This window comes from Brachyistius frenatus, unplaced genomic scaffold (assembly GCF_029030835.1).
Source record: "Brachyistius frenatus isolate BFR_SWC_R1_liver_20210118 unplaced genomic scaffold, ASM2903083v1 Contig_371, whole genome shotgun sequence".
Taxonomy (NCBI): Eukaryota; Metazoa; Chordata; class Actinopteri; family Embiotocidae; genus Brachyistius; species Brachyistius frenatus.
This window is the reverse complement of record NW_027210970.1, coordinates 12,123-84,211: the sequence shown is the minus strand read 5'-3', so window position 1 is coordinate 84,211 and position 72,089 is coordinate 12,123. Positions and strand designations below refer to the sequence as shown.

The window sequence follows — 72,089 nt, the reverse complement described above, 5'->3', positions numbered from 1 at the left end:
GTGAAAACATGAATAATATGATAATATTATAACATGAATATGATAAAAAAAAAAAAATTAAAAGACAGGAGGCTGCTACAGGTCCAGACTGACCTTCCTCTGAACAACCTTTTTCTTTCTCACTATTTATTTCACCTCCCTGTGAATCACCAAACAGCAGAAACAGTTCATCCCAATCAACTGGAAACTCTTTATCGGTTTGAGGTTACGGACAGTTTGAGGAGGATCAGAACCAGACATTCCTGAAGGGAACACAGATAACGGACCTCTGATGCAGCAAATATACTTTAACATCATATTAGTGGAACTGACAGTCATGGAATAATCCTGTCAGCTGTTTGGATCATAAAATACGAGAAACCATCTACATTAATATTTTATTCAGAAGATTTTTTAGGTTTCCTTCTAGAATCCCTGGATCAAACTGTATTCAAACTACAGAAATGCCCTTTTAAAACCTCCCTGGTGTCATTGGAAATGAAACACCCAGTGGAGCTGATAAATACATCCTAAATATATGGAATTATAAAATATATAGAATTATAAAATGTATATAACTATAAAATATATAAAATTATAAAACACCCAGTGCAGCTGACAAATACATCCTAAAATATATAAAATTATAAAATATATATAATTATAAAATGTATATAACTATAAAATATATAAAATTATAAAACACCCAGTGCAGCTGACAAATACATCCTAAAATATATAAAAATATTATAAAATATATATAATTATATAAATATATATATATCTATAAAATATATAAAATTATAAAACACCCAGTGGAGCTGATAAATACATCCTAAAATATATAAAATTATAAAATATATATAATTATAAAATGTATATAACTATAAAATATATAAAATTATAAAACACCCAGTGCAGCTGACAAATACATCCTAAAATATATAAAATTATAAAATATATATAATTATAAAATGTATATAACTATAAAATATATATAATTATAAAACACCCAGTTTAGCTGATAAATACATCATAATATATATAATTAAAAAATAAATAAAATTATAAAATATATATAATTATGAAGTCGTTTGTTCTGTTAACAAAGAAAAGCACAAAATGTTCTTCAGTTAAACTCTGAATAAATTTTATAATAATATTCAGGAATATTGTTCTGGTTCTGACATGTTCTCCATCTCCTGGACCAGGTGATGATATCAGACAAAACCGATGTGGACCCGGTGATGATATCGGACAGAGGTTAAAGATTAAAGATGCTGTAAAGCAAATTCCGAGATTTGCTCCTCAATACATTATATACTTGTGAAATGAGTTGCTGAAAGCATGTGCAAAGTTTGAAAACTTTGTCACACTGAAATGTAGAGTTACACCGTTGAACAGTTTCTCACCTGTCTTCAGCTCAGGTTTTTTAAGGCGGGGCTAAAAGCTAACCTATCTACTTCACAGGGCTAGCTCACAGACAGTTTATATAACCTTCTGCATGGCTCCTCCTCTCACACAGTGAAACGGTATAAGAGCCTAGAGCTCATTTGCATGCTGAAAGGAAAAAGAGATGGATTGATTTCATGAAGAGCGAAAGGAGACATTAGGATTAACACCAACAGCCTCCTCTGCAGGGATCATTTCACTGCGGATAGTTTCACCAACTTCCACCGGAGACGGACGGAGTTCACAGACACACCGCTCCTCCTGTAGGGCGGAGGCGAACTGAGCTTCACCCTCCCGGCCGTTCATCTCTCGGTCGCACCGCCAGCGCAAGTTCTGTGCTTGTTATAATTATACCAGATAACTTTTCCATGGTCACTCTGCTATATTTAATCCGCGGTGCAAACCTCTAATGTGATTTTATTCGGTGTAGAATGACGGTATTTTGGTGAAATGGGGGCTAACATGCTAATTAGCTTCTATTGAGCTCGTAGCAGAGCTCAGAGGAAAATGCTCCGATAACCGCGGATTGTTTTATGCGTCTCAATAAAGCTCCGATAAGAACTATAATATACAGTGCATCCGCAAAGTATTCACAGTGCTTGACTTATTTCACATTTTGTTATGTTACAGCCTTAGTCCAAAATGGATTAAATTCATTTTTTTCCTCAAAATTCTACACTCAATATCCCATAATGACAAAGTGAAAATAGTTTGTTTAAAATTTTTGCAAATCTACTAAAAATAAAGAACGAAAATATAACACGTACATAAGTATTCACAGCCTTTGCTCAATACTTTATTGAAGCACCTTTGGCATCAATTACAGCCTCAAGTCTTTTGAGTATGATGCTATAAGCTTGGCTCCTATTCTTGGGCAGTTTCTCCCGTTCTTCTTTGTAGGACCTCTCAAGCTCCATCAGGTTGGATGGGGAGCGTCGGTGCTCAGACATCTTCAGATCTCTCCAGAGATGTTCAATCGGGTTCAAGTCTGGGCTCTGCCTGGGACACTAAGGACATTCACAGAGTTGTCCCGAAGACACTCCTTTGTTATCTTGGCTGTGTGCTTCGGGTCGTTGTCCTGTTGGAAGATGAACCTTCGCACCAGTCTGAGGTCCAGAGCTCTCTGGAGAAGGTTTTCATCAAGGATGTCTCTGTACATTGCTGCATTCATCTTTCCCTCCATCCTGACTAGTCTCCCAGTTCCTGCTGCTGAAAATCATCCCCACAGCATGATGCTGCCACCACCATGCTTCACCGTAGAGATGGTGTTGGTCAGGTGATGAGCGGTGCCTGGTTTCCTCCAAACATGACGCTTGGCATTCAGGCCAGAGAGTTCAATCTTTGCTTCATCAGACCAGAGAATTTAGTTTCTCATGGTCTAACAGTCCTTCAGGTGCCTTTTGGTAAACTCCAGGTGGGCTGTCATGAGCCTTTTACTGAGGAGTGTCTTCCGTCCGTCCACTCTACCATATAGGCCTGCTTGGTGGAGTGCTGCAGAGATGGTTGTCCTTCTGGAAGGTTCTCCTCTCTTCACAGAGCAACGTTGGAGCTCTGTCAGAGTGACCATCGGGTTCTTGGTCACCTCCCTGACTAAGGCCCTTCTCCCCCGATCGCTCAACCAGGCGGCCGACTCTACGAAGAGTCCTGGTGGTTCCAAACTTCTTCCATTTACGGATGATGGAGGCCACTGTGCTCATTGGGACCTTCAATGCTGCAGAAATGTTTCTGTACCCTTCCCCAGATCTGAGCCTCCATACAATCCTGTCTCAGAGGTCTACAGATGATTCTTTGGACTTCATGTCTTGGTTTGTGCTCTGACATGTCAACTGTGGGACCTTATATAGACGGTGTGTGTCTTTCCACATCATGTCCAATCAACTGAATTTACCAGGTGGACTCCAATCAAGTTGTAGAAACATCTCAAGGATGATCAGTGGAAACAGGAAGCACCTGACCTCAATTTTGAGTGTCATGGCAAAGGCTGTGACTACTTATGTACATGTGATTTTTTTTCGTTTTTGATTTTTAATGGATTTGCAAAAATTTCAAAAAAAATTATTTCACATTGTCATTATGGGGTATTGTGTGTAGAATTTTGAGGGAAAAAATGAATTTAATCCATTTTGGAATAAAGCTGTAACATAACAAAATGTGGAAAAAGTGAAGCGCTGTGAATACTTTCCGGATACACTGTATGTAACTGTATTTTACATGTTGGGGTGATGGTGAACATGGACCAGAGGAGATCTAGTCCTCACAATTCATGAGGGTTGTTGTTGTTGAATGAATTGATGTGATATAATGAATTGACATGTGATGTAATGAATTGATGTGATGTAATGCATTAACATGTGATATAATGAATTGGTGATATAATGAATTGATGTGATGTAATTAATTGATGTGATATAATGAATTGATGTGATGTAATGAATTGATGTGATGTAATGAATTGATGTGATATAATGAATTGATGTGATATAATGAATTGATGTGATGTAATGAATTGATGTGATATAATGAATTGATGTGATATAATGAATTGATGTGATATAATGAATTGATGTGATGTAATTATTTGATGTGATGTAATGAATTGATGTGATATAATGAATTGATGTGATGTAATGAATTAACGTGATATAATGAATTGATGTGATATAATGAATTGATGTGATGTAATGAATTGATGTGATGTAATGAATTGATGTGATATAATGAATTGATGTGATGTAATTATTTGATGTGATGTAATGAATTGATGTGATATAATGAATTGATGTGATGTAATGAATTAACGTGATATAATGAATTGATGTGATATAATGAATTGATGTGATGTAATGAATTGATGTGATATAATGAATTGACATGTGATATAATGAATTGATGTGATATAATGAATTGATGTGATGTTATTATTTGACGTGATGTAATGAATTGATGTGATATAATGAATTGATGTGATGTAATGAATTAACATGTGATATAATGAACTGATGTGATGTAATGAATTAACATGTGATATAATGAATTGATGTGATATAATGAATTGATGTGATGTAATTATTTGATGTGATATAATGAATTGATGTGATGTAATGAATTGATGTGATATAATGAACTGACATGTGATGTAATGGATTGACGTGATGTAATGAATTGATGTGATATAATGAATTGATGTGATATAATGAATTGATGTGATGTAATGAATTGATGTGATATAATGAATTGATGTGATGTAATTATTTGATGTGATATAATGAATTGATGTGATGTAATGAATTGATGTGATATAATGAACTGACATGTGATGTAATGGATTGACGTGATGTAATGAATTGATGTGATATAATGAATTGATGTGATATAATGAATTGATGTGATGTAATGAATTGATGTGATATAATGAATTGACGTGATATAATGAATTGATGTGATGGAATTAATTGATGTGATATAATGAATTGACATGTGATGTAATTAATTGATGTGATGTAATGAATTGATGTGATATAATGAATTGATGTGATATAATGAATTGACATGTGACGTAATGAATTGATGTGATATAATGAATTGATGTGATATAATGAATTGATGTGATGTAATTAATTGATGTGATGTAATGAATTGATGTGATATAATGAATTGATGTGATGTAATGAATTAACGTGATATAATGAATTGATGTGATATAATGAATTGATGTGATATAATGAATTGATGTGATATAATGAATTGAATGTAATGAATTAACATGTGATATAATGAATTGATGTGATGTAATGAATTAACATGTGATATAATGAATTGATGTGATATAATGAATTGATGTGATGTAATGAATTAACATGTGATATAATGAATTGATGTGATGTAATGAATTAACATGTGATATAATGAATTGATGTGATATAATGAATTGATGTGATGTAATTATTTGATGTGATATAATGAATTGATGTGATGTAATGAATTGATGTGATATAATGAATTGACGTGATATAATGAATTGATGTGATGGAATGAATTGATGTGATATAATGAATTGACATGTGATGTAATTAATTGATGTGATGTAATGAATTGACATGTGATGTAATGAATTGATGTGATATAATGAATTGATGTGATATAATGAATTGACATGTGACATAATGAATTGATGTGATATAATGAATTGATGTGATATAATGAATTGACATGTGATGTAATTAATTGATGTGATGTAATGAATTGACATGTGATATAATTAATTGATGTGATATAATTAATTGACGTGATATAATGAATTGATGTGATATAATGAACTGATTTTATATAATGAATTGATGTGATGTAATGAATTGATGTGATGTAATGAACTGATGTGATATAATGAATTGACATGTGATGTAATGAACTGATTTTATATAATGAATTGATGTGATATAATGAACTGATGTGATATAATGAATTGATGTGATGGAATGAATTGATGTGATATAATGAATTGACATGTGATATAATGAATTGACATGTGATATAATGAATTGACATGTGATATAATGCAGCGTTGTTCATGTTGCAGTCGTTACAGAACTAAATCAACTCCTCCTCTCTTATTATCTCCACTATTGTAATGCAGGTCGTTAGAAGTAGTTGGAGACTCACTGTCTTCTGTCTCTGGTGTCCAGTTTGACTCCTGTGTTACAGATCAGGGGGACAAGCTTCATTTATATGCATCTGTATGTTTCACTCATTGGACAAGTCAATTCTGATTCTATTGTTTTCATAAAGCAGGCTGCTCCGTCCACCAGAGAGACAGAGGACCAGTGGGACATCATGTATAAAGTCACTAAGAGGTTGGATGTCAGACTTAGTGGGGAAAAGAACTGCAGCCACAGGACTGTCCTACTGAACACTGAACACCTTCCAGCGAGGGGGCGGAGCTTCAGCTCCTTCAGGACACGCCCCCCCAGTCTCAGAGCAGAGAAGACTGATGATTTTCTCACTATTTCAAAGCCTAATTTAACAAACTTGTCAGTGTTTTTTTTCATTCATATTTGGATGGGTAGTTAACAAGCCATACTTATGTGGTGTGATGAACTTAAAACTCATTTTCATTTCTACTTTACAACATCTTTAAGGAGGATGACACCATTAAACTCAACGGAGGAATACAGAGGAAAGAGTGCCCCCTGCTGGACACTGTGTGCGTCAGATTTTATATCAGAGTGAGAAATCTCAGCAGACTGTCAGTTCTATTCAGTAGAAATGAATGAGGAACATCAGGCTGGAAGTAATGATGTCAGATCTACTGTGTCAGCCCTGAAATCTGTCATCCCTGAAGGTTAAAGGATGCTGGTTGGATCATTAATGATAAATAGATTAATAAACACAAATTATAATTAAATTAATAAACATTAATGATAATTAATTCATGTCAGGTACCGCTGTGGTGCAACAAAACTACAAATACAAAAATAAAACGTGTTTTTTGTTGTGAAAAGAGATAATGATAAAATAACGTGTTGGTGGATTACAGGTGTGCAGGAAGGTTAAAAACACACACACAGAGACACACACGCACACACACACACACACACACACACACACACACACACACACACACACCCAACAGTCACGTGACACAGTAACACCCTCGGCATCAGTGTACCGTTTCTTTGAATCTGACATGCTCCTGCTAACCTTCTAAATAACGTAATATATATATATGCTGTATATTATATATATATTATAATATAGCACAAAAACACTTAAAGCTAAAGGCTGAATGCTCATTCTAAGCAATATCATTAGCTATTAGCTTCTTTTATCTTTACAAGCAGGGTGCACAACAAACAAAGAAACACAAGACAGAAGTGATTTATAGTAAAAAAAAAAAACAGTTAAACTACTCTGAACAAACATCACAAGGTTTTATGGTCGAGCATCATGAATACTTGTTAAATGAAGTGGTGTCACACTCCCACCGTCTGAAACGACCTCTAACAGAACACCTGTTGTTGCTTCCTGCCACGCCCCTTCACCTGGCCTGAAGCTAGATTGGATCAGCGGAGAGGACGCTCACCTGTGATTGGTTATTATGTTCTTCTTTGTTTTACTGGCGGACTACAAAACCAACGTTGAAGGGTTATATACCGCCACCTACTTTCCCGGAGTAGTAACATCATAACTTTATGTAGAAATTATATTCTTGAAATGAACCTGGTTTGGATTAAATATGTGAAAAATTCCCGTTTGATCTGCGGTTGTTTGTGGGCGCAGTCAAATTAGGGTTAGGATTACAGTGATAGGTTCAGGGACCACTTGAGTGACAGTAAACAACCAATCACAGCAGCGGACACGTCACGTGACCGTAGAGTTCCGTTAATTTAAATGTCCCTGCCGCCGCTCCATTCTACCAGGAACCACGCAGCGTCAGGCTGTTTGATAACGGACAGGTGACCGGTATCATGGCCAGCTTCCCCGCTGGAGAGGAAAGCGACGCCAGCAGCGACGAGTGGGACATCAGCTGTTTGGACGATAACAAGTCTTCTTGTTTCAAGGTTAGAAATCTTATTCAGCTTTTAATGCTAGCTGGATGCTAGCTGGATGCTAACAGCGGCTCCGCGTCTAACCGAAGCTAGCTTGTCTTAGGTAGCCCTGATCATATATGCAGATTTGTTTTGACGCTCCTTTTTTATATTTAATCTTTCCAGGAGAAAGTCTTCAGGCTGAAACAAGCTACTTCCGTTCAGGTAAGTTTACTAGTTGTAGATGAATGAGACTGAACTAGATCTGTTAAACTACAGATTCTGTTCTGATGGTACCATGATGGACACTTACTGATCCAAACAAGTCCATGAACCCATAAAGAAGCTTGACTTTGATGGACAGGTCTTTGATGGACAGCTCAGTGACCTACAGAAGAAGAGAAGCTGTAGGCATTTAAACAAGTTATAATAATAATAATAATAATAATAATGATGTCTGTGATTACATGGCTCAGAATCACCAGATTTAGATCCAGTATATAGAAATCTAAAAATAGTTATTTAATATGTTCATTTGTGATAAGAAATTGCAGTTGTTGTACAGTGTGTGTGTGTGTGTGTGTTAGTTACAATAAAGTGGTTTGTGTGAAAGTGGGACACAGTGCAGGTGGACTTCTCTGAACTTCTCTGGACCTCTCTGAACTTCTCTGGACCTCTCTGGACCCCTCTGAACTTCTCTGGACCTCTCTGAACTTCTCTGGACCTCTCAGGACTTCTCAGAACCTCTCTGAACTTCTCTGGACCTCTCTGGACCCCTCTGAACTTCTCTGGACCTCTCTGGACCTCTCTGAACTTCTCTGAACTTCTCTGGACCTCTCTGGACTTCTCAGAACCTCTCTGAACTTCTCTGGACCTCTCAGGACTTCTCAGAACCTCTCTGGACCTTTTGCCTGAAATAGGTCCTTCCTGCAACGTTTTCTCTGATATCTATGAAACAGACATGCATGAGGCCCATTTCTTAAATGTTGTGTTCATATTGTAGTACATCGATCTGTGGTGAAGATGTTCTCCTGTATTTTCAGGATGGGGATGATGGAGCTCAACATGCAGAAGATAAAGTGTCTGTGTTGAAAAGAGCCATCAGTGAGGGAGACGTTGGGACCATTGGACAGCTGTTGGATGACGGTGTGATGCTTCATTCTCTGTATCACACAGTGATCTTTACATCCCAGCGTAATGTTTCAAACACACATCCTCAGACGATTGTTTGTTTCTATGAAGGTTTTACTGACACAACATTCATTATATGACACATGTACACAGGTTCACGCCCACATTAAGCTCTTTCAAAACTGGTTCATGAGCCTCATCAGTGTGACCTGATGTAATCCTTCTTCTCATTGTATCCTGTACAATAAATGGGTGTCCTCCTGCTGTGGGCAGGCATGGACGTGGACACCCCACTGGGCTGTGGATGGACTCCTCTGATGTGTGCCGTCAGTGTGTCTGACTACCACATGGCTGAGCTGCTGCTGGACGGAGGGGCCACAGCCAACTTCAGCAAAGGTCAGACCACCGTGGTGAAGGGGTGTAGTGCTGTTAGTGGAATTACTGCAGCTCTCCTATAACACACACACACACACACACACACACACACACACACACACACACACACACACACACTCTTCAGTTGTGGCTTGTTTCTAACGTGTTAATGTTGTAGTCTAGATTTTTGAAATGATCACAATGAGGCTCTGAGGTGATGTCGTTAATCATTCTCTAACTACAATAATTAATACTTTCATGAGAATATATCTCTAACTCTTGTATACTACATGTGTATATATATTGTACAGTAGATTAATATATATTGTATATGAATTGAGCAGTGGATGTGTATATATTGTACAGTACATGTCTATATATATTGAACAGTACATATTCAATTCAATTTTATTTATATAGCGCCAAATCACAGCACAGGTTATTTCATGGCACTTAACACATTAAAGTCTTTACAGCAGAACTTTACAATATTATACAGAGAAACCAACAATTCAACAATTCCCACATAAGCTAAGAAGGAAAAAACTCCTCTTTAAGGGAGAAAAACCTCCAACAGAGAGAAGGAAAACTCCCTTTAACAGGAAGAAACCTCCGACAGAACCAGGATCAGAGGTGGGCGGGGCATCTGTTAACAGAACCAGGATCAGAGGTGGGCGGAGCATCTGTTAACAGAACCAGGATCAGAGGTGGTCGGCCATCTGCCTCGACCGAGAAGAGCAGAGAAAGAAAAGGACAGCATAGAGATAGAAGAGAAGAACTGTTGGTGGAGACGACAATCACAGAGCAGAGACATGCAGCTCCATGACAGGACATCTGGAAAAGAAAGAACAGAAACTACACGAGCGAAGGAACTGAATGGAGACAACAGATAATAAAAAATTAAAACTGCAAGCAGTGAGGTACGGGCCCTCGCACTCTGGCGCGCCGCCTCCCCAAAGCCGTCCCCCCGAAGCCGTCTCCCCGACGTGCAGCACGTGAGGGACCGCATATCCCCGCATAAAGTTGCTATTTTTGTCTTGTTTCCTGTCTCCAGCAGGGGGCGCTGGCAATCCGTTTGGCCACGCCCACTCGCAAAACACATCAGATGTATCGTCTCACCACGCCGGATGTATGCTACACGTTTCGTGAGGTTTCAAGCATCCGTTGACCTTAAACATAAACTTCCTGTGTCACGGCGATACATCAAGCTTTGCCGCATCGTCACGGCGACGCCCATTGACAAAGTCGAACGTATGTCTCAATATATCATCAACTACATGTTTAGGTTATTGTGACCTGACTTTAGGTTCATGTGATCAACCAGCTCGACGTAGAATATAAAAGTATGAAAAGTGTCATTTCCAGTGGCCAACAGGGGGCGCTATGACTATGAGCGAATATTACCACACAGGGGTCTTCAGGGCGGGGCTGTTATCATACCTGTGATGTTTGGAGAAGGTCGGTCCATGTACATAAGATTTAAAGCAACTCGTAGTTCCGAAGGCAAGACGCTCAAAATGGCCGCCTCTTTACGGGCACACACATCGACGAAAACAAATTATTTATACAACTTTTAATCCCAAACATGTTTTCTATCCATAGAACCTAAATTCAAGTCGGTCGGACAAAATCCCTCGGAGGAGTTCGACAAAGTACGTGTCAAAATCGCCCAAAATGGCAATTAAATTCAAAATGGTGGACTTCCTGTTGAGGTAACGGTGCAATGTAACTTTTTTGTGCGTCCAGGTGTGATACACGTGTCCACCGGATTTGGTGAATTTAGGTAAATGTGGCCACCGGGGCATCTCTTTAGGGGGCGCTCTCGAGCCGTTTGGTCAAGCCCACTCGCGACTCCACTAGAATAAGACATTTTTCACCGGGAGACATATGCGTATTCACGCCCACTCGCAAAACATTTCCACTGCTTTAACACACGGCATCGAAGAGGATAAACATGTAACTGCTTTCTTAAACTTGTCCACGACATCATCTGACAGACATCTACTGTAGTGGGATTTATTCCCACATGCTGTGTTGTCCATTATTGTAACTTCAAATGTTAATAAGAAGTGATCCGACAAAACAGGGTTTTGAGGAAATACTATTACATTTTCAGTTTCCATCCCATATGATAGAACCAGATGGAGGGTGTGGTTACCACGGTGACGGGGTTTATTTACATTCTGATAAAAGCCTATAGAATCTAATAATGAGCTAAAAGTAGAACTGAGGCTGTCGTTGTCAACGTCAACATGAATGTTAAAGTCTCCCACTATCATCACTTTATCTGAACTCAGCACTAAATCTGATCAAAAGTCAGAATTCAGTTAGAAACTCTGAATAAGGACCAGGTGGGAGATAAACAACAACAATACAATCCGTTTCTCTGCTTTCCAGTTTGGGTGAGAGACTAAGAGTCAGACTCTCAAATGATTTATAACTAAGTTTAGGCTTTGGATTAATTGATAAACTTGAGTGGAAGATTGCTGCCACTTCTCCTCCTCCTCCTCCTCCTCCTACTTCTCCTCCTCCTCCTCCTCCTCGGCCTGAATCTCTAGGAATATGATAATTAATATGACTGGGAGGAGTTGCTTCATTAATACTACCATATTCTTCCTGTTGCAGCCAGGTCTCTGTGAGACAGAGTAAATCAATCTGATGATCAGTTATCAAGTCATTTACTAACAGAGATTTAGACCAGAGAGATCTCATATTTAATAGTTTGCTTTTAATTGTCAGATTTTTTTGATCTATTAATTTGGTAGGATCAATTTTTATTACATTTTTATTGATAGATCTTTTCTTGAGTTTTTTAAATATAGGTGGTCTGGGTACAGACACAACCTCTACAGGATGTTGAAGGTTTTGGGTGAGTGACAGCTCTAAAGAAGCTGCAGAGGAGCTGTAAGACTGCAGCTCTGCGTCCTGGCCTCAACCCTGGATGTCAGGTTTTAGGGCTGTTAAGAGACACGGCCATGTTTCTAGAAAGAAGAGCTGCACCATCCAAAGTAGGATGGATGCCGTCTCTCCGGATCAGACCAGGTTTTCCCCAGAAAGTATTCCAATTGTTAATGAAGCCCACATTGTTAGTGGGACATCACCTCTAACTATATCTAAATATATAGACATATATATATATATATTATCTATCTATCTATCTATCTATCTATCTATCTATCTATCTATCTATCTATCTATCTATCTATCTATCTATCTATCTATCTATCTATATATTCATATATATGTAGATATATAGCTATGTAGATGTATATCTATATAGATATATAGTATAGATAGACTGTCAGACTGACTCCTGCTACTTCTAGCTGCTGGTTTCTGTATCCTGCTGCAGGTTCTTTCACCTTCTGTCATTAAACAAACTGGGTCAGATGGTCCAATCAGACAAGCTCATCCCGTTGTAGCCGTGAAGGCCTGAATATGAACCATCCCTGATCCTCCTGATCCTCTCTGTGGTGTTGGTGTCCACATATTCTTCCCTCTGGCACCTTGTTTTGATTTCCTCACCTGCTGCAGCCAAAGAGCAGGACCCAATCCGTGCTCTGCACCAACACTTCATCTGACATTACTTAATGGTGATGACGCCAAAGAGGAACTCTGAGAGAAACACACCTCTGATCCTTGGAGTTGTTTTTAGTTCAGGCACTGTGCTGCCTCGTCCCACAGCCAGAAAAATTGAAGGCATCTGTTGGATGGAGGTCAGTCTGGGTGAAACAACTCTTCCACAGCTTTATACCCAGAAAACGTTCTTCTTCCAGCAGAAAGGCAGTTTCAGGACACCTCTGTCCCTCTCACTTCCTGCAGTGTATGATACTAATGTGTAATTTGGACCGAGTCGTATAAGACTGAGCTACATTTAAACCAACTGTTTCCCCTCAGCACCTGTATGAAACTGATCACTGTGAAATATTTGAAAACCACTTCTCTTTTCATTTTTCTGGGAGTCCACTGGAAACCTTCATCTGACTGTTGGAGGTCCCCAGACCCAGGTTTGGACCTCCAGCACTAGTCATGCTGTTGATATCTGATGTGGATTAATTGGGAGGTATGTGTGCGTGACTGGTGTGACGTGGTGGAGGATGTGCTGCTGGAGGCAGGTGAAGGAAACGATTAGACGAGGATGACGTGTGGTCACGTCCTGATGGCGCTCAGCCAGCCGCACTGCTGTCATGGCCTCTCATCTCACCAACATTTATTTACTCCATCCTCTACAGACGCACACCAGCCGTTTGGTTTACACACACACTTACACACACACACACACACACACACACACACACACACACACAGACACAGCTACATCCAGATGGTTGGGGACTAAAAGGAAGTGAGTTGTTATCGGGGAGAAGAGTCACACCGTCCTGTTCAGACCAGCACAGCTCGTTCTGCTTTGTAGTTCTGATTAGTTTAATTATGATTGAAAGTTTTTTTTGAAGTAATACTCTTAAGACGGTATAACCCAGTAAAAATAACTGAGCTACGGTAACTGAGCTATGGTAACTGAGCGACGGTAACTGAACGACAGTAACTGAACGACAGTAACTGAACGACAGTAACTGATTGGAGTGTCAAACACATACAGCAGCTGACATTTCTGGATGCAGCAGTGGATCTGACCGATCTGATTGGAAACCTGACGATACTACATCCCGCCCACCGATAGCTGTAGCCTGACTGCACCACAGACCTGTCAATCAAACAGACACGCCCCCAAAAACAGGTCTTCTTGAATCTTCTTTTCTAATGAATGAGGGATTATTTTCAGATGGACCTCCAGAAAACTAATAAGAAGGAGTGACTTTAGCTAACAACACCGAGAGAACTGATGGACACATTTTATTCACTTTGGATTTGATGAGAGAAGTTGAATGGGATCATTTTTCAGACTCGGAATCTACGAACATATTTTTAAACAATCTGATTATGAACTGCAAACAGTAGTGTCTGTATTGTCTTGTCATGGGGTTTTAGTTGTTGGCAGTTTTAAATGTGATGTTAGATAATGAGAGCTAAGCTAAATGTTTAAATGAACTGACTTACAGCTGTTGGTGTTCCTGTCCACAGATCAGATGACCATGCTCATGGCCAGCTGCAGGGCGTCTGCCACTGAAGACAGGATAGCGCGCTGCGTGGAGCTGCTCCTGTCCAGAAATGCTGACCCCAACATGTTAGACAGGTGAGCTGTGGTTCAGGTCTCAGTGCTCATGTGGTTCTCAGCACAGTACACAGTCCCACCAGGCCGAATACAAGCCCTCCAGACCTCAGTAGAACAAGAGAAACCAGAGGTGGCAGATCAGATGTCCTCGGATGGTTCTGGTTATGTGGAGCTGCCATGTGGTGGCATCATGCTCCATACAGTGTGTGTATATTTGTGTTTTGTTTGGAATGTCCTGTTATGGCATGTGCATGTACAGACGGCTATCAGACAGACACAAACAAACACAGTGTAAAGGGAGGGCAGCAGCAGTGTTTTACACACTTCAATGGAGCGCAGTGAACTCAGACTCTGGTCCTTTGTGGGTCCAGAGTCTCGTGGGAGGTTGAAGAAAACAGGCTGTGAAGGTTTTAGGTTCATATGGAACAGTGAGTACATTTCACCACTCAGTTAGGAACTACTACTTTGAAACTGAGAGGTCATGTGACCTGCATGTTAACATGCGTCACCTCTAACATGTTCTGCATCTATCCAGGAAAATGTATGGATTTTATCTTTAAGAAAATAAACCGTCTTTCTGTATTTTGAAGAGACAATCAGTGACTTCTCCATCATTTATATTCTGTTCGAATATCAGAAATCCTTTATACACGCTACATGTATGTAACTGGAGGCACATCTCTATGCAGCTGGCTTGCTGTGGGGACATCAGTACACTATCTGAGTTAGAAGACATCTATTCATTTTAGCTACAGAAAATAATCTGGGTTACACTCTCCCTCTAAACTGCATGAATCTCCATCTGAGATGTCATGATTATTATTCAGTCTGTTACAAACAGCAGCAGACATAAAACATCATAAAACATCGCTCTCCTTTCACATTTGGATTACCGCGAATCACATCACTCACAAATATGTATCAGAACATCTGTATCAGGGTCGGGACGTCTGTATCTGTGTCAGAACATCTGTATCAGAACATCTGTATCAGGGTCATCTGTATCAGAACATCTGTATCAGGGTCATCTGTATCAGAACATCTGCATCAGAACATCTGTATCAGGGTCGGAACAGGTTAATATCTAACAGTAGATTTTACTACCAGTTGAATAATGTCTGTTTATGATCAATTGATTGATAAAGTTCACTTATAAAAGTTGAAGTTGTTTCTGGTGAGCTGGAAGAAACAGATGTTAAAAACACTTCTATAATTCTGCTTATGTGGAAAGTTTTTATATCTTCCATGTACGTTATATTCTGATTTAGATGAATATATAATGAGCGGTGTTGTGAGGATCCATCAGTTAAAGTAATGATTGCAGATGAAGTGTTTCCTGGAACTTGAAGAATGTTCACGTGGAAACGATGAAGAACTTTTACAGTTTCCATCTGTGGAGTTCTGATGTTTCAGTGGATGCAGCTCATAGTGGTTCATTGTTTATCTCTCTAATCCTCTGCTAGCATGCCATCACACACACACACACACACACACACACACACACACACACACACACACACACACACACACACACACACACACACACACACACACACAGTCACACTCACACACAATCACTCACACACACTCACACAGGCTGCAGCATTAGGAAAGGGATCGGTTCCTTCCCAGACAAAATATTTGAAGCAGGGTAACTGAACATGGAAGGATGTCCTATTTGTCCTCTTCCTGCTCCTCCTCTCCGGCTCCTCCTCCTGAATATCTAACCAGTGATCGCCACCAGCTGTTCGTCTCTGTGTAAACGTTTTTCTCTGTCATGTGTCCGTCCTCCAGGTCACCGTGGGGGGTCTCCTTCATAGAGTTAGTGAAGGTAGACACTGTTCATGGAGTTAGTGAAAGTAGACACTGTTCATAGAGTTAGTGACGGTAGACACTGTTCATAGAGTTAGTGAAGGTAGACACTGTTCATGGAGTTAGTGAAGGTAGACACTGTTCATGGAGTTAGTGACGGTAGACACTGTTCATGGAGTTAGTGAAGGTAGACACTGTTCATGGAGTTAGTGACGGTAGACACTGTTCATGGAGTTAGTGAAGGTAGACACTGTTCATGGAGTTAGTGAAGGTAGACACTGTTCATGGAGTTAGTGAAAGTAGACACTGTTCATAGAGTTAGTGAAAGTAGACACTGTTCATAGAGTTAGTGAAAGTAGACACTGTTCATAGAGTTAGTGAAAGTAGACACTGTTCATGGAGTTAGTGACGGTAGACACTGTTCATGGAGTTAGTGACGGTAGACACTGTTCATGGAGTTAGTGACGGTAGACACTGTTCATAGAGTTAGTGAAGGTAGACACTGTTCATGGAGTTAGTGAAGGTAGACACTGTTCATGGAGTTAGTGAAGGTAGACACTGTTCATGGAGTTAGTGACGGTAGACACTGTTCATGGAGTTAGTGAAGGTAGACACTGTTCATGGAGTTAGTGACGGTAGACACTGTTCATGGAGTTAGTGAAGGTAGACACTGTTCATGGAGTTAGTGAAGGTAGACACTGTTCATGGAGTTAGTGACGGTAGACACTGTTCATGGAGTTAGTGACGGTAGACACTGTTCATGGAGTTAGTGAAGGTAGACACTGTTCATGGAGTTAGTGACGGTAGACACTGTTCATGGAGTTAGTGACGGTAGACACTGTTCATAGAGTTAGTGACGGTAGACACTGTTCATAGAGTTAGTGACGGTAGACACTGTTCATAGAGTTAGTGACGGTAGACACTGTTCATGGAGTTAGTGACGGTAGACACTGTTCATAGAGTTAGTGACGGTAGACACTGTTCATAGAGTTAGTGACGGTAGACACTGTTCATGGAGTTAGTGACGGTAGACACTGTTCATAGAGTTAGTGACATAGGTAGACACTGTTCATAGAGTTAGTGACGGTATAGAGTTAGTGAAAGTAGACACTGTTCATAGAGTTAGTGACGGTAGACACTGTTCATGGAGTTAGTGAAAGTAGACACACTGTTCATGGAGTTAGTGACGGTAGACACTGTTCATGGAGTTAGTGACGGTAGACACTGTTCATGGAGTTAGTGACGGTAGACACTGTTCATAGAGTTAGTGACGGTAGACACTGTTCATGGAGTTAGTGACGGTAGACACTGTTCATAGAGTTAGTGACGGTAGACACTGTTCATAGAGTTAGTGACGGTAGACACTGTTCATAGAGTTAGTGACGGTAGACACTGTTCATGGAGTTAGTGACGGTAGACACTGTTCATGGAGTTAGTGATCAGCTCACTGTCTGGTAAAAGCCACGGTGTGAAGCACAGCGTCTGAGTGACCTCGGTGCCTCATCATGGACGTTGTTGCATTTGTTTGACTTACCATGAAATATTAACTTCTCATTTCCTTGAAATAGTTAAAGGAAGATGTGACTGATAAAAACCCTCTGACTCCTTCACACCTGTTGGTACTAATATCACCTCTGTCTCTGGGCACTGTTGGCACTAATGTGAACTCGTGTTGTGATCATATTAACAGAGAAGACACCATGTTATATCAGTAGTGTCCACGCACGCGCACACGCACGCGCATACGGACACACACACACACACACACACACACACACACACACACACACACACACACACACACACACACACACACACACACACACACACACAGAGCTCCCTGTAAAAGTAATAAATTGCCCCTGAATCCATCACATTGCTGTTTTTCCTCACATGTTTGAGTCTGAGCTGATAAGAGAGACGAACTGGAGCAGAATGATTTCTTACCTCGTTCAGGTGGAGGCAAGACAGGAAGGACTGGAGGACAGGTCAACTACTGAGTGGAGTTTTCTACTGTACAGGACAGTAGAGACTTAGACATGTTTCTACTGTAGACGACAGTAGAGACCCAGAGACATGTCTCTACTGTAGAGGACAGACCATCATTGGATCCCAGAACATCTGCAGCCTGCTGCTGTTAAACTCTCATCTTTTTACTTGCAGGTGTTTGAACCAGACTGAAGGTGGCGCTCTCTGACTGAGTGGTTTCATAGCCTCATCTGTTGTGTAGAGCCAAAGTCAAATATGGTCTCTACTGCCCCCTGGTGGTTTCTGTGTACTCCATTCATTCATTCCCTCCTTTTTATTTCCCTCCAGTGTCCTCATCCACAGCATTCACCTCCTCTCTCCTCTCCGGTCCCCCCCTCTCCTCTCCTCTTCAGTCCTCCCCTCTCCTCCATCCTCACAGTGACCGCACCTCCTAACTGTTGTCTTTAAATGTGCCTTCCTCCAGCTTCACCTCCTCTGCAGTCCTCCTCCCTCCCTTCACCCCCTCTGCGGTCCTCCTCCCTTCCTTCACCTCTTCTGCCGTCCTCCTTCCTTCCTTCACCTCCTCTGCAGTCCTCCCTTCACCTCCTCTGCCTCCTCCTCAGGTCCAAGACCTCCTGCCTGATGCTGGCCTCCAGGGAGGGTTACAGTAAGGTGATCAACCTGCTGGTGTCTCACGGTGCAAAGGTCAACATCCAGGACAGACATGGATACACGGTGCATCGCTCCTCGTCCCTCCTGTTCCCTCCTCGGCCCTCCTGTTCCCACCTCATCCCTCCTTGTTCCTCCTCTTCCCTTCTCGTCCCTCCTGTTCCCTCCTCGTCCCTCCTCCCTCTTCTCCTCTGCTCCTCTGCTCTCCCTCCTTGTCCCTCCTCGTCGCTCCTCTCCCCTCCTCGGCCCTTCTGTTCCCTCCTCGTCCCACTTCATTCGTCCTGTTCCCTCCTCGTCTCTCCTGTTCCCTCCTCGTCCCTCCTGTTCCCTCCTCGTCCCACTTCGTTCCTCCTCCCCCTCCCTTTCCTCCTCTCCCTCTTCTCCTCTGCTCTCCTTCCTTGTCCGTCCTAGTCCCACTTCGTCCCTTCTCCTCCCTCCTTTTCCCTCCTCGGCCCTCCTGTTCCCTCCTTGTCCCACCTCGTCCCTCCTCGTCCCTCCTCTTTTCTCCTCATCCCTACTGTTCCCTCCTCATCCCACTTCATTCGTCCTGTTCCCTCCTCGTCCCTCCTCCTTCTCTCTCTCCTCGTCCCTCCTCGTCCCACCTCGTCCCACCTTGTCCCTCCTCGTCCCACTTCGTTCCTCCTGTTCCCTCCTCGTCTCTCCTGTTCCCTTCTCGTCCCTCCTTTTCCCTCCTCGGCCCTCCTGTTCCCTCCTTGTACCACCTCGTCCCTCCTCGTCCCTCCTCATCCCTACTGTTCCCTCCTCATCCCACTTCATTCGTCCTGTTCCCTCCTCGTCCCTCCTCCTTCTCTCTCTCCTCGTCCCTCCTCGTCCCACCTTGTCCCTCCTCGTCCCACTTCGTTCCTCCTGTTCCCTCCTCGTCCCTCCTCCCTCTCCCCCTCTCCTCTCCCTTCTCGTCCTTCCTCTTCCTTCCTGTTCCCTCCTCGTACCTCCTGTTCCCTCCTCCTCCCACTTCGTTCCTACTGTTCCCTCCTCGTCCCTCCTCGTTCCACTTAGTTCCCCTCCGTCTTCTCCTCTGCTCTCCCTCCTCGTCCCACTTCGTCCCTCCTCGTCCCTCCTGTTCCCTTCTCGTCTCACCTCGTCCTTCCTTTTCCCTCGTGTTCCCTCCTCCCTCTCCCTCTCCTCCTCTCCTCTCCCTCCTCGTCCCTCCTCTTCCCTCCTCGTCCCACCTCGTCACTCCTCGTCCCACTTCGTTCCTACTGTTCCCTCCTCGTCCCTCCTCGTTCCACTTCGTTCCCCTCCCTCTCCCTCTTCTCCTCTGCTCTCCCTCCTTGTCCCTCCTCGTCCCACTTCGTCCCTCCTGTTCCCTTCTCGTCTCACCTCGTCCTTCCTTTTCCCTCGTGTTCCCTCCTCCCTCTCCTCCTCTCCCTCTTCTCCTCTCCCTCCTTGTCCCTCCTCTTCCCTCCTTGTCCCTCCTGTTCCCTTCTCGTCCCACCTCGTCCCCCCTTTTCCCTCCTCGTCCCACTTCATTCCTCCTGTTCCCTCCTCCTCCCCCTCCCTCTCCTCCTCTCCCCCTCGTCCCTCCTCGTCCCACCTTGTTCCTCCTGTTCCCTCCTCATCTCCTGTCTCTACTCTCTCCCTCCTGTTCCCTCCTCGTCCCACCTCGTCCGTCCTCTTCCCTCCTGTTCCGTCCTTGTCCCTCCTGTTCCCTCCTCGTCCCACTTCGTTCTTCCTGATCCCTCCTCGTCCCTCCTCTTATCTCCTCGTCCCTCCTCTTCCCCCCTCGTCCCTCCTGTTCCCTTCTCGTCCCACCTCGTCCCCCCTTTTCCCTCCTCGTCCCACTTCATTCCTCCTGTTCCCTTCTCCTCCCCCTCCCTCTCCTCCTCTCCCTCCTCGTCCCACCTTGTTCCTCCTGTTCCCTCCTCTCCCTCCTCATCTCCCTCCTGTTCCCTCCTCGTCCCACCTCGTCCGTCCTCTTCCCTCCTGTTCCTTCCTTGTCCCTCCTGATCCCTCCTCGTCCCACTTCGTTCTTCCTGATCCCTCCTCGTCCCACTTCGTTCTTCCTGATCCCTCCTCGTTCCTTCTGTTCCCTCCTCGTTCCACTTCGTTCCTCCTGTTCCCTCCTCGTCCCTCCTCATCCACCCTCTTACCTCCTCGTCCCACTTCGTCCCTCCTCGTTCCTCCTGTTCCCTCCTCGTCCTAGCTGATGTCCTGTGTTTAGACCCTGTGAGACGTCTTCTTTGTGTCCATATGTTTGATCCTGTGATTGCGCCTCCTCCTCCAGGCTCTGTCCATGGCAGTGCAGCATGGGAGAGAGGAGGCGGTGCTGAAGCTGCTCCAGCTAGGAGCAGATAAAACCATAAAGACGTCGGCTGGTAAAAGTCCTGCTGACCTGGCTGAGAGCTGCAGACACAAACAGGTACCTGAGCAGGTGTTCACATGTCCACAGCTCAGCACACATTGATCCATATTTCTATTTATATCTATCAGTTTTTACTCATCTGTTCTGAATATGTTCTGATGTGAACATGAAATCTTTTGGTCATTTAACGTTGTTTTGCCTGCGTTCATTGTGGTCATTCTAGAACATGTCCTGTGGTGTTTAAACAGCCGATAATGAGCTGGTGTCGTCCACAGATTTCCAGGATCCTGTCCTCTTCCTCCTCCTCCTCCTCATCTTCCTCCCACATCTCTACTGTCCGGGCCCTCAGCTCTGTAGATGACACTCTGTCCAAGGTTTTCAGCAATAACTCTGAATGTTCCTCCAGAGAAAGGTGAGACTGGACTCACTGCCTGTGTTTACTCTTATAGAGTTGAGTTATCCTCTCTGTTATCTCAGCGCCCCCTTTTGGATTGGGGGGGAGCTGCTGCCTGTGTCAGCTGCTCTCCCTCCTCCCCCTCTCTCTGCCTCTCTTCCTCTAGCTCCTCGTCCCTCCTCCTGCTCCCTCTCCCTCTTCCTCTTCCTCTCTCCTTGTCCCTCCTCTCCCTCCTCGTCCCTCCCTCCTCATTCCGCCTTGTCCCTCCTCTCCGTCCTCGTCCCTCCCATCCCTCCTCTTCCCTCCCGTCCCTACTGTTCCTGGGTTAATACTCAGTCCTATGAGTCTGTCCTTGTATTAATACTGTAATTAGTCAGTGTTACATCTATAAGCTGAACTCTCTGCCCTCCTCAGTGTGACACGACTCGGTGACCTTGAACTTCTCCTTCACGGCCTCGATCTCAGCTACCTCACTGACATCATGACTGTAAGTACTCTACATCCCAATTATTATATGATCAAACTGTTAATTTTTTTGGGAGGTGTCTGTTCTCACTGATGTAGAGATAACAAGGTGTTACATACAGTAGAGGGTTAGAGAGGATAGATACAGATAACAAGGTGTGACATACAGTAGAGTATTAAAGAGGATATATACAGATAACAAGGTGTGACATACAGTAGAGTATTAAAGAGGATATATACAGATAACAAGGTGTGACATACAGTAGTGTTAGAGGGGATAGACACAGATAACAAGGTGTGACATACAGTAGAGTATTAAAGAGGATATATACAGATAACAAGGTGTGACATACAGTAGAGGGTTAGAGAGGATAAATACAGATAACAAGGTGTGACATAAAGTAACAGTGAATGATCTTAATGTGTAGAGCAGCTGTGTTATTGACACAATGACATTTACACTCATGGTTACATATTTCTCCTGTTGCTTCATAATGGATCCAGTGTTCTGGCTCGGCCCAAATTTAACTGAAGTTCAGCTTAGGCGTTAGTTCCTGTCTGATGTGTGAGGGCGGAGTCTGACAGGTGTAGGTGTGGTTGCCCTATGCAGGTACATCTGTTTCAGGTTGTGGAGTCCGTTTTGATTCGGTGAACGATGAGCTCTGTTTTCTGTTTCTGACTGTTCACAGGAAAATGACATCACCTGGAGCTACCTGTTGACCATGGAGAAGGAGGACCTGGAGAAGGTAGAGGAACACCTGTGTCTGTCAGCTGGGTGGGGACCCAGAGAGAGAAGAGAGGCTGATGGTGTCATGTTGGATTAAACAGCCTGTTCTCCTCTCAACTGTATCACTGAGAGATTATCTGAGATATTTCTGTCATAAGATGTAAATGATCTGCTTTAACAGGTCATCATACAAACATTATTTATAATAAAGTGAGTTTTCAGAGATGAGACAGTGAATTAAAGAGAAACTGAGAAAAGGAGTTTAATCTGATGCAATAAATCACCTGACACTTCCTTCAGCCAGCAGCTGTAGGAGATGTTACAAGATCCTGCCGTTGATTTCTCTGAACATATAACTGTATTTTTCATGGTCGAGATCGGTATCAGAGACCCGGTGGACCAGCAGAAGGTTCTGAGTGCCGTGCAGCAGATGCACCTGGACACAGTGGACCTGGACACCATCAGACAGATGGGAGCTGCAGCCAGCGGGTCGGTACCACAGTGTGATAATAAGCCCACGGAGGTCCTTTGTTGGGAAAACAGTTATTATTTGAAAATATTCCACATTCATCATGATACTCTGAACTTCTCTGAAGATGTCACTCTGAAGATATAATAACATAAATATAGATAACAAAATATGACACAAACTCGGATCCAGAAACCAAGTTAACAAAAGTATAAAACTTTAAACACTGGTCAGCCCCACAGCTCCACCCCTCCCCCACATCAGCCATGTGACGCTACGTCGGTCCTCCTCCACTGGATGTCGTCCATCAGTAAAAATCAGTAAAAACATCATATTTAATCCTTTTTTTGTTGTTGTCCAGGGCCTGTAAGAATAGGCATATTCAGAGCGTCTGTTTGTCAGACAGCTGCTGTGAATTGTGTCCATCAGTGATGATCTGTGTCAAACTAAAGGTCACTGAAGTTAAAGACGTCCCCTCGGTCCGTCCTGTAGAGCGGCTGAACCAAACTTAATGTAATCATGCAGCTGGGGGCGGAGCCAGGTTAACAGTCTGCACAGGTAAATTCACCTGTGTATTGCACTGGGTACCTACAGAAGCAGCCGTGCACAGGTAGACGTAGATCAGGTAGACGTAGATCAGGTAGACGTAGATCAGACTGACTGACACTTTACAGGAGGGCTGGCTGAACAAACCATCAGTCTGTCTCTTTCAATAATTAATTATTAATTGTCTGATTCTATTTGTGTTGATCATCTGAGTGAGTAACTGATATGTTAATAGCTGACTTAATAACTAATATGTTTAACTGACTGTTAATAACTGATATGTTAATAACTGACTGTTAATAACTGACTGTTAATAACATGTTAATAACTGATTGTTAAAAACTGACTGTTAATAACTAACTGTTAATGACTGATGTGTTAATAACTGATGTTAACTATGTTGATAACTGATGTTAACTATGTTGATAACTGACTGTTAATAACATGTTAATAACATATGTTAAAATCTGATGTTAATGACTGATCTGTTAATAACTGATATGTTAAGAACTGATGTGGTATGTTAACTGATATATGTTAATAACTGATATGTTGATAACTGACTGTTAATAACTGATATATTTTAATAACTGATATATGTTAATAACTGCTGTGGCATGTTAATAACTGATATGTTAATAACTGATATGTTAATAACATATGTTGATAACTGATGTGTTAATAACTGATATGTTAATAACTGATGTGTTAATAACTGATATATGTTAATAACTGATATGTTAATAACTGATGTGTTAATAACTGATATATGTTAATAACTGATGTGTTAATAACTGATATATGTTAATAACTGATGTGTTAATAACTGATATATGTTAATAACTGATATGTTGATAACTGACTGTTAATAACTGATGTGTTAATAACTGATATATGTTAATAACTGATATGTTGATAACTGACTGTTAATAACTGATGTGTTAATAACTGATATATGTTCATAACTGATGTGTTAATAACTGATATATGTTCATAACTGATGTGTTAATAACTGATATATGTTAATAACTGATATGTTGATAACTGATATATGTTAATAACTGATGTGTTAATAACTGATATATGTTGATAACTGATATGTTGATAACTGATGTGTTAATAACTGATGTGGTATGTTAATAACTGATGTGTTAATAACTGATATATGTTAATAACTGATATGATCACCCAGAGGGCAGCAGGAAGAGTTCCTGTCTTTCCTGAGTTGTGATCTGGTCTTCTTCTCTTGTGCAGGAGTGAAGAGCTGCAGAACTTCCTGCTCAGTGTGAGTCAGCAGTGCAGCTACCTGACGGAGAGCGTTCAGGACGTCATCAGACGCTTCCCCCGACACGCCTCCCAGGTAGGACGCAGTCAGGGTTCACAATCACATGGCTTGTAGGTTTGCTGGACACCTGACAGCCCGACAACACAGAACACCTGAGACATCCCTTCACCTGTAGATCAGAAACACAGAGTATTTGTAGGGGACGACGTTCCAGTTTGTCTGTCCTCCATGCAGCTGGTCTTCTCACCAGACCCGGACAGAGAGGCTCAGAGGACCTGCAGCCAGCTCCTCCTCCTGACCTCTGACCTGCAGAAGGAGGTCACCTGCCTCCGCAACCTGCTCCGCCAGGTGAACACACACGCACACACACACACACACGCAACACACACACACACTCTCAACAACACACACACACACACTCTCTCAACAACACACACACACACACACACTCTCTCAACAACACACACACACACACACACAACACACACACACACACACACACACACACACACACACACTCTCAACAACACACGCACACACACACACTCAACAACACACACACGCACACACTCTCAACAACACACTGTGTGCATCTGGAAAGTATTCACAGCGCTTCACTTTTTCCACATTTTGTTATATTACTGATTTATTCCAAAATGGATTAAATTCATTTTTTTCCCTCAAAATTCTACACACAATACCCCATAATGACAAAGTGAAATACATATTTTTGAAATTTTTGCAAATCTATTAAAAATCAAAAACAAAAAAAAATCACATGTACATAAGTATTCACAGCCTTTGCCATTACACTCAAAATTGAGCTCAGGTGTTTCCTGTTTCCACTGATCATCCTTGAGATGTTTCTACAACTTGATTGGAGTCCACCTGGTAAATTCAGTTGATTGGACATGATTTGGAAAGACACACACCGTCTATATAAGGTCCCACAGTTGACATGTCAGAGCACAAACCAAGACATGAAGTCCAAAGAATCATCTGTAGACCTCTGAGACAGGATTGTATGGAGGCTCAGATCTGGGGAAGAGTACAGAAACATTTCTGCAGCATTGAAGGTCCCAATGAGCACAGTGGCCTCCATCATCCGTAAATGGAAGAAGTTTGGAACCACCAGGACTCTTCCTAGAGTCGGCCGCCCGGCCAAACTGAGCGATCGGGGGAGAAGGGCCTTAGTCAGGGAGGTGACCAAGAACCCGATGGTCACTCTGACAGAGCTTCAACGTTGCTCTGTGAAGAGAGGAGAACCTTCCAGAAGGACAACCATCTCTGCAGCACTCCACCAAGCAGACCTATATGGTAGAGTGGATGGACGGAAGCCACTCCTCAGTAAAAGACACATGACAGCCCACCTGGAGTTTACCAAAAGGCACCTGAAGGACTGTCAGACCAGGAGAAACTAAATTCTCTGGTCTGATGAAACAAAGATTGAACTCTTTGGCCTGAATGCCAAACGTCATGTCTGGAGGAAACCAGGCACCGCTCATCACCTGGCCAACACCATCTCTACGGTGAAGCATGGTGGTGGCAGCATCATGCTGTGGGGATGTTTTTCAGCAGCAGGAACTGGGAGACCAGTCAGGATGGAGGAAAAGATAAATGCAGCAATGTGCAGAGATATCCTTGATGAAAACCTTCTCCAGAGTGCTCTGGACCTCAGACTGGTGCGAAGGTTCATCTTCCAACAGGACAACGACCCGAAGCACACAGCCAAGATAACAAAGGAGTGTCTTCGGGACAACTCTGTGAATGTCCTTAGTGTCCCAGGCAGAGCCCAGACTTGAACCCGATTGAACATCTCTGGAGAGATCTGAAGATGTCTGAGCACCGACGCTCCCCATCCAACCTGATGGAGCTTCAGAGGTCCTGCAAAGAAGAACGGGAGAAACTGCCCAAAAATAGGAGCCAAGCTTATAGCATCATACTCAAAAAGACTTGAGGCTGTAATTGATGCCAAAGGTGCTTCAACAAAGTATTGAGCAAAGGCTGGGAATACTTATATATGTGTTATATTTTCGTTCTTTATTTTTAATAGATTTGCAAAAATTTTAAACAAACTATTTTCACTTTGTCATTATGGGATATTGACTGTCGAATTTTGAGGAAAAAAATGAATTTAATCCATTTTGGAATAAATCTGTAACATAACAAAATGTGTAAAAAGTGAAGCGCTTTGAATACTTTCTGGATGGACGTATTGGTGAGCTGCAACAGGTAGGAGGGCTGGTGTGTGTGTGTGTGTGTGTGTGTGTGTGTGTGTGTGTGTGTGTGTGTGTGTGTGTGTGTGTGTGTGTGTGTGTGTGTGTGTGTGTGTGTGTGTGTGTGTGTGTGTGTGTGTGTGTGTGTGTGAAGAGGGGAGCGTTGTTCCTGACTCCTCACAGCTCAGAAGTCAGCACGCTGTGACATCAAGCTGTCAGCACACAGACGAGGAGGTGGGGGGACGGGGTGAGGGAGCTTAACGCGGGAGGGGGGGCTGATGGCCAGAGAGGGGTGTTGTGAGGAACACGTGGAGGTGTGTGTTTCAGTAACACCAGGAGGCGGTCCCCAGGTGTCAAACAGGAATCTGACCCTCCTACACACACAGGCTCTCCCACACTTGGTCCAACTTTGAAAACAAACCTCAGATGTTTCTAGAACAGCATTGAGACTAAAATCTCAGCTGGTTTCAACAGTTTGAGCCACAGAAGGAATCAGCAGAGCTGGAGGAAGTCTGGGAGCACAATAATGAAGAGTTACTGTTTTAGTAAACTCAGGAAACGATGAGAAAGAAACACTTTTGGTTCCTTCCTCATCCTGCTGGAATCAGAGGAGCAAGTGACATCGCCACATCACCATATCGCTGCGCCACCACATCACCACGCCGTGCCACCGCGCCACTACGCCATGCCACCACATCACCACGCCACCACATCGTGCCACGACACCACGACATGCCACGCCACCACATCACCACATCGCGCCACCACGACATGCCACGCCACCACATCACCACATCGCGCCACCACGACATGCCACGCCACCACATCACCACGCCACATCACCACATCGCGCCACCACATCACCACGCCATGCCACCACATCACCACAACACGCCACCACATCACCACATCACCACGACACGCCATGCCACCACGACATGCCACGCCACCACACCACCACGCCACGCCACCACATCACCATGGCACACCACACCACCACATCACATCGCGCCACCACGACATGCCACGCCACCACATCACCACGCCACGTCACCACATCACCACGACACGCCACCACATCACCACGACACGCCACCACATCACGCCACCACATCGCGCCACGCCACCACATCACCACATTGCGCCACCACATTGCGCCACGTCACCACATCACCACATCGCGCCACCACATCGCGCCACGTCACCACATCACCACGACACGCCACATCACCACATCGCGCCACCACATCACCACGACACGCCACGCCACCCACCACATCACCACGCCACGCCACCACATCACCACGCCACGCCACCACATCACCACGCCACGCCACCACATCGCCACGCCACGCCACCACATCACCACGACACACCACGCCACCACATCACCACGCCACGCCACCACATCACCACGACACGCCACGCCACCACATCACCACATCGCGCCACCACATCACCACGACACGCCACGCCACCACATCACCACATCGCGCCACGTCACCACATCACCACATCGCGCCACCACATCACGCCACGTCACCACATCACCACATCGCGCCACCACATCACCACGACACGCCACGCCACGCCACCACATTACTACGCCACGCTCTGGGACCGCGACCCAGATCCGCCGGGCCGGTGGAGATGGGTCGCGGTCCCAGAGAGGTTCTGGTGACTCAGGTTTGTCTGATGGGACCTGACATGCTGCCTTTGACTCCCACCAGAAACAGAGCGGATATTTCTCACCCTTTAACTGGTCAGGACCGGTTCAGGACTGGGACCGGTTCAGGACCGGGTCAGGTTCAGGTTCAGGTTCAGGACTGGGACCGGTTCAGGACCAGGTCAGGTTCAGGACCGGGTCAGGCTAACAGGACCTGTGACCCCTCCACGTCCTGCACGAGGTCGTCTCCTTCTTCCCTTTGGATTGGTGTGTTTCCTCTCATGTCTCTGACTTGTCCTCCCTCAGATGGACCAAGCCGGAGACGGCTGTCAGCCTCCTCGGCTCGGTTCTGACAGCCGCTGGACGACTCGGGTCCTGACCGGAGTGGGTCTGAGCGCGCTCGGTGCCTCATTCCTCCTCCTCCTCTGCAGAGCAGCCAGTGGGAATACGTCCTAGTAGACGGTGATGATGTGTGTTCATCGTTCTTTAGTTTGATGATTGCAGCTCATCGTTGGAAGATAAAAATGTTTCTGTTATTGAAGTGTTTGAAGAGTCTGTTTATTTTCCAGTTTTCTTTGACTCATCTTTTTACGTTGAATGATATTGTCGTTTTTTTTTTTTTTTAGTTTTTTTTTATGTTTTAAGAGTTTAAGTGATGATTAAAGCTTCTTTTGAGGATCATGTTTCTGTGTCTGGATTTTTTTTTTGACAAGATACTAAATTTAGATTTTTCCCAGATTGACATCATCCTGATGAGAACGGAGCTGCAGCCTGTTTAGTTTAGAGTAAAAGATATAAACATCAGAATCACAGCTGGGAAGCAGTTTTCAGTGATTATCAGTTATTCTGGACATCAACCCTCCTCGTGGTGTGTTCAGGGCCTTACTGTACTCCTCGTGGTGTGTTCAGGGACCTTGATGTGATTCAGTAAAGCAGTGAACAATGACTCCCATTAAACTGGATTCATATTACAACATAAGGTTTGAACTTGCGTGTTGTTTTATGCTTTTCTTCCACGGTGATCGGAGGTAGGAAACAGCGTGTGACAGTTTGCAGAGCTCAGAGAGACTTCAAACACACTCGCATAATCCGATAGAAACGAACACGTTCAGGTGCTCCGGAGAACCAGAACCAGCAGCAGCACCGGGACCAGGACTAGGACCAGGACCAGGACCAGCATCCATCGGTGAGACGGAGGGTTTATTGAAGGCTGTAAAATAACAGAACGTCAAATACTGAATCAGTCCGACAACGTTGAACCAGTTGTTAATAACCGGTTTATTAATAACTGGTTTATAAATAACTGGTTTATTAATAAGAAGATGTGATTCTGTGATGATGATGATGGTCCTTCATGGTGCACACTTATTGTCTTCTACACAATCATGATCTCAGAACCACCGGTTCTGTCTTTAATCTGGACCTGAGCCCCCCCGCCCTCCTGGGCCTTTTCTGTGTGGAGTTTGCATGTTCTCCCTGTGCTTGCGTGGATTCTCTCCGGGTTCTCCGGCTTCCTCCCATCACCCAAAAACATGCACTTCAGGTTGGTTGGTTGGCGCCGCGGTTGTGGCAGCCTGTTGCAGCAGCTCCCCCTCGGGATGCTGCTGTAGTGAAATAATTTCCCCTCAGGGATTAATAGAGTACAATAAAAAAAATAAAAAATTCAACATGAACTCTGTTATATTTCACACTCATCCTTCCTCAGTCAGTGATTCCAGAACAGCAAGATGTTACCAGCTGTTTTCTGGTTTCCCTCCTTTCTGCAGGTACATGGGCACCCTGGGCTCCCAGGTGATGTGCGACAACATCCCCGGTCTGGTGAGCAAACAGCGCCAGCTGTGCCGGCAGCACCCCAGAGTGATGCAGGTCATCGGGGCCGGGATGAAGGACTGGATCTCAGACTGTCAGCACCAGTTCAGCAGCCACCGCTGGAACTGCAACACCACGACCAGCGAACACAACCTGTTCGGACGCCTGCTGGTGCGCGGTGAGTGTTGACCTCCGCAGGGAAACTCAGGTGTGCAGCATGAAACACTCCAGTTCTATTGTCAAGGTTCTGGAAGGTGATAAAAACAGGTTGTGTTGTTAGGTTGTGTTACCGGGTTGTGTTACCGGGTTGTGTTACCAGGTTGTGTTACAGGCTGTGTTACAGGCTGTGTTACAGGTTGTGTTACAGGTTGTGTTACCGGGTTGTGTTGCAGGCTGTGTTACCAGGTTGTGGTATCGGATTGTGTTACAGGCTGTGTTACAGGTTGTGGTATCGGGTTGTTATCAGGTTGTGTTACCAGCTTGTGTTACAGGTTGTGTTACAGGCTGTGTTACCAGGTTGTGGTATCGGGTTGTTATCAGGTTGTGTTACCAGCTTGTGTTACAGGTTGTGTTATAGGCTGTGTTACCAGGTTGTGGTATCGGATTGTGTTACAGGCTGTGTTACAGGTTGTGGTATCGGGTTGTTATCAGGTTGTGTTACCAGCTTGTGTTACCGGGTTGTGTTACAGGCTGTGTTACAGGTTGTGGTATCGGGTTGTTATCAGGTTGTGTTACCAGCTTGTGTTACAGGTTGTGTTACAGGTTGTGTTACAGGCTGTTACCAAGTTGTGTTGCAGGTTGTGTTACCGGGTTGTGTTACCAGGTTGTGTTACAGGTTGTGTTACCGGGTTGTTACTAGGTTGTGTTACCGGGTTGTGCTACAGGTTGTTACCAGGTTGTGTTATCGGGTTGTGTTACCAGGTTGTGTTACAAGGTTGTGTTACAGGTTGTGTTACCGGGTTGTGTTACAGGTTGTGTTACCAGGCTGTGTTACAGGTTGTGATATCGGGTTGTTATCAGGTTGTGTTACCAGCTTGTGTTACAGGTTGTGTTAGGTTGTATTACAGGTTGTGTTAGGTTGTGTTACAGGTTGTGTTACAGGTTGTGTTACCGGTTGTGTTACCGGTTGTGTTACAGGTTGTGTTTTGTGACTGACTCCTCCTCCCGTCCATCCCTTATACACCGACCACTGCAGAGTTATCAGCAGGAGATAGCCTACCCCCCCCCCCCCCGCCCCACCACCACCACCCGCAGCTTCTCACTCAGCAGCAGTGTTTGGATGGTGTTGAATGCACTGGAGAAATCAAAGAAAGTGATTCTCACAGAGTCACCGGTTCCATCCAGGTGAGACTGAGCTCGTTGCAGCAGGTAGATGATGGCGTCGTCCACTCCCACATGAGGCTGGTACGCAAATTGCAGAGGGTCCAGAGAAGATTTCACCAGCGGCCTGAGGTGGGCCAAGACCAGCCTCTCCAGCACCTTCATCACATGAGATGTGAGGGCAACCAGTCGGTAGTCGTTGAGGCCGGATGGAGTCATCTTCTTAGGGACTGGAACCAGGCAGGACGTCTTCCACAGCACCGGGACTTCCTCCTGCTTCAGGCTCAGGTTGAAGAGGTGTTGTAGGACCTAGGGGGCGGAGGAGGGTCATGGCGTCGATGGAGGAAGAGCCCTTTGGAGTTGAGGGCTCTGTGTCCATGCAGCTCACCGGGGGGACGGGGGGGTGGAAGGCAGCAGAGGTGTTTGGGAGGTGTGGAGGAGACAGATGAGGGTGGTGAACTAAACCTGTTGAAGAAACAGTTTAGCTCATTGTTCCTCTCCAGGTTCCCCCTGGTTGTTCCTCTCCAGGTTCTCCCTGGTTGTCTCTCTCTCCCCTTGAACCCAGTCTTCATACCGGTCCACACCTCCCTCACATTGTTCAACATAGCTCGCTCCAGAGTTTTAGAAAGAAAGGGAAGAAGAGAGACGGTCTGTAGTTGTTTACTTCAGACAGGTTGAGGGGGGGTTTCTTCAGGAGAGGGTTCACGCTCCTTCAGAGAGTTCAGGAAACAGACCGTTGACAGAGAAGAGTTTATGAGATGGAGAGAAAAGGAAGAAGGTCTGGAGCAATAGACTGGAGAATGTGAGATGGGATGGGATCAGGGGGGGTGGAGGTTACCAAGGTAACAACTTGATTGGGAGACAGGGGGGGGGGGTGAAAGAGGAAAGTGAAGGGGATGAAGATGAAGATGATGGACATGTAGTTATAGAAGATGGATTATAAAATGAGGAGCGTATGTCATCTATCTTTTTAATGAAGTAGTTGACAAAGTGGCTTGGTGGAAGGATGGAGGGAGGAGGGGGGAGGAGGTTGGAGAAGATGGAGAATGGAGATGGAGAAGAGCTTTTTGGGGTTAGAAAATGAGGATTGAATTCTGGTTTGGTAGAAGGAGCTTTTGGCTGCAGAGAAAGAGGAGAGGAGAGAGGAGAGGAGAGACGAGGAGGACAGAGAGGAGGAGGACAGAGAGGAGGGAGAGAGGAGGGAGAGAGGGAGTGAATGTTGTGACGGACAGGTCCAGAGTCTGTTGATGTGGTCAGATTGTCAGTTTCATACGGCGAGTCCTCGCTGACACTGAAGCTGACACTTCAAACACTTCCTGGTTTTACAGCAGGGTTGGCTACAGCTGGTCAGACCACACCTCCTGCTCGTTAGACCACACCTCCTGCTCGTTAGACCTCCCGTCACCAGGTGTTACAAATGGGCGGCAATAGAAACTCACCACTGATTACTAAACAAAGAAAACAAAGAAAACTTTCACACAGTCTCTAGATTTTGTCCCAACTTGTCTCAGAGAGTCTTTTTACCTCAAACTGGTGGAAAGTCAAATACAACTTAGTCCTTAATAGAATTGAAATAAAGACCAGAAGTTTAACTCTAAACTTGTTCTTTTTGACTCACAGTTACTTGAGTGAAAACAAGAATCGATTCACAAACAATTCCAGCTACCAAAAACCATCCAAGCTTTAGCAATCTAGATATCCTAAAACAGCAGATGTAATAATAAACTTTAGCAGAGAAGAGTATTTAAAGATTATACTTCACTTTAGTTCAAGTGATCCAGCTGGATGTAGTCCTCCAAAAGTCAAAAATACACACTTTACTAAAATAAATCTCAACTCCTCCCAGGTTGTTGTTTTAGGTAGGTAGGTAGGTATATACTTTATTAATCCCCGAGGGGAAATTTTTTCGCCACAGCAGCATACATACAGGAGCAATAATAGAAACAATAGAATAAAATAATAATAGAATAGAATAATATAATAGAAAAGCAATAAAATAAAAAATATAAATATAAAATGCACAGTACATACAGTATATATACAGTACATTAAATATCTATATATATTATATACAACAAACCAATAAACACAGTCAACATATATATATATATATATACATACAGTACAGTATATATCTATATATATAATATACATATAATATACAAGCAACCAAGAAACACAGTCAACAGTGTTATTGTACTGTGATGGATTTTGTCAGAGGTGAGTTATTGTAAAGTCTTATGGCAGTGGGCAGGAATGATCTCCTGTATCTGTCCTTGTGACAGCGGAGCTGGAGGAATCTTTTAGAGAAAGTGCTCCGCTGTCGCTGCAGCAGGTGGTTGAGAGGGTGGACAGGATTATCCAAGATGGACAATAGTTTGTTCAGCGTCCTCCTCTCCACCACCTTTTCCAGACTATCTAGTTTGTAGCCGATGATGGAGCCGGCCTTCTTAACCAGTTTGTTAAGTCTGTTGGTGTCTCCGGCTCCAATGCTGCTCCCCCAGCAGACCCCAGCGAAGTACAATGCACTGGCCACAACAGATGGTAGAACATCTCCAGCATCATGCTGCACACATTGAAGGATCGAAGTTTCCTCAGAAAAAAGAGTCGACTCATCACCTTCTTGTAGACAGCATTGATGTTGGTCTTCCATTTCAGTCTGTTGTCATGGAGACACCAGGTACTTGTACTCCTCAACCATGTCCACCTCCTCTCCCAGAACTCTCAGCGGTTGTGGAGCCGTCGTCTTCCTTCTGAAGTTGACCACCATCTCTCTGGTCTTGGCCACGTTCAGGAGCAGGTGATTCCTTCCCGCCCACTCCACAAAGTCCTCCACTACTGCCCTGTACTCATCCTCCCGTCCATCCCTTATACATCCTACCACTGCAGAGTCATCAGAGAACTTCTGCAGATAAGTCCCGTCCGGTTGCCCTCACATCTCATGTGATGAAGGTGCTGGAGAGGCTGGTCTTGGCCCACCTCAGGCCGCTGGTGAAATCTTCACTGGACCCGCTGCAATTTGCGTACCAGCCTCATGTGGGAGTGGACGAAGCCATCATCTACCTGCTGCAACGAGCTCAGTCTCACCTGGATGGAACCGGTGAATCTGTGAGAATCACTTTCTTTGATTTCTCCAGTGCATTCAACACCATCCAACCACTGCTACTGAGTGAGAAGCTGCGGGCGGTGGGGGTGGACACGTCCACCGTCTCCTGGATCACTGACTACCTGACAGGCAGACCACAGTTTGTCCGAATGGGCAGTGTGCTGTCTGATACGGTGGTCAGTGGTATTGGAGCTCCTCAGGGAACTGTTCTGTCTCCCTTCCTGTTCACCTTCTACACCACTGACTTCCAGAACAACTCAGAGTCAAGACATCTGCAGAAGTTCTCTGATGACTCTGCAGTGGTCGGGTGTATAAGAGGTGGACGGGAGGAGGAGTCAGTGGACGGTGTATAAGGGATGGACGGGAGGAGGAGTCAGTGGACGGTGTATAAGGGATGGACGGGAGGAGGAGTCAGTGGACGGTGTATAAGGGATGGACGGGAGGACGAGTACAGGGCAGTAGTGGAGGACTTTGTGGAGTGGGCGGGAAGAAATCACCTGCTCCTGAACGTGGCCAAGACCAGAGAGATGGTGGTCGACTTCAGGAGGAAGACAACGGCTCCACAACCGCTGAGAGTTCTGGGAGAGGAGGTGGACATGGTGGAGGAGTACAAGTACCTGGTGTCTCCATGACAACAGACTGAACTGGAAGACCAACATCAACGCTGTCTACAAGAAGGGGATGAGTCGACTCTTTTTCTTGAGGAAACTTTGATCCCTCAATGTGTGCAGCAAGATGTTGTAGATCTTCTACCATCTGTTGTGGCCAGTGCTTCGTACTTCACTGTGGTCTGCTGGGGGAGCAGCATTGGAGCCGGAGACACCAACAGACTTAACAAACTGGTTAAGAAGGCCGGCTCCATCATTGGCTGCAAACTGGACAGTCTGGAAAAGGTGGTGGAGAGGAGGACGCTGAACAAACTATTATCCATATTGGATAATCCTGACCACCCTCTCCACCTGCTGCAGGGACAGAGGAGGACGTTCTCCAAAAGACTCCTCCAGCTCCGCTGTCACAAGGACAGATACAGGAGATCATTCCAGATACAGGAGATCATTCCAGATACAGGAGATCATTCCAGATACAGGAGATCATTCCTGATACAGGAGATCATTCCTGATACAGGAGATCATTCCAGATACAGGAGATCATTCCAGATACAGGAGATCATTCCTGCCGACCGCAATAAGACTGTACAATAACTCACCTCTGGCAAAATAACACTGTTGACTGTGTTTTTTGGTTGTTTGTATATAATATATATAGATATATACTGTACTGTATATACTGTGCATTTTATGTTATATTTTATATTTATATTTTATAATTTTACTGCTATTTTATTGCTTTTCTATTATTCTATTATTATCCTGTTGCTTCTGTATGCTGCTGTAGCGAAAACATTTCCCCTCGGGGATTAATAAAGTAACTACCTAACCTAACCTAACCTAACTACTACTAACTCACTAACACTAACTATTCATAATACTAACTACTATTACTAACTTACTACCAATAATAACTACTATTACTAACTACTACTAACTAACTACTGCTACTACTACCAACATCTGAACTATTACTACCTAACTAACTACTGATGAATCACTATAAACTAACTACTTATTAACTACTACTAACTAACTGGTACTAAATATTCATATTACTAACTAGCTAGTAACTCACTTACACTAACAAACTACTACTAACAAACTGCGACTAACTAACTACTAATGAACTACAAACTACTAATGAATTACAAACTAACTACTAATTAACTACAAACTACTAATGAATTACAAACTAACTACTACTTAACTGCAAACTAACTACTCATAAACTTCTACTAAATAACTACCAATGAACTACATACTAACTACTAATTAGTTACTACTCACTAACTACTAATGAACTACAAACTAACTACTAATGAACTACAAACCTAACTACTAATGAACTACAAATGAACTACAAAACTAACTACTAATGAACTACCAATTAAGTACTCATGAACTACATACAAACTACTAATTAATTACTACTAACTAACTACTAATGAACTACACACTAACTACTTATTAATTTCTACTAAATAACTAATAATGAACTACAAACGAACTTCTAATTAACTACAAATGAACTGCTAATTAACTACAAACTAAATACTAATGAACTAAATACTAACTGCTAATTAATTACTAATAACTATTGATGAACTACAAACTAACTACTAATGAACTAAATACTAACTACTAATTCATTACTATTAACTACTAATGAACTACACTAATTAATTACTACTAAATAACTACAAAACTTCTAATTAACTACAAACTAACTACTAATGAACTACTACTAACTAACTAACTACTAAAGTCACTATTTATATTTATAAATATAAGTATATGAAGATCATCGTGTTTCACTTTTAATCCAGAGGCTGATGTAGAGAAAAAAACTGACCTCCTGTCTGTCTGACTTTCTATCTGTCTGTCTTTTTATCTGTCTGTCTGTCTGTCTGACTTTCTGTCTGTCTGTCTGTGTCTTTCTGAATTTCTGTCTCTGTATTTCTGTCTGTCTTTCTTTCATTTTGTCTGTCTGTCTAGCTGTCTGTGTCTGTCTGTCTGTCTCTGTCTATATCTTTCTCTGTCGCTCTCTCCCCGTCTCTGTCTCTGTCTTTGTCTCTCTGTTTGTCTGTCTCTGTCTGTCCTTCTGTCTCTCTCTCTCTCTCTCTTGCTGTTTCTGTCTCTCTCTATCTCTGTCTGTGTTTGTCTGTCTGACTGACTGTCTGTCTGTCTCTGTTTGTCCGTCTGTCTTTCTTTCTATCTGTCTGTCTGACTTTCTGTCTTTCCGTCTCTGTCTGTCTGACTGTCTGTTTGTCTCTCTTTTGCTGTCTGTCTGACTTTGTCTTTCTGTTTGTCTTTCTTTCCATCTCTGTCTATCTGTCTGTCCGACTTTCTTTCTGTCTGTCTGTCTGTCTGTCTGTCTGTCTTTCTTTCTGTCTCTGTCTGTCTGTCTGACTTACTTTCTGTACATCTGTCTGTCTTTCTGTCTCTGTGTCTCTCTCTTTGTCTGTCTGTCTGTCTCTGTCATTCTGTTGTTCACACTGTCTGTCTGTCTTTCTTTCTGTGTCTGTCTTTCTCTTTCTGTCTGTCGTTCTCTCTGTCTGTCTTTTTTTTCTGTATCTGTCTAACTGTCTGTCTCTCTGTCGGTCTGTCTGTCTGTTTGTCTCTGTCTGTCTTTCTGTCTCCCTCGCTGTTTCTGTCTCTCTGTCTGTCTGTATTTTTGTCTGTCTGTGTGTGTGTGTTTATCTTTCTTTCTTTCTTTTCTCCTTTCTTTCTTTCTTTCTTTCTTTCTTTCTTTCTTTCTTTCTTTCTTTCTTTCTTTCTTTCTTTCTTTCTGTCTGTCTGTCTGTCTGTCTGTCTGTCTGTCTGTCTGTCTGTCTTTCTTTCTGTCTGTCTTTCTCTGTCTCTCTCGCTGTTTTTGTCTCTATCTCTCTGTCTGTCTGTCTGTCTGTCTGTCTGTCTGTCTTTCTTTTTTATCTGTCTGTCTGTCTGACTTTCTGTCTTTCTTTCCATCTCTGTCTGTCTGTCTTTTTGTTTGTCTCTCTTTTGCTGTCTGTCTGTCTCTCTGTCTTTCTTTCTTTCCGTCTCTGTCTGTCTGTTTCTCCGTCTCTGCCTTTGTCTCTCTGTCTGTCTTTCTGTCGTTCTCTCTGTCTGTCTGACGTCTGTCTGTCACTTTCTTACACTGTGTCTGTCTTTCTTTCCGTCTCAGTCTGTCCGACTGTCTGTCTGTCTGTTTGTTTGTCTCTCTTTTGCTGTCTCTCTGTCTTTCTATCTGTCTGTCGTTCTCTCTCTGTCTTACTGTCTGTCTGTCTTTATTTTTGTCTGTCTGTCTGTGTGTGTCTTTCTTTCTGTCGGTCTGTCTATCTTTCTGTCTGTCTGTCTTTGTCTGTCTTTCTGTCTCTGTCTATATCTTTCTCTGTCTCTCTCTCAGTCTCTCTCTGTCTTTGTCGTCAAAAAAGTAAAAAATAAGTCATACTATAACATGTTGCCCGAAATGACAAAAATGTTATAGTATGGTATGTCATCCAAAATGTCCAAACAATTTCATACTATAGAATGTCGTCCAAAATGGCAAAAAATGTCACACTATAGTATGTCCCTCAAAATGTCAAACAATTTCACGCTATTGATAATCCAAAATGTCAAAAAACGTCAAAGTATAGAATGTTGTCAAAAAATGTCAAACTATAGAATGTCACCCGAAATGACAGAAAAATTGCATGTAGTATGTCGCCCGAAATGGCAGAAAATGTTAAACTACATTATGTCGCCCGAAATGTCAAAAAAAATCTAACTATAGAATGTCGTCTAAAATGTCAACAAATGTCAAACTATAGAACGTCACCCAAAATGTCAAAAAATGTCAGTCTATAGAATGTCACTCAAAATGGTAAAAAATGTCAAACTATAGACTATCGTCCAAAATGTCAAAGAAATTTCACACTATTGAATATCGTCCAAAATGTCAAAAAACGTCAAAGTGCAGAATGTCATCCAGAATGTCAAAAAATTTCATCCTATAGCATGTCGCTCAAAATGGTAAAAAATGTCATACTAAACAATGTCGCACGAAATGTCAATGAATGTCACACTATAGTATGTCGCCCAAAATGTTAAACAATTTCACACTATTGAATATCATCCAAAATGTCAAAAAACATCAAACTATAGAATGTCACCAGAAATGACAGAAAAATTGCATGTAGTATGTCGCCCGAAATGGCAGAAAATGTCAAACTATAGTATATCGCCCGAAATGGCAAACAATTTCAGACTATAATATATCATCCAAAATGTCAAACAATTTCACACTTGAATATCGTCCAAAATGTCAAAAAATGTCATACTATAGTATGTCGCTCAAAATGGTAAAAAATGTCAAACTATAGGATGTCGCCCGAAATGGCAGAAAATGTCACACTATTGAATAGCGTCCAAAATGTCTAAAAATTTCAAACTATAAAATGTCGTCCAAAATGCCCAAAAAATTCATCCTATAGCATGTCGCTCAAAATGGTAAAAAAATGTCAAACTAAACAATGTCGCACGAAATGTCAATGAATTTCATACTATAGTATGCCGTCCAAAATGTCAAAAAATGTCACACTGTATGTCGCCCAAAATGTCAAACAATTTCACACTATTGAATATAATCCAAAGTGTCCAAAAATGTCAAACTATAGTATGTCGACCAAAATGGCAAAAAATTTCAGACTATAGTATATCATCCAAAATGTCTAAAAATGACATACTATAGAATGTCGTCCAAAATGTCAAAAAATGTCGGGTCACCCAAAATGTCAAACAGTTTCACACTTGAATATTGTCCAAAATGTCAAAAAATGCCATCTTATAGCATGTCGCTCAAAATGTAAAAAATGTCACTAAACAATGTCACACGAACTGTCAATGAATTTCCTAAAATAGTATATCATCCAAAATGTCAAAAAATTTCATACTTCATATTTCCGGATATAGTCTAAAATGGTAAAAAAGTCACTGCAGCATGTCACCTGAAGTGATACAAAATTTTAATTATATACTTCAATAAAAAGGTCATATGATAGTATCTCGTCCAAAATGTCATAAATACGTTGTTTTCTGGTCATTCCCGGTAAATGCAGAGCGTCAGTTTGAAACACCACCACCTTTTTTAAATTCACACATGTAAATTCACTAAAATTTGCATAAGTATGCTGACGGAGGTATACAATCCGAGAAACAGTAGTTTATGGAAATATGTTTTTGTATAAATTAACCTCCTGCATTGAAATTGATCAAAGCAGGCTGCACATTTTAACTGCTGCTGCCAAGCTGGCCAATCATAGCGCAGAATGTAGTGTAGTTATAAATAATGAGGCACAATACAGCATCAAACAGCTTCCTCTGCTGGTTTGTTCCTATCAAACATAATATCATATGAATCATGACATCATCATATCGGCGAACATGGCCACATTTTGCAAAAATGTCCAACAGACCTCCTGAAACATGTGCCTGTGTTTCCTGTTTCAAGTTTCATCTCTACCTTCATTCATCTGATCATTTCCAACGTGTTGTTTCCGGTTTATCACTGAGGAACTGCGTTGAGCCGTGAACTTTCTCCGTGAGATTAATAATCTGCTCATAGATTTCAATACACGTCGTCGTTAACAGGCTGAAAATGTGTGAATCATTAATGTTCTGATTTCATGTCTCAAACATCACAGACTGTTTTAGATGTCAGAGCATCGTGCAGCGTCTCCTCAGACAGACGTCGTATTCCTGCCGACTGATCCGTGTGAAAACACATCATACATGTGCCGGACTCAACAGAGAACAACCACCACCTACCGGGTTCCTTCGTGTTGACGCCCATCTCCGTCCTGACAGCCACTAAAACACCGGCTCAATCAAAATGTTGGGAAGAAGCTGCTTTGCAGCAAAACACAAAAAGTCCTTTATTGTATTTTTTTCCTTTTCACTTTTTTAATGATGGAAACTGATCACCTGTTTTTGTACAACAAAAAAAAAAAAATGCTTTAAATGATTGAAAACCCCAAAAATGCAAACATATCAAATAAAGTCTCAAACCAACTGTGAAGTCTACGCTTCCTCCTGCCTCTTCCCGTCTCCTCCCACCTTAGTTTGATTTGAACTCTGTAATCTTGGCACAAAGGTGTGTCAGTCTTGTCCGATGCAGCGTTCTGGGTTTCAGTTCAGCTGTTCCTGTCCGATGGAGATCTGCTGTCGGTGCTGGTTCTGATTCTGGTCCGGCCAGTCGGGTCAGATGCGGGTGAGTTGGTGCCAGAGGCTGGACGGTAGGATGCTCTCCACCTTTTCCATGATGAAGTTCAGAGGAGCAAACAGCGTGCTGAGGAACTACAAAGACAGAGATGGAGAACAATCACACAAAATCCTGTAAGCCAAGAAGCAGGGCTGCACACCTCCACCACCAATTTCCTGTTTACTTCCTGTTTGTGCCACCTGAGGACCAATATGTTGGTTTGATTCATTGGTTTGTTCATTGGTTCGTTTGTCGGTTGGTTCGTCGGTTCGTCCATTGGTCCATCCGTCAGTCCGTCCGTCGGTCGGTTCATTGGTTGGTTTGTTGGTTTGTTGGTTCGTCAGTTCGTTGGTTGGTTGGTTGGTTGGTTGATCTGTCGGTCCGTCGGTTCATCGGTTGTTTCGTTGGTTGGTTGGTTGGTTGGTTCATCCGTCGGTTCGTTGGTTCGTTCGGTGGTTCGTTGGTAAGTTGGTTCGTTGTTTGGTTTGTTGTTTCGTTGGTTGGTAAGTTCCTTTGTTCGTTTGTTTGTTCATTCACAGCCTGATTTAAAGCACAAACTGAAGCGTTACTTTACATAAGGAGATCCTGACTTCCTCCTCATCAGCTGATCAGAGAGAACAGACTTCAGATCAGTGCTCAGTGTTGGCTGATGCTGATCTTGAACTTCGTCCCCAGACCCTTCCACACAGTCATCAATCAAAGTCGAAGCGAAAAGTTTCCTGCTGGAACAAAGGTCAAAGGTCACCATATACTCACAGCTTTAGCGAACACTCCCATGAGTTCGGGGAACTGGTGTGTGAGCAAAGCCAACATGGCGGTGAAGGAGCAGAGCCCGGCGGTGAAGAGGATGAAGAAGGGCAGCTCCTTCTTCGGGTAAACCGACACCTCGTGAAACACTGCTTCCAGACACACACACACAAAAACACACAACACAATGTTAGCTGGCAGCACAACGTTTCATCAAAATCCTCTCAACTCACCGCAGACTCGTCTCACACACACACACACACACACACACACACACACACACACACACACACACACACACACACACACACACACACACACACACACACACACACACAGACAGACAGACAGACAGACAGAAACACACACAGTGTGTAACAGGAAACAGGCACATGTTTCAGGAGGTCTGTTGGAGGTCTGTTGGACACAGTGTGTGTGTGTGTGTGTGTGTGTGTGTGTGTGTGTGTGTGTGTGTGTGTGTGTGTGTGTGTGTGTCCGAGCGTGTCTTACTGGGTAGCAGCTCCCTGTCGGCTGTCTCTGTGCAGATGGGGTAGGGGTAGAAGAGGTGACCCTTCTCCAGAGGATACGGGATCATTCTGAATGCTGCACACACACAACAACACGCACAAGGAGCACTGGTGTTATAAAGGGCTCCACACACACTGATGACCTCAGAATAACCCGTGTGTGTGTGTGTGTGTGTGTGTGTGTGTGTGTGTGTGTGTGTGTGTGTGTGTGTGTGTGTGTGTGTGTGTGTGTGTGTGTGTGTGTGTACTCACTGCCCTCCCAGGTGCAGTGCAGCAGGTTGAGCGCCCCTTCCACCCGTTTCCAGTGCTGCAGGTGGAAGAAGGCGTAGGCGATGGCCTCACTATCGCCTCTTTTCAGGATGTGTTCTGGAGGAAGAATCAGACTCTTCATCTCCAGCAGGTACTGAGGAAGAGGAGGTGGAACGAAGACAGGTGATGAAGCACACCAACAGGAATGTGATATTAAAGGGAAATCAGATGTAGCTGAAGTATGTAAATATACAGTGTTAGTATGTAAGTATAGTGTTAGTATGTGCGTATCGAGTGTTGGTATGCAAGTATACAGTGTTAGTATGTAAGTATGCAGTGTTAGTATGTAAGTATACAGTGTTAGAATGTAAGTATAACTTGTTACTATGTAAGTACAGTGTTAGTATGTAACTATAAGTACACATTGTTAGTATGTAAGTATACATATACAGTGTTTGTATGAAAGTATAGTGTTAGTATTTAAGTACACAGTGTTAGTATGTAACTATAAGTACACAGTGTTAGTATGTAAGTATACGTATACCGTGTTAGTATGTAAATAGACAGCGTTACTATGCAAGTACATAGTGTCAGTATGTAAGTACACAGTGTTAGTATGTAAGTATACAGTGTTAGTATGTAAGTACACAGCGTTACTATGTAAGTAGTGTTACTATGCAAGTACAGTGTTAGTATGTAAGTACACAGTGTTAGTATGTAAGTACACAGCGTTAGTATGTAAGTATACGTATACAGTGTTAGTATGAAAGTATACAGTGTTAGTATTTAAGTACACAGCGTTACTAAGTTCACAGCCTTACTATGTAAGTACAGTGTTAGTATGTAAGTATATAGTGTTAGTATGTAAGTATACAGTGTTAGTATGTAAATACACAGCGTTACTATGTAAGTAGTGTTACTATGCAAGTACATAGTGTTAGTATGTAAGTAGACAGTGTTAGTATGTAAGAATACAGTGTTAGTATGTAAGTATACAGGGTTAGTATGTAAGTACACAGTGTTAATATGTAAGTATACAGTGTTAGTACGTAAGTATACAGTGTTAGTATGTAAGTATACAGTGTTGGTAAGTAAGTATACAGTGTTAGTATGTAAGTATGAGGTATGACAGGTAGGAGGCCAAACAATACTGAAAATGAAAAGAATAAAATAAAGTTGTTTTCAATAAGATTTACTTGAGTTGAAATGGAGGGATATTATCTAACTGGGCAGGTCTTAATACACTGATCATAGACATACCAGCCAGGTGGCGCATGTCCAACTAGTGTGTGTGTGTGTGTGTGTGTGTGTGTGTGTGTGTGTGTGTGTGTGTGTGTGTGTGTGTGTGTGTGTGTGTGTGTGTGTGTGTGTGTGTGTGTGTGTGTGTGTGTGTGTGTGTGCGTGTGCGTGTGCGTCCTCACTTTGGGTACGTGTGGGTTGAACTCCACCGCTCTGTGGATGGCTTCTACTGCGTTCATCTCTGCTGTACTCAGACCTCTTCTGGATGCTGCTTCTGGAGAGAATCTGTGGGACACACACACACACACACACACACACACACACACACACACACACACACACACACACACACACACACACACACACACACACACACACAGGTACACGCACACGTGACTGATATGACTTTGTAACTGCCCACCTGTCACTGACTGTCACTGACTGCAGCATCATATAAATCAGGTAAACAGGTAAATAAACCCTGACAGGTAAAAGCAAGGGTTGTTTGAGAATAGGTGTACATGTGAGGACCAGAACCAGGAAACAACAGAACTCTCGATGGTTTTCAAGGTGTATTATTTACATTTGCTGTAGTTAAAGTGTAAATTATGGAGTGTTCTGGATCTGTTCAGGAGTGCTGTCCAAGAACTGATTTAAATTAAAAACGATAAATACAAACAGTGGGTGGTTTCATCTTGTGTATAGATGAGTATATTATCTGTTTTATATTCTACACTCAGAGATGTGAGTGGAGAACTGGAGTGAGACAAAAACACCCTGAGCTGCTGCTGCTGCATCCCTCAGTATTACCTCTCATAATCATAATGAACAGCTCATATTCATGTCATATTGTTTCTGATGTTTTGTACAGTTTGACCTGTGAACCAGCAGCAGGTTCTGATCCCTGAATGATCTGATGGAAGGAGGTACTCACTTGTCCGACACCGCCCGGGCTTTGAGCAGCGCTGCTGTGTAGCATATTGTTGCAGATTTGGGTAAACTAATATCTGTGGGGGAGACAGAGAGCAGAGGGGGGAGGGGGTTAGTATTACAGGTGATGGGGGGAGGGGTAGTATTACAGGTGATAGAGGGGGGTTAGTATTACAGGTGATAGAGGGGGGTTAGTGTTACAGGTGATAGAGGGGGTTAGTGTTACAGGTGATAGAGGGGGTTTGTATTACAGGTGATAGAGGGGGGTTAGTGTTACAGGTGATAGAGGGGGGTTTGTATTACAGGTGATAGAGTGGGGGTTTGTTAGTGTTACAGGTGATAGAGGGGGGTTTGTATTACAGGTGATAGAGGGGGGTTTGTATTACAGGTGATAGAGGGGGGTTTGTATTACAGGTGATAGAGTGGGGGTTAGTGTTACAGGTGATAGAGTGGGGGTTAGTGTTACAGGTGATAGAGGGGGGTTTGTATTACAGGTGATAGAGGGGCGTTTGTATTACAGGTGATAGAGTGGGGGTTAGTGTTACAGGTGATAGAGGGGGGTTTGTATTACAGGTGATAGAGGGGGGTTTGTATTACAGGTGATAGAGGGGGGTTAGTATTACAGGTGATAGAGGGGGGTTTGTATTACAGGTGATAGAGTGGGGGTTAGTGTTACAGGTGATAGAGGGGGGTTTGTATTACAGGTGATAGAGTGGGGGTTAGTGTTACAGGTGATAGAGGGGGGTTTGTATTACAGGTGATAGAGGGGCGTTTGTATTACAGGTGATAGAGTGGGGGTTAGTGTTACAGGTGATAGTTGGAGCAGCGTTCAGGAACACTGCAGATTCCCAGAGGTGTTTCTCCCTGAACATGAAGAGGCTGTTTCATGGCTGAAGGATCTCATTCAGATGGAAACACAGAGGAAGTTTAACACCTCTAATAATACAGCAGCTCTGTTAAATGTCTGCATGTAGTTTAGTGTTGCAGCTGCAGTTAATTATGTTTTTATTAGATAATCTGTGGATCATTTTCATGATTCACTGTTTAAATCTTCAAGTGTCAGAAAACATAGAAATGTGTCAAAAATAAATCAAAATATAAGATGTTTTTAAAGCTTCTTTTGTCTGACCAACAGCAGAAAGTACAAATATCCTGTATGTTTAATGTAAAAACTGAAAATCCTCACAAATCAATTATCATCAATTATTCATCAATTATCAAAACTGTTTGTGATTAATTTCCTGCCAACTCGTTAACTGGTTAATTAAATGAATCTTCCAGCTGAAGTTGGTAAACAGCAGAAGTCTTCATCCCTCATCCTCAGAGCTCCTCTGGTATGAGACCCCTGCAGGATAGAGTCAGTACTACAGGGATGATGTAGTACTGACCCCTGCAGGATTGTTAATAGTACAGGGATTATGTCGTACTGAACCCTGTAGGATAGAATCAGTACTACAGGGATGTTGGTGTTTGTCACTTCTGCAGTATTTAGAAGTAAGAGAATTTCAAAACACTTTGAGTGGAATTTAAGACACTCGTTTCTACTAAAAATTAAATCTTAATAATTATATTTTCTATCAGGTGCAGGTCTGCATGAATATATTAGTTTGCTCAGGGACACTTGTGTTGTGTTGTGTGTGTAGCTCCAGCATTGTGTTGTGTGTCTGTGTGGTGTGTTGTGTGTCTGTGTGTGTCTCACCGTCGTACTTGGCCAAAACGGCCTGGACGTCGGCGTAGTTCTGGAGTTCTAAGAGTGACTCCAGCAGGTTCTCGTGGATGTTGAACATACTGAGGAGAGGGAACTCCTTCATTAACTGGAAAACACACAACTGTTGTTACATGTAATAGCAGACAGGGGGCGACACATGCACAGTCACTGTTCACTTAGTGTAGTCTGACTGAGTCCTGGCAACACACAGAGGCCTCTCATTTCTAACAACAGTGTGCGTCAGTGTTTGAGTGTGTGTGTGAGTGAGTGAGTGAGTGAGTTAGTGTGTTTGTGAGTGAGTGAGTGAGTGAGTGTGTGTGTGAGTGAGTGATTGTGTGTGTGTGCGTGTGTGAGTGTGAGTGAGTGAGTGAGTGAGTGTGTGTGTACCTACATCTCTCATCATCTTCACTGCCTCCCGTGTTCGTCCCAGCTTCCTGGAGCACATGGCCAATCTCCTCTTGATATACACCAACACGTTGGTGTCTCTTCCTGGAGGGACACACACACAACGACATCATCATGGAGCCCACACACACACACACACACACACACACACACACACACACACACACACACACACACACACACACACACACACACACACACACACACACACACACCACTACTGAATAAAGTAACACCAACACACGTGATGATGTCACTCACTGTGCTGCGCTTCGTACTGAGTACTGTGATGCTGCAGCTGCTGACTGCGGCGGTAACAACCTTCACCAGCCTTCAGGGCCTGTTTAAATAGACGCTCCGCCTCCATGATGGTGGTCGCCTCTTCCTCTGCCAGCAGGATGTACGCTGTCGCACAGCTATAGGTGGGGGGAGGTATTGGGGGTGGGGTTGGGCGGGGTGGGTGGGGAGAACAAGAGGATGAAGAACAGGAGGAGGAGGAGAAAGAGGAGGAAGAGATGAGAGGGAGGAGAGGAGGGGGAGGTATCAGAGAATTAAAACTTGACTTTGTCTTCTGGATTCATTCATTAATTTGCAGCTCAGTATTTCATCATGTTGTCATGACATCATGACACACATAGCTGCCTCTCTTCCTTGTGTATCTGAGCAGCTGATCAGAGGAGTTCAGAGAAACATGTCACTGTTGTCACTGATGATCTAAAATGAACCTTCACTGTTGAACATGTGTAACATCTGTAACACGTAGAACATGTAGAACACGTAGAACACAAACACGTAGAACAACTAGACCATCTATAACACATAGACCACGTAGAACATATACAACAAGTAGAACATCTGTAACACGTAGAACATCCAGAACACGTAGAACATCTGTAACACGTAGAACATCCAGAACACGAAGAACATCTGGAACACGTAGAACACCTATAACACGTAAAACATGTAGAACACGTAGAACATGTAGAGCATCTATAACACGTAGAACATGTAGAACACGTAGAACAGCTATAACACGTAGAACTCGTAGAACATCTAAAACACGCAGACCACGTAGAACATCTATAACACATAGAACATCTATAACACGTAGAACATGTAGAACATCTATAACACGTAGGCCATGTAGAACATCTATAACACGTAGAACATCTATAACACGTAGAACATCTATAACACGTAGGACATCTATAACACGTAGAACATGTAGAACACGTAGAACACATAGAGCATATATAACACGTAGAACATCTATAACACGTAGAACATGTAGAACACGTAGAACATCTATAACACGTAGAACATGTAGAACATCTATAACACGTAGAACACATAGAGCATGTAGAATGCGTAGAACACGTAGAACATAAATAACAAGTAGAACACAGGACACGTAGAATATGTAGAACACGTAGAATACGTAGAACATGTAGAACACGTAGAACATATATAACTCATAGAAAATGTAGAACACAGAATATGTAGAACACGTAGAACATCTATAACACGTAGGACATCTATAACACATATAACACGTAGAACATGCAGAACACGTAGAACACATAGAGCATATATAACACGTAGAACATCTATAACACGTAGAACATGTAGAACACGTAGAACATCTATAACACGTAGAACATGTAGAACATCTATAACACGTAGAACATATAGAGCATGTAGAATGCGTAGAACACGTAGAACATAAATAACAAGTAGAACACAGGACACGTAGAATATGTAGAACACGTAGAATACGTAGAACATGTAGAACACGTAGAACATATATAACTCATAGAAAATGTAGAACACAGAATATGTAGAACACGTAGAACATCTATAACACGTAGGACATCTATAACACATATAACACGTAGAACATGTAGAACACGTAGAGCATCTCTAACAGAACATGCAGAACATCTATAACACGTAGGCCACGTAGAACATCTACTACATGTAGAACATCTACTACACGTAGAACATCTATAACACGTAGAACATCTATAACACGTAGAACATGTAGAATACTTAGAACACGTAGAACATGTAGAATGTGTGGAACAAGTAGAACATCTAGAACACGTAGAATACGTAGAAAACGTAGAACCTGTAGAACACATAGAACATGTAAAACATGTGGCACATCTATGACACTTAGAACACGTAGAACATATATAACACATAGAACACAGAACACGTAGAACACGTAGAGCATCTATAACACGTATAACATCTATAACACAGAACACGTAGAACACGTAGAGCATATATAACACGTAGAACATGTAGAACATGTAGACCACGTAGACCATCTACAACACGTGGGACATCTATAACACATAGAACATCTATAACACGTAGAACACATAGAACATCTATAACATAGAACACATAGAGCATGTACAATACGTAGAACATCTTGAACATGTAGAACACATAGAACATCTGGAACATGTAGAACACAGAACATCTACAACAGAACACGGGCATGTAGAATGCGTAGAACACGTAGGCCATGTAGAACATCTACTACACGTAGAACATCTATAACACGTAGAACATCTATAACACGTAGAACATGTGGAATACGCAGAACATGTAGAACACGTAGAACATCTATAACACGAAGACCACGTAGAACATCTATAACATGTAGAATACGTAGAACATCTAGAACATGTAGAACATCTAGAACACATAGAACATGTAGAACATCTGGAACACGTAGAACATGTAGAATGCGTAGAATACGTAGAACATGTAGAACATCTATAACATCTATAACACGTAGACCACGTAGAACATCTACTACATGTAGAACATCTATAACACGTAGAACATGTGGAATACGCAGAACACGTAGAACATCTATAACGTAGAACACAGAGCACGTAGAACACGTAGAGCGTCAATAAAACATAGAACACGTAAAACATCTATAACACATGGAACACGTAGAACATTTAGAACACGTAGAACATCTATAACACGTAGAACATGTAGAACATGTAGACCATGTAGAACATCTACAACACGTGGAACATCTATAACATGTAGAACACATAGAACATCTATAACACGTAGAACACATAGAACATCTATAACATAGAACACGTAGAGCATGTAGAATGCGTAGAACACATAGAACATCTATAACATGTACAATACGCAGAACATCTTGAACATGTAGAACATGTAGAATGCGTGGAACAAGTAGAACATCTATAACATGTAGAACACGTAGGACATGTAGAATACGTAGAACACGTAGAACATCTATAACACGTACAATACGTAGAACATCTAGAACATCTGTAACACGTAGAACATCGATAACACGTAGAACACGTAGAACATCGATAACACGTAGAACACGTAAAACATCTATAACATATAGAACACGTAGAACATTTAGAACACGTAGAACATCTATAACACGTAGAACATGTAGAACACGTAGAATACGTAAAACATGTAGAACATCTATAACACCTAGAACACGTAGAACATGTAGAACGCCTATAAAACATAGAACACGTAGAATACATAGAACACGTAGAACATATATAACTCGTAGACCAACTAGAACATCTATAACACGTAGAACATCTATAACACATAGAACACGTAGAACATCTATAACACATAGAACATGTAGAACATCTATAACACGTAGACCACGTAGAACATCTATAACACGGAGAACATCTACAACACGTAGAACATCTATAACACCTAGAACACGTAGAACATCTATAACACGTAGAACATGTAGAATACGTAGAACACAGAACATGTAGAACACGTAGAACATTCATAACATGTAGAACATCTATAACACGTAGACCACATAGAACATCTATAACACGTAGAACACATAGAATACATAGAACATGACAACATGCAGCTCTCTTCCTGTCTGAAGGATGAAGTAGAAAGAAATCTGGATGTGATCATACGATAATTAAAAGAAAGAAAAACAAATGTGCTGCATGAATAAATCGTGAGGTGAACTTCTGCCTTCATATGTTGAACATTCAGACCTGCTGCATTAACACACTTCAAATCAAAGAATTCTTATTGATTCAATTCCTCACGTCTAGATTAAAAGACATAAACGGTCGAATCATAGGTGGTTCAAACAAACAAAAACATCTGTAACAACTTGAGATATTATTGTGTTTCACTGTGTGTTGAAGAGTTTTGTCTACATTATAACGTATGACAGGAAGTAACACAAGCAGCAGATTCATGGTTGGAGCTCCTGAACATGAATTTATCATTCTGTCATGCTCCAGGACAGAGTGCTTCACTGGATACCACCATCATCACACATTATATTATATATCACTCTTATTACATATTATTATATACTCACAGGCCACTTTATTAGGTACACCTGTTCAACTGCTCGTTAATGCAAATATCTAATCAGCCAATCACATGGCAGCAACTCAATGCATTGAGGCATGTAGACACGGTGAAGACGAGCTGCTGAAGGTCAAACGGAGCATCAGAACAGATAAGAAAGGTGATTTCAGTGATTTGAAGGTGGCATGTTGTTGGACCCAGATGGGCTGGTCTGAGTATTTCACTAACTGATGATCTACTGGGATTTTCACCAACAACCATCTCTAGCTTTACAGAGAACGGTCCGACAAAGAGAAAATATCCAGTGAGCCGCAGTTCTCTGGGCGAAGATGCCTCGTTAATGCCAGAGGTCAGAGGTCAGAGGAGGTCAGCCAGACTGGTTGGAGATGATAGAAGGAAACAGCAACTCCAATAAGCACTTGTTCCACGAGAGGTATGCAGAAGATCTGAACAACACGTGGAAGCTTGAAGCAGACGGACTCTAGCAGCAGAAGACCACCGGGTCCTTCTGTCAGCTAACAACAGCAAACTGAGGCTGGATTCACACCGGCTCATTGGACAGGAGAAGATCGGAGTAACGTCTCTGTCTGATGAGTCTGGATTTCTGCTGCCACATTCAGATGGTCGTCAGAGTTTGGCATCAACGACATGAAAGCGTGCATCCGTCCTGCCTTGTATCAGCGGTTCAGGCTGGTGGTGGTGGTGTGGTGGTGGTGGAGGGATGGTGGGGGGATATTTTCTTGTCCCACTTTGGGTCCTTAGTACCAGCTGAGCATCATGTAAACACCACAGCCTACCTGAGTATTGCTGCTGACCGTGTCCGTCCCTTTATGTCCTCAGTGGACCGTCTCCTGATGGCTGCTTCCAGCAGGATAACGCACCACGTCACAAAGATCAAATCATCTCAAACTGGTTTCTGGAACATGACGATGAGTTCACTGGACTCCAACGGCCTCCACGGTCACCACATCTCCATCTAATAGAAGCTTTGGGATGTGGTGCAACGGGAGATTCACATTACGGATGTGCAGCCAACAAATCTGCAGCAACTGTGATGTTATCATGTGAAAATGAAGCAAAACCTCTGAGGAATGTTTCCAGCAGCTTGTTGAATCTTCGACACCAAGAATTAAGAATTAAGCAGTTCTGAAGGTAAAAGGGTCCAACGGTACCAGCAAGGTGTACCTAATAAAGTGGCCGGGGAGTGTATATCATTCTTATTACATATTATTATATATGACTCTTATTATACATCATATAATATATTATTATGTATAACTCTCATTATATATTATATTATGAATGATTATATATCACATTATATATTATATTAGATATTATTATACATCAGTCAGTGTCAGAAGAGTTGTCTAAAAGAGAAGAAGACTCACTCTTCGAGCTCAAGAGCTTCGTGTGCTGCAGAGATGCGAGCCTGTGGGTTCCTCTCTCTCCACGCCTTCTGCATGACTGACAAGCACACACAAACAAACACACACACACACACACACACACACACACACACACACACACACACACACACACACACACACACACACACACACACACACACACACAGTATTCATCATGTCAGCGGGGTCATGTGACCAGCTGGGCACATGAATCCAGACACACGTATGTTCACATGTTCCAGTGCTTCCTTACTGGCGTCAGCCGGCCGCAGGTGGTCTGAGTCACAGGTGAAGAAGGTTTGGTGGTCCTGTGCTGACAGGTTCATGTCGTAGTACGTCAGCGGCTCTCGACCCGTCACCCAGGTATACCTGAACACCAGCACACACACACAATAACACACAATTAGGATAAAACATGATTATCTAAATGGAAGCAGCTGAAGAAGGTGAAAGGAACAGGAGACGTCTCTGAACTACAGCAGAAGAATCGTTAGTGGAGGAAGATGAACAGCAGCAACAGAGATGAACACGAGGCAGAAAACTAAAGGACGACAGAGAACTCAGGCTGACCAGGAGAAAGCAGAGGGCAGGAAAGAAATCATATAGTTATAGAAATCATAGAAATTATAGAAAGGCAAAATAGATTTAACAATAACATGAAGACAAAGGAGACGAGATACGATAGAGTGGGAAGATATTAAAAAGTGGTGTAAAATACAAATAAAGAAGACAAACAAGAGGGAGAAGAGAGAGCATGAAAACATGAGAACATGAGAGAACATAAAAACATGAGAGAACATCAGAGAGAACATGAGAAAGAACATGAGAGAATGAGAACATGAGTACAAGAGAACATAAGAGAGAAAATGAGAACATGCGAGAACATGAAAGAGAACATGAGAACATGAGAAAATGAGTACGAGAACATTAGAGAACACAAGAATGAGAACATGTGAACATGAGAAAACATGAGAACATAAGAGAGAACGAGAACATTAGAACGAGAACATGAGAAAACATGACAACATAAGAGAACATGAAAGAACACGAGAACATGAGAACATGAGAGAGAACATAAGAGAACATGAGAGAACATAAGAGAACATGAGAACGAGAACATTTGAAAATATGAGAACATGGGAACATGAGAAGATTAGACAGGAGAAGACAGATTAAAGGGAGAACAGAAAGGAGGTCTCCTTGTGTTACTCACCGATTATATTCGGCTCCACGAAATAAATTCAGCGGATTTCTCCAAACTTTACATTCTGCAGGAGAGACAGACAGAAGAAAAGAGAAGGTAAGGAGAGGAGGAGGAGGAAGAGGAGAGAAGAGAAGAGAAGAGAAGAGAAGAGAAGAGAAGAGAAGAGAAGAGAAGAGAAGAGAAGAGAAGAGAAGAGAAGAGAAGAGAACAGAAGAGAAGAGAAGAGGAGAGAAGAGGAGAGGAGAGGAGAGGAGAGGAGAGGAGAGGAGAGGAGAGGAGAGGAGAGGAGAGGAGAGGAGAGAAATCGCTTAAAACACCACTGTGGTGACGGGGTGTGGTTAGCTCAGCTGCAGGGGGAGAAAGTGATGGAGTGGTTCAGGGAACGGTGCCGGGAGAAGGATAATTGGCGCAGCTGATCTGAATCATGGGATTGGTTTCTCTCCTTTATAAGTGAGCAGGACCTGGTGAGAAGGAAGGAAGGCAGCGACTGGACGGACGCTCGGAGGCAGGGCAGGAGAGCGCCGGAAGCGAGAGCAGCAAGTGTGTGTGTGTGAAGGAATAAAAGGAACCGTAAAATGAACTTTGTGGCTCAGCGGGTTGTTTGTATCTCCGAGGAATCCCCACGGTAGCCCAGACGTGCTACACTGGTGCCCAATGTAAGGGCATGGAGACAGGCGGACAGCAGAGTGAAACACCGATGCAGCCGATCGTTGCGCTGGGGCAGATGCTGGGCGGGATCGCGGCAATGCAGCACGACCAGGTGGAGGCGAACCACCAGCTTCTGGGGGCGCTGCAGGTGCAAACAGAGCGACAGACCCGTGCCTGGGACCAGCTCGCGGGCCGGCCCGCAGTGGCCCCACCGGCGCCGGTGCCCTTTACAGGGGTGGCAATGCCTAAGATGATGCCGGCGGATGAGGTACAGGCATTCCTTGAGATGTTCGAGGGAACGGCGGGGGCGTGTGCCTGGCCGGCGGCGGAGTGGGCAGTCCGACTCTTTCCTCTGCTGACAGGGAGGCGCAGACGGCGGCCCTGGGGCTGCCACCCGGGGCCAGACACATCTACAGGGATGTAAAGAGGGCCTGTCCCCTGAAGACCACCGGAGAAACTTCTGGGAGGCTAAGCTGGGGCCTGGGGACCGGCCATTCCCCTACACTCAGCGGCTGAGGGACTCGGTGACCAGATGGATGCAGCCAGAGAACGCCGGAGGAGCGCCGGCGGTGGTGGACAAAATTGTGGTGGAGCAGTTCACGGCGGGGCTGCCGGCCAGGACCGTGGCATGGGTCCGCTGCCGCCGGCCAGGACCGTGGCATGGGTCCGCTGCCGCCGGCCAGGACCGTGGCATGGGTCCGCTGCCGCCGTCTGACGACGCTAGAGGCCGCCATCACCCTGGCCGAAGATCACCTCGTGGTTCATCCAGGCGGGCAGGGGGATGGTGGTCGGCCGCTGGTGGCAGCCCGACCGATTCCTGTGCCGCGGAGGAGGATCCCACAGCCTGGGGCGGCCTGGGCCCTGCCGGCTCCACGGGCAATAACACCCCCCCAGTTCCCTGATTCCTCGGGAGCGGCCAGCCCCAGCACTCTCTGCCGGGTGATATTCGAGGCAACAGAATTACGCTCCATGGAGGATTTTCCACTTGAGCAGTCTCGGGACGATACTCTACGCATCGCCTTTGACCAAGTGATAAGAATTGATGGTCAGCTGGGGCACCCTGACACAGCGCCGTCATATCTGCACTTTTCATTGATTAGGGACAGACTGTATAGAGTGAGTCGTGACACTCAAACACGTCAAGAAAACACCCAGTTGTTGGTGCCAAAAAGCCGTCGGGAAATGATTTTCCAGGTGGCTCACTATAACCCGATGGCTGGCCACATGGGATATGATAAAACTCTGGACCGGATAATGTCCCGGTTTTACTGGCCGGGCATCCGGGGGGATGTGCCCGTTGGTGTGCATCTTGCCCGGAATGTCAGCTGGTAAACCAGCCGGTCATTCCAAGGGTGCCTTTGCATCCTCTACCCTTGATGGAGGTCCCATTTGACCGTATTGGCATGGACCTCATCGGGCCATTTCACTGGAGCACACAGGGCTATTGCTTTGTGTTAGTTCTGGTGGATTACGCAACACGATATCCCGAGGCAGTGCCGTTGCGCAGCATTTTTGCAAAGAGTGTTGTGCAGGCTCTGTTTCAGGTCATCTCCCGAGTCGGAATCCCGAAAGAGATTCTGACTGACCAGGGAACCCAGTTCATGTCACGAACACTGAGAGAACTTTATGGATTACTGGGCATTAAGTCTATTTGGACCCGTGTTTATCACCCACAGACTGACGGTCTTCTGGAGCGTCTGAATAAGACTTTAAAGTCCATGATTCGTAAATTTATACATGACGATGAACGTAATTGGGATAAATGGCTTGATCCTCTGTTGTTTGCAGTGCGGGAGATCCCTCAGGCCTCGACGGGATTTTCTCCCTTTGAACTGCTGTTTGGCAGGAAACCACGAGGGGTGCTCGACCTGCTTAAAGAAAACTGGGAGGAGGGTCCGAGCCCCGGGAAAAATTAAATTCAATATGTCCTGGACCTGCGAGCCTGGACCCGCGAGCAAAACTCCACACACTGGGTCGGATGTCACGTGAGAATTTGCTCCAGGCCCAGGAGTGTCAACAACGGCTGTACAACAGAGGGGCCAAGCTGAGGCAATTCACACCGGGAGAAAAGGTACTTGTATTGCTTCCTTCTTCCAGCTCGAAACTCCTCGCCAAGTGGCAAGGGCCCTTTGTGGTCACACGGCGAGTAGGGGACGTTGACTATGAGGTGGTGCGTTCTGACAGGGGTGGAGCTACACAGCTCTACCACCTCAACCTTTTAAAAGCATGGAGAGAGGCGGAGTCTGTTTCTCTGGTGTCTGTGGTATCTGAGAGAGGAGCTGGGGCCAGAGGTTCCAAAGTCCACCAATCCTGCCTCGCTCCCTTATGACGCCCATCTCTCCGGGACCCAGAGAACAGACGTTGCCCAGTTGCAGAAGCAGTTTGCTGATGTGTTCTCCCTCCTGCCAGGACGCACGAACCTCATGGTGCACAACATTGAGACGTCTCCGGGTGTGACGGTGCGGTTGCGACCCTACAGGCTACCTGAACACAAAAGAAAAGTGGTTCAGAGGGAATTGGCTGCTATGCTGGAGATGGGAGTAATAGAAGAGTCCAACAGTGCCTGGTGTAGCCCCATTGTTCTTGTTGTCAAGAAGGATGGATCTATTCGGTTCTGTGTGGACTATCACAGGGTGAATGATGTGTCATGATTTGATGTGTACCTGTTAGAGCCATATTTTGTGTTGATAACAAATTATATTAGAATTTGCTTATTTACTGAGGTAATGTAAATCTTTCTTTTGACTTATGAAATAAGATGAAATGCATATGCTGAATAATTAGTATGTATTAATTGTGATTGACCAGATGATTGTCAGTTGATTATCAGCTGGTTGCCAGCTGATTATCAGCTGTGATAGGGGAGAAGGGGGACTGAGTTGTTTGGTTCTTCTTCACCAAGCATGGAGGAAATGTGATGTTGGATGAATGTGAAACGTTAAAGGCTCAACCACATAATGTTAAAGTGCATATGCTGAAAGAAAATGGTGTATGTTTTGGCTGTCTAACCAAGGGACACATGAGCAAAACCTGTAAAAGAAGAATGACATGCCAACATTGTCAAGGAAAGCACCCTAGTATTCTACACATTGCCAAACCTGCAGAGAATGAACCATATGTATGTGTATGTATGTATTTACTTTATTAATCCCAGAGGGGAAATTTTTTCGCTACAGCAGCATACATACAGAAGCAATAAGACAATAATAGAAACAATAGAATAAAATAATAGAATAGAATAATATAATAATAGAAAAGCAATAAAATAAAATAGCAGTAAAAAATATAAATATAAAATGCACAGTATATACAGTACATTATATATCTATATATATTATATACAACAAACCAAGAAACACAGTCAGCATATATATATACAGTACAGTGTATATCTATATATATAATATACAAACAAACCAAGAAACACAGTCAACAGTGTTATTGTACTGTGATGGATTTTGTCAGAGGTGAGTTATTGTAGTCTTATTGCAGTGGGCAGGAATGATCTCCTGTATCTGTCCTTGTGACAGCGGAGCTGGAGGAATCTTTTAGAGAAAGTGCTCCGCTGTCCCTGCAGCAGGTGGTGGAGAGGGTGGACAGGATTATCCAATATGGACAATAGTTTGTTCAGCGTCCTCCTCTCCACCACCTTTTCCAGGCTGTCCAGTTTGTAGCCGATGATGGAGCCGGCCTTCTTAGCCAGTTTGTTAAGTCTGTTGGTGTCACCGGCTCCAATGCTGCTCCCCCAGCAGACCCCAGCGAAGTACAAAGCACTGGCCACAACAGATGGTAGAACATCTCCAACATCTCGCTGCACACATTGAAGGATCAAAGTTTTCTCAAGAAAAATAGTCGACTCATCACCTTCTTGTAGACAGCGTTGATGTTGGTCTTCTAGTTCAGTCTGTTGTCATGGAGACACCAGGTACTTGTACTCCTCCACCATGTCCACCTCCTCTCCCAGAACTCTCAGCGGTTGTGGAGCCGTTGTCTTCCTCCTGAAGTCGACCACCATCTTTCTGGTCTTGGCCACATTCAGGAGCAGGTGATTTCTACCCGCCCACTCCACAAAGTCCTCCACTACTGCCCTGTACTCCTCCTCCCGTCCATCCCTTATACATCCTACCACTGCAGAGTCATCAGAGAACTTCTGCAGATGTCTTGACTCTGAGTTGTTCTGGAAGTCAGTTGTGTATAAGGTGAACAGGAAGGGAGACAGAACAGTCCCCTGTGGAGCTCCAGTACCACTGACCACCGTATCAGACAGCACACTGCCCAGACGGACAAACTGTGGTCTGCCTGTCAGGTAGTCATTGATCCAGGAGATGGTGGGCACGTCCACCCCCACCACCCACAGCTTCTCACTCAGTAGCAGTGGTTGGATGGTGTTGAATGCACTGGAGAAATCAAAGAAAGTGATTCTCACAGATTCACCGGTTCCATCCAGGTGAGACTGAGCTCGTTGCAGCAGGTAGATGATGGCGTCGTCCACTCCCACATGAGGCTGGTACGCAAATTGCAGAGGGTCCAGAGAAGATTTCACCAGCGGCCTGAGGTGGGCCAAGACCAGCCTCTCCAGCACCTTCATCGCATGAGATGTGAGGGCAACCGGTCGGTAGTCGTTGAGGCCAGATGGAGTCGTCTTCTTGGGGACAGGAACCAGACAGGACATCTTCCACAGCACCGGGACCTCCTCCTGCTTCAGGCTCAGGTTGAAGAGGTGTTGTAGGACCTCAGCCAGCTGGACGGCGCAGGTCTTCAGGACCACAGGGCTGATGCCGTCAGGTCCTGCAGCCTTGCGCTGGTGGATTCTCTCCAGCTGTCTCCTAACCTGGCCAGTCGTCACAGAGAGGGGGGTGAGGGGTGTGTGTGGGGGACGGGGGGTCGAGGTGTCGATGGAGGAAGAGCCCTTTGAGATTGAGGGCTCTATGCAGTTCACCAGGGGGTGTAGAGGGGGGAGGGAGGGAGGCAGCAGAGGTGTTTGGGAGGTGTGAGGTGTGGAGGAGACAGATGAGGGCGGTGAACTAAACCTGTTGAAGAAACAGTTTAGTTCATTTGACCTCTCCAGGGAGCCCCCTGGTTGTCTCTCTCTCCCCTTGAACCCAGTAATCTCCTTCATACCGGTCCACACCTCCCTCACGTTGTTCTGTTGGAGTTTGGCCTCCAGCTTCCTCCTGTAGGAGTCCTTGCACTCCTTGAGCTTCTCCTTCAGGTGGCGCTGCACTCTCCTGAGCTCCTCCCTGTCTCCAGACCTGAAGGCTGCTTTCTTCTTATTAAGAAGAACTTTCAGGTCACTGGTGATCCACGGCTTATTGTTGGGGAAGCATTTTACAGTCCGGGATGGTACGGTGGTGTGTTCACAGAATTTGATGTATTCTGTGATACAGTCCGTCATGCTGTTGATGTCCTCCCCATGTGGTCCACACAGCACATCCCAGTCCGTGGACTCAAAGCAGTCCTGCAGGGCGTCTTTAGCCTCCTGTGTCCACCTCCTCACAGTCCTGGTGGTTACAGGCTGCCTCTGCACCAGGGGAACATACTTTGGAGTCAGCAGGACCAGGTTATGATCTGATCTACCAAGGGGGGGAAGGGCAGTAGTACTGTATGCATCCATGGCATTAGCATACAGTAAGTCCAGAGTTTTATTGTTACGTGTGGGGCAGTTCACATGCTGGTGTAAAGTTGGCAGTACTTTATCCAGACTGGTTAAAGTCTCCAGTAACTGCCAAAAATGCACCGGGATGCTTAGTCTGCAGTTTAGCCACAGTGGAGTAGATGGTGTCCACTGCTGCCTCTACGTCAGCTGATGGAGGAATGTAAACAGCGATAACAATGGCGGACGTGAACTCCCTCGGTAAATAATAAGGGCGCATCCCCACGGCTAGCAGTTCAATGTCCGGGCTACAGAAACGTTCCTTCACACACATGGTCGGGATTGCACCACCTCTCGTTCACATAGACTGCAATCCCTCCACCTTTCTTCTTGCCGCTCCGAACAACGTCTCCGTCCCCCCGAACGGTCCTGAAGCCGGGTACGGCCGCGCTGTGGTCCGGGAAATGTGAGTGCAGCCATGTCTCGGTGAAACACATGATGCTGCACTCCCGGTATTCCCGCTGTGTCTTTACCAGCGCGCCGAGCTCGTCCGTCTTGTTGGCCAACGACCTCACGTTCCCCATTAAGATCGCCGGTACCGCTGGTTTATATTTCCTCCTTTCCGCCTTTAGCTTAGCTCCAGCTCTGCAACCCCGCCATCTTCTCCGAAGTTCAATGGGGATCTCAGGCCTCGCTCCGGGCAGCAGCAGTAGAGGGCTACTCAGCGCAATCAGCTGATCACGAGAGTAAACAATAACAATGCCCCCAGCCAGAAACGTGGAAAAATTACGGTCCATTACGGACCGTTAACTTAACACACGAGAGAAAGAAAAAAACAACAACTCCGAAGAGAGGAGAAAGGCTTAAAAAATACAAATAATACTAATAACAAGGGGAGGGGAGCTGCTGCAACAGGCTGCCGCTAGCGCGGCGCCATCTTGCTCGAATATGATAAAAGGACCAAACAGACAAAAAGATCTGTAAGTGGAACTCTTGTCCCATTGGAAGAAGAGGAGGATATCGGGGCTGGAAAACACTGCATGCTTCAATAGTACCAGTACAAATAAAGGCTTCCAAAGGCAGCAAAACAATGTTAAGCTATGCATTTCTTGACCCTGGCAGCACAGCAACATTTTGTACAGAGAATCTTATGGGACAACTCAATGTGACAGGAAGGAAAACTAAAGTTCACTTGCAAACAATGGGTCAAAATAAGCCAGTCAATAGTTATGAAATAACTGGACTACAAGTGGGCGATGTGGATGGGAAAAACTTTATTGAGCTACATAAAACATCCACTCAAACAAAGATACCAGTGACGAAGGGGAACATTTTCTCTCAGAATGACCTCAGCAGGTGGCCTTACTTGAAAGAAATACAAGTGCAAGAAATTGATGTGGATGTGGAACTCTTAATTGGAGTAGATGTCCCAAAGGCTATGGAGCCCTGGCAAATCATAAATAGCCAAGGCAATGGTCCATATGCTGTAAGAACGCTCCTAGGATGGGTGGTAAATGGAGCGCTCAATTTATCTTCAGCTGTGGACAAATTAGGAAGGCCAGAGGCATCAGTAAACCGCATTTCAATTAAACAACTGGAAAACCTTCTTGTAAACCAGTACCACCATGATTTCCTAGAGAGAGAGTATGAGGGACAACCTCAAATGTCAGTAGAAGACCGCAAATTCATGCAGCTGGTATCAAGTGCGGCTACACTGAAAGATAATCACCATTACTTACTTTTGCCACTTCGTAATAGAGATGTCATCATGCTCAACAACTATCATATAGCAGAACAGCGAGCACATTACCTTGTCAGGAAATTCAAGAGAGATGCTCCTTATGCAGAAGGGTACAAGGCTTTCATGAAAGATGTAATTGCCAAAGGCTACGCAGAGAAGGTGCCATCAAAGGACCTTCATCCAAATGATGGCAAGGTGTGGTCCATACCCCACCATGGGGTGTATCACAAGCGTAAGAAGACAATCAGAGTAGTGTTTGACTGTACATCTTCATACAAAGGAACATCACTCAACAATCAACTCTTACAAGGACCTGACTTGGCCAACTCACTTCTTGGTGTTCTGCTGAGGCTCCGCCAGAAACAGTTTGCCATCATTGCAGATATTGAAGGAATGTTCCACCAAGTTCGTGTTTATGAAGAAGATTCAAACTTGCTAAGATTTCTTTGGTGGCCAGACGGTGACACAAGCCAAAGTTTAAAGCAATACCGAATGAAAGTTCATCTGTTCGGGGCCGTCTCTTCACCCAGTTGTGCTAATTTTGCTCTACAAAAAACAGCAGAGGATAATAAGGACAACTTTGATGCCACAGCAGTTAATAGCATTCAATCAAACATTTATGTTGATGACTGCCTTAAATCCCTGGCCACAGAAAAGCAAGCTGTTAACCTCATTAAGAATCTCTGAGCTTTGTGCTAAAGGAGGATTCAAGCTAACAAAATGGGTTAGCTTGGGGAGCTAGTTGAGAGGTCCTGGCTGCTATCCCAGATGAACACAAAGCCGAACAAATTAAAGAACTTGACCTGGACAGAGAAAACTTACCTGTGGAAAGGGCTCTTGGGATGTCCTGGGACATTGAAAATGACACATTTGGATTCCAGATAGCAATCAAAACTAGATCTCTCACAAGACAAGCTATACTCTCGACTGTCAGTTCAGTTTACGACCCATTAGGTCTTGCTGCACCTTTTGTACTAAAGGCAAAGCAGATTCTTCAAGATCTTTGCCAGGCCAAGTGCGGATGGGAATCAAAAATTCCTGCTGAACTCTCCAAACCATATGAAAAATGACTAACTGAGCTGCCTCAACTTAAACATTTACAGGTCAGTAGATGTTTGAAACTTGTAGATTTTGGACAAGTGGAAACAATACAGTTGCATCACTTCTGTGATGCCATTGAGCATGGGTTTGGCACTGCCAGTTATCTCAGATTTGTCAACGGTTCAGGGGCAGTTCATGTTGCTTTAGTGATGGGAAAGTCCAGAGTAACACCCCTCAGAAAGATGACCATCCCCAGACTTGAGCTTACAGCAGCCACTTTAACTGTACGAGTTGATTGGATGTTACGCTCAGAGTTACATCTAAATCTTCAAGAATCAATTTTTTGGACCGACAGTCAGTCTGTACTTAAATATATCGGCAATCAGACCAGGAGATTCTACACCTTTGTGGCCAATAGAATTACTGTCATTCATGACTTGTCGAATGATACTCAATGGAGATATGTGGACTCCAAACGAAATCCCGCAGACGATACTTCACGGGGATTAAACATTGAACCTTTTCTGAAGTCTAAGAGATGGCTACAAGGACCAGATTTTCTGCAAAAGGAGGAATCACAGTGGTCAAAGAACCCAGGCATAATGTTGCAAAGTTCTCTCTCTCCAGATGATCCCGAAGTGAAAAGGGATGTGATTGCGAACACAGTGAAGGTGGAGGAAAAAAGTCCCACTAGTAAACTGATTGAGTACTACTCAGATTGGAATAGCCTGAAAAAAGCTGTAGCATGGATACTGAAGTTGAAAAGATTGCTTTTGGAGATCACTCAAAGAATGAAGGTGACAAATTCTGGATTGCTGCCCAGTGATTATAAATCACTGAAGGAACGCGCTATGAACCTAAAAGTGATATTCAGTACAGATCTGACGGTGGAAGATATGAAAAATGCAGAAAGGGCTATACTTGCATTTGAACAACGGCAACAATTTACACAGGACATTACCCTCCTTGAAAGAGGAAAACATTGCTGAAAAGACAGCCCTATATTAAAGATGGATCCAATCCTTGATCAAGATATCCTGAGAGTGGGGGGAAGGATCAACAGATCAGCTATGCCAGTAAGCGTTAAAAATCCCATAATCTTACCCAAAAGATCCCACATATCAGAAGCCATTCTAAGACACATACACACCCAAATTGGTCATTCTGGAAGAAATCATATGCTCTCAAAACTAGGAAAAAAGTACTGGATGTCCTCTGCAAACTCTTCAGCACGAAAAATCATCAGAAACTGTGTTTTCTGTAGACGAATGCAGTCTAAAGTAGGAGAGCAAAAGGTGGCAGATCTCCCACAGGACCGTGTGATGTCAGATTTGCCACCTTTCACTTCAGTTGGCATGGATTATTTTGGACCTTTTGAAATAAGGCGAGGTCGGACCAATGTAAAACGGTGGGGTGTAATCTTCATTTGCCTTACCAGCCGTGCAATCCATCTTGAGGTGGCTAGTAGCCTGGACACTAACTCCTGCATTAATGCAACACGCAGATTTCTATGTCGTAGAGGTACTGTAAAAACCATCAGATCTGATCAAGGTATAAATGTTGTTGGTGCACAAAAGGAGCTTGAACGATCATTAAAGGAACTAAACCATGATAAAATCCAAAGGAATCTACTCCAAGAAGGAATAAAGTGGATATTTAACCCGGCATGAGGTGCTCACCATGGAGGTGCATCGGAAAGACTCATTAAGTCACTCAAAAAAATTCTGTGCTCTGTGGTAAGAGAACAAGTTCTGGATAATGAGGCCTTGCAAACAGCCTTATGTGAGGTGGAAGCAATAATGAATGATAGATCCATCACAACAATAACAAATGACTTGAATGATGTGGAACCACTGACACCGAATCATCTGCTTCTACTCAAAACTAACCCTGTCATGCCTTCTGGACTATTCAAGAAGGATGACCTGTACTCTAGAAGAAGATGGAGGCAAGTACAATATCTGGCTGATCTTTTCTGGAGAAGATGGGTCCGAGAATACCTTCCAATCATGCAACAGCGAAATAAGTGGAACAGAGTTAAAAGGAACTTTCTACCCGAAGACCTTGTTGTTATTGCAGATGATTCAGCTCCCAGGAACTCCTGGGTTCTAGGACGGATTCTAAAGACCCTGCCTGGAAGTAAAGGACTAGTCCACCGTGTCCTAGTTAAAACCAAAACAAGTGTTGTACAGAGACCTGTCAACAAACTCTGTCTGCTCCTCGAAACAGAAGAGTAGCTGGACAGATACTTGTAACAGTAGCCTGATACATGAACTATAAGATGAACTTCATCTATGGACACTGAATGTTGAAAAGGAATGAAATACACGATTATGTGGGTTTGAATATTGTCTCTATTTATTAATTTGTGTAATTGCTATTTTTTTAAGCAATTAGGGGCTGGAATGTTAGAGCCATATTTTGTGTTGATAACAAATTATATTAGAATTTGCTTATTTACTGAGGTAATGTAAATCTTTCTTTTGACTTATGAAATAAGATGAAATGCATATGCTGAATAATTAGTATGTATTAGTTGTGATTGACCAGATGATTGTCAGCTGATTATCAGCTGGTTGCCAGCTGATTATCAGCTGTGATAGGGGAGAAGGGGGACTGAGTTTTTGGTTCTTCTTCACTAAACATGGAGGAAACGTGAGGAAGGGGCATCGGCACAGTCTTTGACCTCACATTACAACGAGAATGTTTTGTAAACTTTTTTGATTAATGGGAGAATAAATGAAACAATTGAATCGGCGACTGCAGCGTTATGATTTGGACCGGTTTAATGTGTGAATCAAGCGAAGCCCCTATTAAGATGGCACAGTTTAAATGGAAAGGACACGGCCATCACAGTACCCAATGCCCTGGGTCGACGAACTCCTGGACCGGCTGGGCACTGCACGTTTCTTCACGACACTGGATTTAACCAAGGGCTACTGGCAGATTCCTCTCTCGTCAGAGTCCAAGGAAAAAACGGCCTTCTCCACTCCGTTTGGATTATACCAATTCACCACACTTCCCTTCGGGCTGTTCGGTGCCCCAGCCACGTTCCAACGCCTCATGGACCAGGTGCTGCCTCCACACGCTGCATATGCTGCCGCCTACCTTGATGATGTCATCATCCACAGCACCACCTGGGCGGAGCATGTGCAGCGGGTGGGCGTGGTGCTGGAGTCCCTGAGGCAGGCTGGGCTCACCGCCAACCCAGGGAAGTGTGCAGTTGGATGGAGGGAGGTACGGTATCTGGAGTACCACTTGGGCGGCGGGCAGGTGCGCCCTCAGGTGGACAAGACTGCTGCTATCGAAAAAAGAGGAGAGGCGGTTTTTGGGGCTGGCTGGGTATTACAGACGGTTCATCCCGGACTTCGCGGAACTGACCAGCCCCTGGCCGACTTGACCCGGAAAGGTGCCTCAGGTCCGGTCCAATGGACGGAGCAGTGCCAGTGGGCGGTTGAGAAGGTAAAACAGGCTCTCTGTGGGGAACCACTTCTCCACACCCCTAACTTCTCTCTTCCCTTTACCGTGCAGACTGATGCATCGAACAGAGGGCTGGGGGCCGTTCTGTCCCAGCAGGTGCGGGGGGTGGACCGCCCCGTCCTTTACATCAGCCGGAAACTGTCGGAGAGGGAGGCCAGGTACAGTACGGTGGAGAAGGAGTGCCTGGCCATCCGGTGGGCAGTCGACTCCCTGCGGTACTACCTGCTGGGACACTCATTCACCCTCTGTTCGGACCACGCTCAGCTCCAGTGGCTCCACCGCATCAAGGATACCAACGCCCGGATCACTCGGTGGTATCTGGTGTTACAGCCTTTTAACTTCAAGGTGGTCCATAGGCCGGGGCGCAGATGACCGTGGCTGACTTCCTCTCCCGCTCTCTGGGGGAGGGAGTAGGTTAGGCCGGATGGCTCCCCAGTCTAAGTCGGGCGGTGGGGGTATGTGGTGGCGGGGTGTGGTTAGCTCAGCTGCAGGGAGTAGAGAGTGGGAGGAGTGGTTCAGGGAACGGTGCCGGGAGAAGGATAATTGGCGCAGCTGATCTGAATCAGGGGATTGGCTTCTCTCCTTTATAAGTGAGCAGGACCTGGTGAGGAGGAAGGAAGGCAGCGACTGGACGGACACTCGGAAGCAGGGCAGGAGAGCGCCGGAAGGGAGAGCAGCAAGTGTGTTTGTGTGAAGGAGTAAAAGGAACCGTAAAACAAACTTTGTGGCTCAGTGGGTCGTTTGTATATCCGAGGAACCCCCACGGTAGCCCAGACGTGCTACAACCACAAATTACAAAAAACTCAAAATCCCGCAGGGACTGACTGAAGAGAGAGGTTACATGTGACTGCAGAACCAGAGAGGTTCCGTGTCACTGCAGCAGAACCAGAGAGGTTCTGTGTGACTGCAGCAGGGAGATGAAGAGGAACCACTTCAAACCAGCAGATAACATAGAGAACATTTTATAGGTAAACCTTGTTCTAAATATGTTGTTTTGTTCGATAATTATCATAAAGAAATGTTTTTTAATCACCTGACTTGTTGGTAGAAGGTGAGAAGAGCATAATTTGTGTTTTTTTTACATTGACACTGGTGATGTGATGTAAACTGTCGACTCTGAGGTCATAATTCAAAGTGTCTCTGTTTTCTCTGATGGTTCCAGAGTGGAGCTGTTCAACACTAAACATATAAAAAAAATCATAACTTACCAGAAACACTCTGTCGGTTGGTGTCGGCGTCCCCATTGCTGGTGCTGGAGCTGCTGGGAGAGCTGCTGTCCACTCCGCCCAGCAGGGGGCGCAGGTGACTCACAGACACCTGTTCTATGAAGGAGGTCCCATATTTCCTGAAATACCACCACTCAAAGATCTGACAGACAGAGAGACAGACAGAGAGAGAGAAAGAGAGAGACAGAGAGAAAGACACAGAGAGAGAGAGACAGACAGACAGAGAGAGAGAGACAGAGACAGAGAGAGAGAGAGCAGAGACAGAAAGTCAGAGAGCAAGAGAGAGACAGAGAGAGACAGAGACAGACAGATGAGAGAGAGAGTGAGAGAGAGAGACAGAGACAGACAGAGACAGAGCGAGAGACAATTTAACAATTTAAATATTATAAACATTATATATATTATTTTTATTATATATATTATAAATATATATATTATATATATTATATATTATACATATATAAATTATATATATATTATAAACATGATAAATATTATAAATATTATATACATATTATATAAGACAGTTACTGGCTAGAAGAGAAAAGACCAACTGAAGCAGAGTTTATCTGATCTGATTTTATCACCTGTATTGTTGTAATCTGAATGTGTTTGATTAACTCAGCCCGCTGTCACTGGTATCACCGGGTCAGTCCGGTGTCAGCGGCTCAAGGAATATGACTGCAAAACCATCAGATTGAGGAGTGGGGTCGTCTGAGGTTATCTGAGATGGTCTGAGGTCATGTGAGCTCTGAGATGGTCTGAGGTCATGTGAGGTCGTCTGAGATGGTCTGAGGTCATCTGAGGTCATGTGAGGTCGTCTGAGATGGTCTGAGGTCATGTGAGGTCATGTGAGGTCGTCTGAGATGGTCTGAGGTCATCTGAGGTCATGTGAGGTCATCTGAGATGGTCTGAGGTCATCTGAGGTCGTCCACTGATCTGCATGATAACGTGTCGCTGAGGTACTAAAGCCTGGACTTCTCCTGATGCTGTTGACCAGCAGCTCCACTCTCATCAGTGTGTGTGTATGTGAGAGTGTGTGTGACAGAGAGTGTGTGTGTGTGTGTGTGTGTGTGGGTGGGGGGGCGTGTGTGTGTGTGTGTGTGTGTGTGAGAGTGTGTGTGTGTGTGTGTGTGTGTGTGTGTGTGTGTGTGTGTGTGTGTGTGTGTGTGTGTGTGTGAGAGAGATGGTTATTATTATTATTATTGAGTTTATCTATTTATCTAAGCTCTAACAGAATATTACATTACATTTAGCTGACGCTTTTATCCAAAGAGACTTACAATAAGAAATAACATTTCTAGTATGATAATAGATTTAAAACCAATAATGCTGAGGAGGTTCTCACCAGAATGAGTCCTGATATGAGGGAGGAGGTTCCCGTCAGAGCCACGTAGAACTTGGGCGTCAGGGTGTTGAGAAACATGCTCACTAGAGACGAGACAGAGAGGATGAAGGAAGATGAGATTCACTCCAGATGTCAGAAAACATTCTGTAGAATCAGATGATGGAGATCCATAAAAGAAGAAATCACATCTACAGACAAGAAAAGAAAAACATCAGGAACACTCGACTTTCAGGGACATGAAAGCTTTCCTGCACAAACATGCCGCGTTCGGCATTTCACTGCACTTGCACTGCTGCTCAGATGTGAAACGACAGAACACCGGAGGAGCAGTGCGGGATGGCACCACAAGAGGAGCCTGAACCGGGTCAGAAAATCAGAGAGGAGCCTGAACCAGGTCAGAAAACCAGAGAGGAGCCTGGACTGGCAGCATGACACTCTAATACAACATTCACAAGACATCCTTAATATTTTAAAATGCACATGTAACTTCATCAATACAACTTTACTTCCTGTACTTCCCGTTCTTTGCTATAATAAAGTATCAATAAATATAAATAATACAATAATAAACTGATTCGTCACAGAAACACAGCAGCCTGAAAAGGTTGAGATCACGTATCAGAAACAACACTTCAATACTGATCTGTTGGAGGAGATGAACACCTCAAAGACCCTCACAGAACTCGGAGACCTCAGGGACCCTCAGAGACCTCGGAGACCTCAGAGACGTCAGAGACCTCGGAGACCTCAGGGACCCTCAGAGACCTCGGAGACCTCAGAGACCCTCAGAGACCTCGGAGACGTCAGAGACCTTCAGAGACCTCAGAGACCCTCAGAAACCCTCAGAGACCTCAGAGACCCTCAGAGACCTCAGAGACCTCGAGACCTCGGAGACGTCAGAGACTCTCAGAGACCTCAGAAACCCTCAGAGACCTCGGAGACCCTCAGAGACCACAGAGACCTCAGAAACTCTCAGAGATCTCAGAGACCTTTGAGACATTGGAGACCTCAGAGACTTCGGAGACCCTCAGAGACCTCAGAGACCTCAGAGACCCTCAGAGACCCCAGAGACCCTCAGAGACCTCAGAGACCCTCAGAGACCTCAGATACCTGAGACCTCACATACAGTGGATCTGGAAAGTATTCACAGCGCTTCACTTTTTCCACATTTTGTTATGTTACAGCTTTATTCCAAAATGGATTCTATTCATTTTTTCCTCAAAATTCTACATACAATACCCCATAATAATAACGTGAAAAAAGGTTTTGGGAAATTTTTTTCAAATCTTTTAAAAATAACAAAAATTCAAAATTCCATGTACTTAAGTAGTCACAGTCTTTGCCATGACACTCAAAATTGAGCTCAGGTGCATCCTGTTTCCACTGATCATCCTTCAGATGTTTCTACAACTTGATTGGAGTCCACCTGGTAAATTCAGTTGATTGGACATGATTTGGAAAGACATACACCGTCTGTATAAGGTCCCACAGTTGACATGTCAGAGCACAAACCAAGACATGAAGTCCAAGGAATCATCTGTAGACCTCTGACAGGATTGTATGGAGGCTCAGATCTGGGGAAGAGTACAGAAACATTTCTGCACCATTGAAGGTCCCAATGAGCACAGTGGCCTCCATCATCCGTAAATGGAAGAAATTTGGACCACCAGGACTCTTCCTAGAGTCGGCCGCCCGGCCAAACTGAGCGATCGGGGGAGAAGGGCCTTAATCAGGGAGGTGACCAAGAACCCGATGGTCACTCTGACAGAGCTCCAACGTTGCTCTGTGAAGAGAGGAGAACCTTCCAGAAGGACACCCATCTCTGCAGCACTCCACCAAGCAGGCCTGTATGGTAGAGTGACCAGACGGAAGACACTCCTCAGTAAAAGACACATGACAGCCCACCTGGAGTTTACCAAAAGGCACCTGAAGGACTGTCAGACCATGAGAAACTAAATAAAG

The 72,089-nt window shown here is 44.0% G+C and overlaps 1 protein-coding gene across 4 annotated transcripts; it reads right to left on the bottom strand.

The window, feature by feature from the left end:
• Positions 1 to 40,931: 40,931 nt before the first annotated feature.
• Positions 40,932 to 70,309, bottom strand: LOC138636364 (suppressor of tumorigenicity 7 protein homolog). Of its 4 annotated transcripts, none has more exons than XM_069724346.1 (14): positions 70,128 to 70,309; positions 68,762 to 68,921; positions 55,060 to 55,114; positions 54,100 to 54,215; positions 53,829 to 53,904; positions 48,307 to 48,461; positions 48,032 to 48,129; positions 47,632 to 47,761; positions 45,937 to 46,009; positions 45,185 to 45,287; positions 43,767 to 43,917; positions 43,498 to 43,590; positions 42,997 to 43,136; positions 40,932 to 42,335 (listed from the first exon to the last, which is right to left on the bottom strand). In XM_069724346.1, exons 1-14 carry the CDS (start codon positions 70,203 to 70,205, stop codon positions 42,240 to 42,242), a joined length of 1,524 nt encoding a protein of 507 aa, XP_069580447.1. In that variant the 5' UTR covers positions 70,206 to 70,309; the 3' UTR covers positions 40,932 to 42,239. The 4 variants fall into 4 exon arrangements, with proteins under 4 accessions (XP_069580447.1, XP_069580445.1, XP_069580449.1 ...); XM_069724344.1 differs by having other exon boundaries at positions 40,934 to 42,335; positions 42,997 to 43,139; XM_069724348.1 differs by having other exon boundaries at positions 40,934 to 42,335; positions 47,632 to 47,746.
• Positions 70,310 to 72,089: the final 1,780 nt, after the last annotated feature.

What these genes read in the sequence shown, in the direction of transcription:
- LOC138636364 (XM_069724344.1), bottom strand. Translation starts at nt 70,205, where the DNA reads ATGTTTCTCAACACCCTGACGCCCAAGTTCTACGTGGCTCTGACGGGA. An exon ending in CGTGGAGCCGAATATAATCG is followed by an intron (nt 54,216 to 55,059) that starts GTGAGTAACACA and finishes GCTGGTGTTCAG; the next exon opens with GTATACCTGGGTGACGGGTC. An exon ending in CAGTGAAGATGATGAGAGAT is followed by an intron (nt 47,762 to 48,031) that starts GTAGGTACACAC and finishes ATGTAACAACAG; the next exon opens with TTGTGTGTTTTCCAGTTAAT.